Source organism: Coffea arabica, chromosome 3e (genome assembly GCF_036785885.1).
Source record: "Coffea arabica cultivar ET-39 chromosome 3e, Coffea Arabica ET-39 HiFi, whole genome shotgun sequence".
NCBI lineage: Eukaryota > Viridiplantae > Streptophyta > Magnoliopsida > Gentianales > Rubiaceae > Coffea > Coffea arabica.
Window position 1 is genome coordinate 38327584 of NC_092315.1, and position 72089 is coordinate 38399672.

The window sequence follows — 72089 nt, forward strand, 5'->3', positions numbered from 1 at the left end:
AGCTCAAAGAAGTTGCAGCCCTTTTTATCCTAACTTGAAGTTATATGAAAATCCTAGTAATTTGATTGCTCAACTTGAATATGCAAGTGTAATTGGAATTTAATGTATGCACTGCATTGTACAAGACCAAATATTTTATATGCAATCTGTAAACTTGCAAGATAAATCAAGAGTCCGGATGAGAACCATTGGAAGTCTATCAGGAGAGTTCTTGAATATCTTAAAAGGACTAAGAGTCTATAACTCTTTAATAAATTACCTGCAGTGCTTAAGGTTTATTTAGATGCTATTAGGCTCATTATGATTGACAAGAATTCCACAACCTGGTGGATGTTCACTTTAGGTGGTGGTACAATATAATGGACTTTTAAGAAACAAAAAAGTTGTTGCTCATTGCACCGTAAAAGTTGAATTTATTGCTTCAATTATTACTTGTAAAGAGATGGAGTACTTTGAAGATTTGCTACTTAATATCAACTTGTGACCACAGCCTAAATCTCATTATATTGTGATAGTAACGCTACTATGTATATAGTATTAAACAAATTGTATAATGGTAAATCTAGATACATTCGTCTAAAACATGAGTACCTTAAACAAATGTTGAAAGATAGCGTCATTACTGTTGTATTTGTAAGAACATAAAACAGTCATGCAAATTTGTTGATAAAGCTCTTAATTACCAAAGGATTTAATGAACTCAACGTAATGAAATTGAAACCTTCAACTAGAATCACTAGGAATGGAAACCGTATCTTTTGTTTAACACTACCACTAGATTAAAATTTTTAAACGGTAATAATAACTTGCTAATTAATGGTCACGAGTACTAGTATTTATTGGACCACAAAATCCACTAGAACATATTGTTATCCAGAGGTTGAGTATATATTGAATATATTTTTTTTCAACAAACATATACTGAATATACTCTTAATAAAGTGTAAAGTCTTTTATAATGTTTTATATTATAAAAATTGAAAGTGATTTCACCGATATGATTGTTGAATTGATGCCATTTCTAACATAAGTTTGGCATTACTTTTGTACATGATTATAAATCTAGGATGGAGCACATGACATTTATTAATATTGAAGTTGTTTGTGAATTGATCAATATTTATAATGCCATATGTATGATATATCTAACCTAATTTTCAAATCATAATGTAAAACTATAAGCCACCTTAATTTGGTTAGATTTAAGTGATATATTTACACTAAACATAAATTTTAAATCATATGATAGTTGCCTTTATACATGGTATTACTTGCATTAGTTTAATAATTCAATAACCAAGGGGGGATTGTTAGAATAGTTTGTAACGAAATGTACAAATGAACTCAGAATACAAATGAAACTTGAACTGTGCAATGTGAGACTTAGGAAATGAAAATGGAGTGGAACTTGTTTGGTCATAGGATCCGGTAATAGATTTAAATATGATCCAAACATGATTCAGCACCGAATTGTGATCAGAGATCCCAAGTTCCATCTTTGAAATCTAGCTCTTTTCACAATTGAACTAACTTTAGTATTTTATCAATTCTATGTGTGCAAAAAACTAGATTTTGCAGTTTGCTTTTCTCTCCTCTTGTTTTATCTTGGAAGTAAATTGTCACTACGCAGAAGTTAACTATTGAATATAATGGAGACAATTAAAACCTTAAGAACAATGTTTTCATGCGTTAAGAGTTCATCATTTTTCTCCTACTCGCTTGTGTTACATTCATCAACCTTATTTATAAGCTACTGCTTTCTATTTCAATTCCCATGGAATTTTTCCTCACACGATGTTGACATGCTATTTAGTTTGCCATCAAATTTCTCACCATTTTTAGTGGAGCTATGAGTTTGATTTGCAAGAGAAAAGAAAAACCTCAGAGCTTGAAAACATTTCAAACAGCTTACCAATAAGGTCTTCCCATATAATTTGGTTGAGCAGTGAGTGCCACAAGATCAATATCAAGTAATCATTTACCAAACCGAGACTCTATTTCCTTGCAATGCTAATATGATTATGTCAGAATTTAATTGGATAAAATAATCAAACAGTAGATTTACATGTTCAATTACCAGACCATATACAAAATAGATGAATGTCAGGCGGGTAATTCATCATATACAGCTGATTAATGCTATAATTTCTAAATGTACCATTTAAAAAATTTTGATCCTCAATCATAGCTTCTAGTAAATGCACAATTTGTGCAAGACACTAGCAACCATAGCCCAAAAGACAATTTCAGCGAGAATCACATACAAAAGAGTTCCTACTCTTTCCAATTTCCATACGTCAATGAAGACACGTTTAGAATCCAGTTCACCTGCAAATTTCAGTATTTTCATCAAATTAGAATCCATTATACAACGACATCTTTCCAGGTTATATTATTTCTCAGTACTGATTCGAAGAAAATGATGTAAGTGGTACTCACTAGGTTGTTTTTAGGATCTTCGTAATAGCATCCATTTATGAAGGCTGCAAAGATACCTCGTGCTACCATCACAAACACCAGCATTGCATTCATTCCTATCCTCTCAAGGAACAAGAATGGCTTCCTCACTCCCCAAACATCAATCTGTTAATTCAGCCAAAGGAAAAAATCAGACATTTTCATTGGGCTCCTCTAGTTTGTTTTTATTCGAAAAATATACTCAAAATGGGAAAATCAAATTGCTTTATCAGTATGTACAAGCCACTGAACACAATTCCAGCTTCACCTGCTGTCATACACATGTAACTGAAGCTGTATAACTGCTTATTCATAGGAATAGCTGCAAATAGAATTGAAATAGGAGATGTTAGTATTTTTTGTTAGAGTCATTTGCTCAATGAAGAGTCTTGTTAAGGTAGACTCATGATGCTTAATTACCATCTGTGAAATGAAGAAGAATGGCTAGGATGATTAAACCAAGTCCCCTTGATACCCAATGCTTGAGCCTGTCAGCATGATCTTGCATTAGAATGTGCTGAATCTTTTAGTCCTTTCTCATCACCATCTAACTAACTTAAGCTAAAGAGGTGAGAAAATGATCATAACCTTAAAATGAATCAAGATGTGCCCATAATGTATGCCAATTGTGCCCGAGAGAATAGCTGAAATTGAACTAAAAGAAAACCACCAATGTAGAAGCCATTAATCTCATCAAAATTGTCTTATTGAAAGAAGTAGTACTAGTTTAATGTCTCGGGAGTAAATCTATCCTGTCAAAGCTTAACAAGCCTTCAGGTTCAAATGGACCAAGGCACCAAGTTGGCGAGTCTTCACGGAGAGAACCATAATTAGGGGAACTATATGTGCAAGCCTACATTTTGGTTTGAAAAAGAGATTGATTGCTAACTAATAATAACTCGAGAACTTCATGATGAACAAGAACCAATAATGTTAGATATCCAAATTATGTACCCTTAAACGTTTCCAAATGGGTTCTGAATAAAAATGATTGATACCCCAAACTTGTGTATCCAAATATCCAACTGCGTTCAATGCTTGTCCAAAATGTCCTCTCATCCCATATTTTACCTTTGAAATTAAGTAAATCAGCTAGTAATACTATGACATTTCACCTAATTGATAGGTCAAATAACTTGTGCTATTAGTACTAAAATTTTCTTGGAAAGTTGGTTTACTCCAATTCATACAGTGTATCTTTCAGCAGCACCTTGCGAATTAAGCGCGACAAAGCTCCAGTCGGGGAAATAAAGAGTGAATACAATGATCATGTATATCAAGAATGAAACAAATCCTCCAAGCCTGAAAAATTAAGATGAGTAGTTGTAATTAACATTCTTGACTCAATTGAAAAGAGCTGATGAAACTAGCCAAGTAGAAGATTGTTCAACTCACCATTGCCATTTGTATGCCACGAATATAATGAAAAAATCAGGGCTAACTGTAGTTGGCCTTACCTTGGTGGTGAAGGTCTCGATTAGAGCAACCACTAAGTACACTAAGGCTATTCTCTGTTTACATATGTACATAAGATTTGGGGATATCTTAGATATGTCTACTGACAAAGTTCAAATCAATCATGCGTAGTCTACTAATGATCTAATCAATATTTTGTAAAAAAAAAAAAAAAGAAAGAAAAAAGGAAAAATGGATATTAGAATTAACTGCAAGATGCAACACCATCGAATAGACTTTATATCAACCCCATAAGTCAGTTTATCAGGTCCATGAGAGTGTCTTTTTGTAGTTTAAACGTATTAGTTTTTCTGGAGTTGTAGACTGTTGTATTATTAGTCTGAGTTAACATTAAAAGCCCCAAATCCCTTCTCTTTTAGGCTGACTCATCAATCGTTATAATGCAAGAGTTTGGAGTATACCTTGAAGCAGAAGTCTCCATAGGAAAAGCTTTGGTGTCCTCAAGATTATCTTTCTAATTGCAGCATTGACCTCTGGAACCCTCTACAATGTTAAGATTTAGGTGTATATAACAATATCATTCCTGTATATATCTGAATTCTACCCATTGCAGTAAATGTTCATATCTTTTTGCATATTGTAAGGTGTGCAGTTTCTTGGCAAAGGAAGTTTTGGTTTAGTAGTTAAAGTTAAATCCATCTAGAATCAAAGGTTTGGGTACAAATCTCTCTTCGTCCTCCCCCTTCCCTCCCTGGTTTATTAAGAAACAATAAGTTGCATAGTTTCTTTTTTTCGCCCTTTCCATTTGTATCTTTTTTTTTTTTTTTGAGTAGGGCTCAAGTGGTGAACTTTTTATTTGGGTCTCAATAGCCTGAGATGTCTGAAAGTCACTTGAGTTTGCATTTCAAGTTTGATGAAATTTGGGCCTAAGTATTACTCTATGCTCTGTCAATTAGCACCAAAAAAGAAATCACTATTCACTTTCCCTAATGGAATCCTCATTTCATCTAATAACTAATTTTTGAGTGGCTTTGATTTATCTCAAGATATAGCTCAACTGGTAAGGAAATTAGCTAAGAGTACTATCTTATGCCATTATTTATTATCAATTTGCTTCAATAAGAAAATGTAGGATAGTGAACACAGCCTTAACATAGTTTAATTAAGAGAATGAAAAGATAAACCCAATAAAGGAAACTGGCTTTTTATTTGTAATTTTTTTATGACATCATAAATACACACTTGTCAATCATTTTTTTATCATTTTAATAATTATTTTATCTCATAGACATCATATTAATTATAGTATTATTGCAGAAATTTTTTTTAATAATCTTCTATCCAAGCACACGAATTATATAAGTACCTTGAGGGCAAGGGCGATCGCAACTCCAACAATGAAGAGAAAAAAAGGAAGTACAAAATCGGCTAATGTGCATCCATCCCAGGGAGAATGATCAATGCGTGGATATACTCCTCCAACATTATCCACTAAAATCATCACCTGCACTCCATGCAGTACATACATCAATTTACAAGTAATACTCCTATTCAGTATCAATTTAAACAAGAAAAATACTTACCACAATAGTGAGGCCTCTGAAGGCATCCAAGGATGCAACCCTCTTGCTTTTTGGCTTAGCTATCACAGCCATTCGCTCATGAGTTTCCTCCTACACCTTCTTCTCCATCGACTGATCCTTTATCATGCTCTTCTGGTCCGTCTCACCAGCATCTGCATCTTTGTAAGCATGAAAGCTTTTAGTCATGTCTTCTTCCTTAGCAACTTGTAGTTGTTTAATGTCACCATACCCTTCTTCTAACTTCTTGGGATCGTCCATTAGATAGCTAGCTGCAAGTAGTGGCTCTCTATCTCTTTTTTCTTTCTGAAGTTCTTTTACTTGACAGGATTTATAGATACTACCACTTTAATGCTCAGAAGAAGGGAATAGGACAAGCTTGAAATATCAAATTATCAATGCATGGCCGCCCTATTCAAATCAGCTGGGTTTTGACTTGGCTTAGTACAATACAGGAGTTTCGCACGGAGCGTACAATTGGAACATCCCTGGATTAGGACATATATATAAAACTGGCGCATGTTGGAATCCTTAATAAGTCAGTTACTAAATTACGTAATTTGACTCAATTAGTAAAAACATATCACCTCCTCATAAAAGGACGTACTTTGCTGCGCTGTGTTGATCGGTGATTTGTAAGAATCTCTATAAGATACCTATGAATCCAGGGCATATCCTAATCCATAGTGGTGATTGGAACTGAACTCATCCTAAACTTTTATTTACCAAATAAAAAAAAATCCTGCATAGCTTGTCTTTTTCTGATTGTTACTTAGTGATTGAAACGCCACGCCGGGAAAATTCATTCTTTGACAATAACTTACGACAAAGATAAATTGAGAAGAGATTGACAGAAGACAATGAATATGGGAAAATGATAGTGGAGGATAATAGCTCCAAATGATGGAAAATTTTGAAGAGCAATTAGAGGCAAAATAGGACGAAATTGAGGATACGAAGTGAAATCTAGTGTGTGCTAAGTCGACCATCCATTATGGCAAGTTGTTTATAAAGAATAACTAAATACCGGCCAAAAAGTAAAATTTGGGGATAGTTCGTTCAATTTATAGGACATTATATTACATGCTAGCTAGAAATAGATGATCAATAAAAAATGGTGAAGTTTAGTGTCTAGATTTACTCTTGAATTCTAGTCAAATTCTCCTGAAAATTCGATTTGAGAGCTTAAAATGTTGAGCAAAAATTTAACTTTGAAGAATAAATGAATAACTTTTCATCCAACTTGATTTCACTCGTACGACTGAGTAATATAATTTTTATTGTTGTGAATTGGTTCAATTATAGATGCTCTTCTATTAATGATCATTTGCACTTTGGATCCTCTAATTATAGATACAATTTTACTGTAGTCTTTGAACTTCAATTTAAACACTTCACTTCTTAAAGTATGAAGCCTATCTCATTTTACTCTTTAAATTTTGAGCAGCACTTGACTACTATTTCAATTCTTTCAATATGAATGCCAGAAGCATTATTCAACAATCACAAATGATGACTGGCAATAGAATACGTATTTTTTTGTAGACTTAAGATTCAGGGAGAATGGAAATAAATAGAGTAAGTGCGGAAAAGAACTCGGTCTAGTAGCTAAGATTGAAATTTTATGATTTATAGGTGATGGATTTCAATTTTCCTTTCTCATTCTCCCTTCCCGCTTTTTATATCTCACATCTCCCTTTTTAGAAAAAAATTTGGGAAAAAAAAATTAGTGAATGGAAAAACTCTTTGAAGAAAATTCCACCTTTAACTTGACAAAGAAAATGGTGAAGAAGCTGAGTATTGTCTTTACTACAAGAATGAACTAAAAGAAGTATGATACTGACCATGATTTACCAGAATCAACCATTAACAGTTGTAAGTTATTTCTACCTCTCTCTTTCTTCTAGTTCTTGTTTAATGTTTTTGTTGTTGTAGTCCACCAAGTGCCTTTGATTGCTTTCTTCTTTTCCTCTCTCGTCTATTCTTCAAGATTTCCTCTCTCCGATCCCCTACTTTTCACTCTAGGCACTTTGTCTTCTTTTTTTTCCCATTTTAATTCCCAGACTAAATTTTTCTATTTTACTGTTAATACTTTTGGCCCAAGTGGTTTCTAGCAATACACAAGAAAATTTCTTCATGATTGTCATTGTTCCACATCAGTCCTGATCAGTTGTAGAACCAAGATCTTTGTTTAGAGATGCAATAAATTTAGATTAAACTCAAAACACGAACTAGTTTGGGGGTTTTTGGCACAAGTGTTTACTATAATTAGTTTAACATATATGAACTAGTTTGTTCAATATTCCAAAAATAAAATCAAAAGATTAACTATAGCTTCTCATTTAGTATGTACAATAGTTTCTAGGTCGTCTAATGGTATTAAATTGTAAAGTTGTTAATATTATGCACAAAACTATAAGGTATATTCTAATGTATAATAGGCATATAACGTGTACATATATAGTCAAGCTTAGATTTATAAGTCGAGCTTAGATTTATGTAAATAGGATTTATTAGAAAGAAATAAAAATAGCATAATGTTTTATTTTGAGCTTCAATTGGGAAATGGTGAGGACAACTGTAAAAAATTTGAACATATTCCAAGGCAATTATGGGATTAGTTAGAATATTTTGAAAATTTGAGGGGGAAGACGCAAAAGTGGGGCAACAGTAAAAACACTAAATTTTTTATAGGTTATTCTATAGCTTTTTAAAAAATTGAAGGGATAAAATTGAAATGAATGTAGTTGGTCGCGATATAATGATTGCAGTTGTAGTAAGACACGTATTTTGTACATGTAGTGCTCTAAATATCGTGAAAATTCATATGAAAATATGGAGAACCATGCAAAAAAAATCAGAATGGAAAATTAGAATAACACCATTACTTTGTACCAACCTGAGTTAAACTATTCCACATCAATGCACTGCAAACTAGATCATAGTTGCATAAAATACACTTTTAAGGGTGTGTTTGATAAAAGTGCAATCTAAATTCTGAAATATGAAATTTAAATTTATTAAATTATTGAATTGTTAAGTACTAAATTTGATATATTTGAATTTATATCACATTAAGTGATAAGTGAGCAGTTTATCACTTAATTTTGGGAGCAAGTTTTGCTTAGAAAATTCAGTGCCATTTAATTAATTTAGATGCCCAATTTTTTATTATCAAATGCGTCTAACTATGTTAAGATCTAAATCTATTAAGTTTAAATACTGCATGGAATTATCAAACGGGCCTAAGTCTAAGAATTAGTTGCTAAAAAAATCCAATTACATATTAGACTAGTGAGTTGATAGAAATAGAAGTAGCTTCACTATTTCATTATTGATTTCCTGAGAAAAATGTTACAGTTAATGTTAAGACATTTTAAACAAGTAATATAATATTTGGATTAAAAATATAAATTGAAATTCTAAATATAAAACCTTTTTTAAGTGCCATTATACTAATTATTTCCAACTTATTAAATTGATAAGCATCAACAAAATTTAAATGGTTGTTGAAATAGTTATTGTAGGTACCATAATCATCTAGCTCTCGAACTCGTGCACTAGAATTACTACTAGACATTTAACCTTAAAAAAAGCAGCTACTAAATAAAATCTCTTTGCATAAATGGCAAAAGTTGTATGAAAGCTATGGCAAAAAGATTATGATTTCTAACTAAGACCAAATGGATTTTCTGTATTTCTGTGTGTGATAAATTCCCTGAGGCGTGGGGTATAAGTCCTATAAGAATTACATATTGATGGTTAAAAATTAAATAATATCTTAGAATGCAACATAAATTTTGTACATTTAGAGAGAATTTGAAATTTTTTATGGGTTAAAGTTAAAAGATATCTAACATTATTATAAAATAGATAAAAATGTATTAAGCAAATAATCTGATTTAGTCAAATAAAATTAATAAAACAAAACTCAGTAAGTACAAGAGTGAACTGGCGCTGTCACCGCCTCATCCCTCATCTTCTTTGTCTTCTGAAATAACTGTTGGGCGTCGCAATTGAAGCTTTGGCAGCTGAAGTAATTTTTGTGTTCTCAATCAAAGGCCACTCTATTATTGAACCATGAAACAAATGTCTCCTTGTGTTTCTTGAGGAAATCCCACATTTAAATTGAGATGCCTTCTTATGGTTTGGTTTGGTTTGCAGGACCTTTATTTTGACCATCAAATCTTTGTGAAAATAAATGCTTGGCTATTTGAAGATAGTTTTGGAGGATTTTTTTTTCAATTTTTTTTTTTTGGATTTCACAAATAAGAGTGAACCCTTGTACATATTTTTAATTGCGAAGAGGCTTCGAGCTGGCTCTATTTGCTTCATTGCAAAACCTTGCCAAAGAATACAAGAGCTTCAATACGTTCAAATTTGAATGTTGCTACAGTTTTGGCTAATATTTGCATTTACAGAAAGAGAAAGGTAGCAATTACAAAACCAGGAAACTGACCAGAATTGATGTAAAAAAACTGGAAATTCATGTTACTCCCAGCAAGCAATTCCTAATTGTCTATGAGAAAATGAAAGATCCAGTATGTTAGGAGTAATGCAGGTTCATGTGTACTTGCTGCCTTTAAAACAAAAGGCAGTTCTGCTCTAGCATCAAGAATAGTAAAATTTAGAAGTTTTCCTTGAATTTATTGTCTATCGTGCATTCTGGAATTAGCCAAGAAATCATGATGAAAAAAACCGATTACACAATTGAACTGGCCCTCAATTAAATTTTTGAATTTGTCTTCTTGACTCTATTGAGCAATCATGACAATTTAGAACGATTTTCTAGTACATTTCAACTGCACTTCATCTTAGACCTCCAAAATAAAGAAAAACTGCACCAAGTTAGTAAAGAAATCTCTGAGCAGAGTTATACACAGAATTACATTTGCAATGCACAGTAGAAAATGGAGCAAAAGGCACCTTAATTATCTAAGGGATTGATTCTCAGTCTTGACCACAAAATCTCCTCTAGGGCATATAATTTACTGTGAATTGAACGGATCCGGGTCTCACAAGTTTCATTTTATTCCATTTCAGGATATATGATCATTTTAAAAAGTTTTTTAATATCCTACTTATAACTCATTTACACCTTATTTCAACTCATTTACATTTAGGGACAAACTTATTTGAAACGAAACTTGTGAGGTGCTATTCACGAATTGAACTACTTACAGATCCCAATCCAAGCCTCACTCTCTAGATATCAAAAAAACCTAAATTCGTAAGACTAGGATGGAGCATATATAATTAAAGTTCTAGAAGGCTAAGAAACCCTGATGAAAATGCCATGTAACATAGCTAATTTTCATTTCCTTCGTTTTAGTTGGATGGGATAGAGTAGAATAGATGAGTCAAGTCCCACATCGGCTAGCTCAACTGTCATGGCCCCGAAGAAATGCTTTATAAGGGCCCCCACGACGCCTTGCAAAAGCCACGCAGCTACGCAGTGGGCACAGAGCGAACTATTCTTTCGCCTTTTACTAAAGAATACCGTGTGCTCGCTGCAAAAAGTAGCATACGCCAATTTTTGGAGAGGTCCAACCTGTTTGGTTGGGCTTCTACATGTCTTAGTCAAATCTTTGTTATTTTTTTGGCTAAAGAAACTAAATGAATTTCATATTTGGGGGCTTCTGAGCCCACTTGCAATATGTACGTGTAAAAGAATAACAGTTTTTTTTTTAACTTTTAGAAATAAATACAAACAAATAAATTTAGTAATTTGTTGACACAGATTTTGTTCTATAATATTCTCCAATATAAATCTGCTGACACGATTTTTATTCTACGATACCCTCAACATAAACTTTCATGCATCTAGACCTGCTAAGGAAAATAAAAATTTAGCCAATCTAGGATCTCAAATGGAAAATTAAAAATCTATAAATCTAGGATCTTGAATTAGTTAAGTGCAAGGCAAGTGAACCGCTAAAAATGAATATTTTGATACATCATCTTCAAGATTTTGTTCTTTCAGTAATTGGAACTCTCACTTTCACAAAATAAAATCAATATAAGACTTTTAATGAGAAATTAGAAAATACTAATGGATATGAGGAACAAAATTAGACACAATCCTAAAGATAATGAACCAAAACCATTATTTCTAATGGTGCACATGCCGATGTTGCATACGTGACTAATTCGTTAAAATTTTTTATTTTCCATTAGAGGTCCTAAATTGGCCTTCTTTTGTAAAAACAAGGGATTAAAATGGTCATTATGATAGATAAGGGCCTAATTTGACCAAAACTCAAAAGATGAAGGACCAAAATGGCCATTTTCCCTTTTTTCAACCCTAAACATTTTAGTTAATCTTTTTTTTTTATCAATGCTTTTCCAGAAATAGTTTTATTCAATATAAAGATCAATTTTGAATTTTTTTGCATCTTCTTTTGGCATAGACTTTTCATCATTGGGAATACAACAACAAACAAAATATATATTATGCACTGTTTAGATGGTTGTTTTTTGGAGTTTTTTTTATGGAAATTACTATAGCAAATAATCTGTCTCATGTGACATGACAAAGTTGATTGAAAAACATGTTTAATATTTTTTTCACAACATGTTTGTAAAAACTAGTATAAAACTCGTTAGTTACTCAACGTTTTGTTGCCTGAATTTATGTAGTAGACGGTTGCCCCAATTGGTTGGTTTCCTTCTCAGCAAACCACCTCTTTTTCTTCTCTCTTTTTTTTCCTTTGTTTTTTTTTTTTTTTTGGTTCGGAAGGAAAACCACTAATCCCTTCGCCAACATTCCGCTGCCAAACATGTTATCTGTATGAAATACTTTACATTCTTTAGCGCAAAAGTAAAATCTTTTCATCAGCTTTATATTGCTCTTAGAGGACCATAAATCGGCAACGGTTACTTGTATTTTTTTTTGGACATGATAGATCTACACTTATTCTATATTAGGGGAAGGAGGATTTGAAAAGACCCAAGGAAAATTCGAAAGGGATTGAACTACCACTAGCTCAGACGGGCGACACTTCTAGAAAAGTCTGAATTTTTAGAATATAAGCAAGGAGATTTGATTTCTTAACCTACATTTAAGTACAGATTTAAAACTCTTTTGTCGACCAACTATTTTAGAAGTAGTTGGTTGGTTACTTGTATTTGCGGTACCAAACTTTTCCCATCCTGTATTCATTTATATCAGTTTATAAATACAGATTTTATTAGTGAAATCATTCTTTTTATCCAAAGGTTATTTTTTGGAGCATTTTTATCAAAAGGTAAGTAATTCAAAATTAGAAGTGGCAAAATGGATTCATATCCACCAATCCATCCATATAAACCAACCTTAAATGGATTTGGATGATCCATATAAATTTAATGGTTTTAAATGGATAACCATTTAAATCCAATTATGTTGGTGGATTTAAATGGATTATCCATCTTATCCATATAGGGCTGTCAACGGGCCGGGTCCGGGCCGGAATTCATTATTCCGGACCCGGACCCGAATTACTATGCCAGATCCGGATCCGACCCGTTTACCCGACGGGTCTTTTATTCTATGTTCCGGATCCGGATCCGGGTCTACCCGAACAAATTTACCAAAATTTATAATTTCTAATAAAAATGAGAAAAAAATATATTTGTAAACTAATTTCTAACTAATGCAAAGAAAAAATCAAATAAGAAAAGAAATCAAATTAACTTTATTAAAATACATCACCCTAATCAAATTATATTGATAAATATATATATTTTAAATTATTAATTCATTTATATCCGGATCCGGGTCTAATACGGGTCGGAATACTATATTCCGTATCCGACCCGTTTTTTTGTTTGGCAAAACGGATCCGGATCCGGATCCGGGAAACGGAATTAAATCCCTACCCATACCCGCAATAATTTCACGGATCCGGGTCTAGACCCGACCAGTTGACAGGCCTATATCCATATACATCCATTTAACTTAAAAAATAGAAAACACATTTATAAAAATATGAGATAAAATCTTGTGAGACCATCTATTCTTTTCTTCATAACTTCCTCATATGCCAAATTAATTTTGTGGGGACCACCTATTCTTTCCTTCATAACCTCCTCACATGCCAAGTTGCCAATAACATTAATTGCATTTTATTTGCTTCTAGTTCCTAGATTTCTTCCATCCTTTTCAAAATTATATTTTAGTCTCTACTCTTGTTTTTTTTTTAATTAAACCCTCATGTAGTAATGATTGCAAACATTTATATTCTTAAGTAAAGAAAAAGCGAGAATGCATCATGCAGTGTCAAAATAATTTTTATTTTTTTTAATTCTTTTATTTATAAAAAAAAATTTCTAACGAGTGTTCCCGCAACATTGGTTAAGATATGTAAATGACACCCTTTTTTTTTCCAAATCCTCATACTTGCAATCCCTCTCCCCTTATCACCTAACCCAACTATCCAAAAAAAAAAGACACCTAATTTATTAAGTAATATAAGGTAGCTTGTATATCAATGGTATAATAAGGAGTTTCATACATCTTTAGGTACTACGTGCACATATGATGAAAATATTTTGCTTGTCAAATAACATAAAAAGATTTCTTATTAGAACTCCACTTTTATTCAAGACATCACTCTTGAACAGGAGTGCAAAATATTGGAAACGTAAACTTCTTTTCACTGTAAAGCCGTATTCAATTCATTCAAAAGTTATAAAAATGTAGCCAAGTTCTTAATTGTTCATTACTTTACAAAATGATACTTAAAGTAATGACGAAAGGTTAAATTGACCACAGCAATTAAATTTTCTTGGAACTAAACTAATTTTATGAAGAACTGAAATAGAGTAGTGGTACAAGCATTTGTTATTACCAAAAGGTTTTAGGTGATTTAAAGATAGAACTTTGGGGATCTGTATTTTTTGGAAAAAAAACATTTGGATCTTAAATTTAGGATTTGGGAGAGTAAATGGATAAATGGATGGATCATGGTTTACACTATCCATTTAAATGACATCCATTTAGATCCATTTATTAAATGGTTTTAATTGGATTGGATCAATTTGATCCACTATCCATTTAACTAAAACCATTTATCAACCATATATCCATTTTGCCACTTCTATTCAAAATATACAAATTCATCTTTGGAATTTTTTATCAGAATCTTTAGGGCACTGTAATATGGTAACTAAATGGAGTTGTCAAACCGGTAGATACCTAGTGTAATTTTAAGGAGGCACAAAGCTCAAAAAAAAAAAAGAAGAATACTGGACAAGGCAACAATCTTTGGGCTAAATTACTTTAAACTTCCAGGAGTACGGGACAATTCATAATGTGTAAGTAGGGATGGTAATGAGAGGATATTTTCTTCCCTCACTTTGAGTTTAATGCAGTGGTAGAGGATACCCTCGTCCCATTTCCCCGCCACACACCCTGGCCAATGATTTAATATTATCCATATAAAATATAGAATATATATATATATGTGATATGAAATGATTAATTTGATATTATCTTGTGATAAAATAATTTAATCTTTCTTGTTAATTTGTTGTACTTGAATGATAATGTTGTTATGGTAGTTTATTCTTTTCTCCTTTTTTTTGTGTAAGGCATTTGTTTATATATACAAGAAATAATGGATTTAGATTTTAGGTAAAAAAATGTAAAGAAACAAATTTACAAGATCAAAATAAATTTTAAACTTTGTTTCGCGTTGAATTTTTTGGCTAAAATTTCAAAACAATAATTCCTAAATTCATTATTAGTGCTGTGAGTGTGTGTGTGTGTATATATATATATATATATATATATATCAAAGTCAAATAAAAAGTGAGGCACAACAGGACACCCCGAGGTGACGAGGCAGGGTGAAAGCGGGGAAAGTTGTTGGAAGACGGGGTGGGCTCCCTTCCCCAATCCCTCGTTGCCATCCCTTTGCATAAGCATTTGATTAATGATGCGTAAGCAATTATTTGATAACAAATGATAAAAAAAAAAAAAAAGGACGAGAGGGATGGGTTCTAGAATCATCAGTTCTGATTTAAAAACTAATGATTTCGATTTTACTAAAAAGGTAAAACCTAAACTGATCCTTACAGCGGTGGTTACAATTATAGTTCTTGAACCTCTGGTTTTGGTCCGGATTTAGTTCTAATTTTATATCGGTTACGATTTTGATTTTTTCTGATTAGATTCCAGTTATTTTAGTTATGCTTAAACACTTGTTAAATTAATTCTAAAAAAATATGAGAATGAATATAAAAAAATTATTATATTATCATGTACAAGGAAAAAAAAATGATACAAATTTTATGAAAAAATATTTCATTATTAATTAAATTAGATTGGTCTTAAATTTAGATTAGTTATGAGATATAGACTTACTAATAGAATGGAATAATGGGTTGTTAGATGAGGTTTGGACCTATGGGTATTAGAAACTGACTATTGATATTAAACTCTATAATGTCTAAATAGGTTTAGGTAGTGAATGTTTTTCTGAACAGTTTGAATAGATCTTAAACCATCGGTTTTGGTTTTGGTTCAAAATTTTAGCGAACATGAACCTTTGCTCACAGTTATGATTCAGATTCCGATTTCCAGAATCCGATTCCAGTTTCGATTCAAAAAACCTCTGGATTGGTTCCAGTTCAAACCTGAAATGTTACCATCCCTAGATCCCGGGTTCGCGACCAACATCTTACACTAAAAAAATTTGATAACAAAAAAAAATACTGTTTTATAGTTTTTCCATGGATGATTTTGAAATTGATATAACTGTTTCCGTGGCGTACTATAGAGAGAGATGTTGTAAATTCAGTCCATGGGATTCAATAATCATAACCTAAAAAGCTACTTCTCGACTTTTGTGTCAAAACAAAATGGAAACAAAATCTTGGATGCTCTGTGGGACATAGACTATTGTAAATTTATCATTTTGCTTCTTTGATTTTATTTCCTTTATATACTTCTTATTTTCAAAGTTTTGGAATGAGAGCTTGTGTGTATATGAGATGATTTTTTTTGAGCAAGATTTTTTTTTGAGCTATCGGAGGGGATGTTTTTCTAACATAAGCCTTGAAATTATTCACTTTGTTTTTATTCATTTTTTCAATGTGTCATGCGTACTTTCAACTTTCCAAGTTCAAAGTTTTCACAAATTGTACAGGTAAGTTGTACACCTAAAATTTAATACTAAGTAGCAATATTAAAAAAAGAAAAAGATCTTGCTTTCCTAAACTATTAGTAGGCCTATAACCCATCTAATATGCCAACTCCCATATAAGGCCATCTTTTCTCTTTTTTTCCTTATTTCTAATATTTGAAAAAAATAACAAAAATTCACTTTTAAAACAATTATTTGTGTTTTTTTTTTTATTTTTATAAAGTTAAAAGTAGGCGCAATAATTAGAAGTGGGCTAGTTGGTTTCTATCAGGAATGACAGGAAAATGGGATTAAACTTTAAAGAAAGCTATAATTTTACTTTTTTCTAATAATGAAGAAAACAAACAAAATAATCACTTTCAAAAATTCACTTTAAAAACAATTATTAGTATTTACCTTTTTTATTTTTATAAAGTTAAAAATAGGTGCAATATTATTACTTGGTTTCCATAAAAAATGAGGGGAGGTGGGGATTAAACTTTAAAGAATTGGTCAAATTGAAGCAGCAATGACAAAGAGAATTCCTGAAGTTTTAGGCTTAGTTTGGGAGTAGATGAAGGAAGAGAAGAGAAGAGAAAAGATAACTTAGAAAAGAAAGGAAAAGAAGAGAAAAGATGCATATTTCGTTTGGGAGTTCAATGAAAGAAAAGAAAAGAAACATCTTTCCCTTATTTGAGAGTTGGAAAGATATGGAAAGAAAGGATTTTATGAGAGTGCAACTTTACATATTTGCCCTTTCAATTTTTATTTTTTTTAAATTTTTTTTTGGGACACAAAACTTAAGAAATCTCTTATTACCCTTGAATACATTCTGCTTGTCCTTTGGAGTTATTACTGTATATCACAATTTAACTCAATTATCCTTGCAATATTTAAAATCATAAATTTGAGGAGTTTCTCATGATTTAGACTGCTGAACGGCGGACACAACTTCACCAATGCTCTTGAAGCTTCGTCTTTCTTTCAGAAGCAAATTTGCAAAGGTGAGAGCTTGCCGTTCATAATTCGCACGTTTCTCTGGCTCAGCTATTGATTCGAAGTCTTCAACATGAGCCACCCCAACAATTCTCCTTGTCATTTTTTCAGCACCAAATCCAAGACTGTCATGGAACAGATCTTCCATATATTTCTGTTTTGCCAACAGATGAATTTCTGCATTATTAAAAATTTCAGGCAGATATGCCTCACCAGGGCCATCCTTGTGTTCATCCCAGAAAGCAGTAAACTTTTTATAAAAAAGATTCCACGTCTCTTCTATAGTTTTCAATATCCACAGCTTATATTCCTTTCTGTCATTTCCCTCATTTGCATGTTCATCTTGTGCAAAATAAGCCAGGATTAAGTTTCCAATAAGAGCTCCAACATCAAATCCCATCGGCGCGCAGAAAGAAAATTCTGGATCTATAACTTGAGTAGAATTGCTAGTAACCATGATAGACCTGTATGAAGGTCACCATGGATGAGAGCTTGGGTTCTCTCACAAAATTTGGACTTCAACTCTGCAACTTCAAGCTTCAATATATTATCTTGCCGAACTGCCTCTGCGTCACTATCAAGATAAGGAGAACTCAATAAAATGGAATGCAACCAAGTGAACTCAAAATATACATAAACCAGGATTATATGGAATGCAACTTGGTTTCCTGTAGCATTCAGATTTCCGAATCCACATGAGCATTTACTCTTGATACAAAAGAAATTCTATCAACTTCTAAGCAAAAATATGGATCCAATGATCTACATAATTTCAAAACATGAAATGTCCAGTGGGTAATTGGAATCATCTTCAATTTCCAAAACTAGCTTGTATCTTCAAAAGTATTTTGAACATGATAACATGCTCATATAAGGTAACCAGTTAAAGTATTTTCAAAAGTATTTTCTTCCCTGCATATAAAACTGAAGGAGAACAAAATCGAGCCTTAAAACATTCATCAAGCAATTTTGCTGGAACGTCCGGCAGTTGTAAGGTAACCAGTTCCATTTAGAAGAGAAAAATTCCACTTTAAATCCATTCCAATAGTTGTTGAAGCAATTTTACTAGACAAATTATTTGTAAGGTAGAGAACTAAAAGGCGCATGTTAGCCAGAGCAAATGGTTGATGCTTTGGAACTAGCAAAGTTTCCTCAAATTAACAAACATTAGACAAGCATAAAGAATTAGTCCAGAAGAATTAACAAACATTACACAAAAGTTTACATGGCCACACTTTGACAAATATTGACATGCAGCCAAACACTCCGTGTTCATCATTTTACAATTTGAAGCTTACACAGGCAAATAAACAAACAGAATGTATGCATTTAAATTTCAAATTCATGTATCACCACTGAAACTTACATTTACCATAACCATGCAAGATATAATCACAAATCAATAATATAAAAATCAAGATTTCCCACAGACAAGAATTTTATGAAAGAAAATGAACAAAAAAATTTAGAATATAAACAATAACAATCTACACAAAAAAAAATCCTTTTTTCATAATTCTCTAAAGAAGATTGAGCAAAGAAAGAAAGAAAGAAGAGATTGAGTTGAAGAAATACCTTTTGTATTGAATTGTGGGTGTTGAACGGAAGAAAGCCAAGTGAATCTAGTTGCAAGTATTGAAAGTAAAGCGCTGAGAAAGCCTTGCACGGTGGTTTTACAAATGAATTTTAGGATATAAAGGGAATAATAAATTTTTGTCTCAGCTTTTAAAGGACAAAATTGTCATATTAGAAATGTCTTTTGGCAGCCCAAGTTGTTTCCGTCCTTTTCTTCCCACTTTTGGGCGGAAAAATTTTCACCGGCTGGAGGGACTCCTATCCGTTCTTTTCTTTTCTCTTCTGTCCATGTTAGAACTCCCAAATGAATGAAACGGTACGGGTTTCTCTCAGAATCCTTTCTTTTCTGTCCTTTTCTCTCCATCCAAATGAAGCCTTAGTGCAGAGCATGTTGAGAGCTTATGCCTTGTTTGTATTGCCATTTTTCATCTAAAATTTTTTGCACCATTCCTGAGCTCATTTTTCAATTATTTTTCACTCACGTATATTAAATCGTTACAATCTACGAAAACTCTAAAAAATAACAATCCAAATAGGTTTAGCTTGTCTCAGTGGTCTTCTTCTGTTTGCTAGAGACTTTGGCATCACTCATTTCCATTTGGAAAGAGATGCTTTAAATATCGTGCAGAAGATAAACAGTGCAGATCATGACCTGTTCTTGATCGGTGACATTATCCATTGCATCAGGTCAATGCTAGCAGAATTTGGCTTTGTTAATATGAAAAGATCAAACAATATACCTGCACATTTGTTGTCTAAAATGTCGTCGTCTCTTGAGGGAAGTAAAGTTTGTTTGGTAAACTTCCCCAAGGATGTTATCAATGCCGCTATTGCCGATCCAAGTTGAATGAAAAGCACGGCTTTTTTTTTTTTTAAAAAAAAAAGAAAGCTATACTCGCAGGCCATTCCTTCTTTGGCAAATGATAGGCCACTGGACAAACCTGCTTCTATATTTTAGGGCTTTTTATCTTTGTTTTTTTCCTTGTCGTATCTTTCTTCCTTTCTTGCTGGCAGGTGGCTTTTATCTCTCCTTTGCTACGTCACGTAAGCGGATAGCCGCTGTTGCGGGTCCTCTGAAACGGCATAATAAATGATGTGGTTGATCACACTTTGCCCGTCCTCCTTAAGGTTGGGAATATTCACACTTTATCCCCTCTGACTTTGGAAATATTCACTTCACCACCTCCAAGTTAATGAGGTTGATTTTTTGTTTAACCTCTCGTCATTTCCTTCTCCTCACAATTGTGACTATAAAATTCAAACCCTGAATCTAATAATAAAGAAGACTCTAAACATGCTTTCCTAATTACTGGACCGATTTTAGTAGTTGACTCTATCACTTCATTTGAATATTTCTCTTTCGGAATTATACATAGCCTCTCATAACTCAATGAATAAGTCTATGATCGTTACATTAATACCTTTCTAGTTTCTATATGGTATTTATTCATTAGAAGGCGCAATAAAAACCAAAAAAGCGAAGCCAAAATTTTTTTTATACTTTAACTTCAATAAATAAACCCAAATTCTAAACTTTTGAATCTAACGTCAACAAATGGATCACAACAATTAGCTTAATGCTTGACAAGGTTACTTCAATGCTGTTAAATTGCCTAATTCGTCCTCTTCATCAATTGATTGAATTGTTTCATTAAGCGAAAATTCAGTGAATTTGAGGGAATTTCACAAATTTTTCTAGTCTCTCAAAAGGATTCAAGGCTCTTTCAGAATTTTTTTTTTCCCCTACTTATTATTGGCTGTCTTTTTTTTCACTTCGTAATAACTTTTTTTGTTCTTTTTCTCAAGTTATACGTGCAGTATGCTTAACTTTCCTCCAACACATGCGTCAACAAACCATGGCTATTTAAGTCTTTTCAACACATTTTTTTGACGGTTTTAACCTTTTCAATATTTGACTACTCAAGAGGGGAGTAAAGTGAATATTTCTAAAGTTGGGGGCAATAAAGTGTGACTGGGTAATACTACTTTCTGGAGGCACAGTATGATTAACCCCAAAAAAATATAACATCAAATCAAATTTTAAAATCCCATGATAGACCTGACGTTCACGTTGTTGACTTTTTCTTTTCTTTTCTTTTTTTGATAAAAACGTTGGCGTTTTCAAGAAATAGAAATTCCCTATATCTACAGTTTCTTACTTCTTAATGCTTCCAAGTTAAGTTCTAATGTGAACTCATTTATTTTGACTGGAACCTACGATTAAAAAGCATCAATTGGCAGCATTAAAAAAAGGGGAAATGATCTGACAATATGAAGTTCCCGAAAATCTTGTCGTCTCCTGAAGTGGCTACCATCCTTATCTGACTAATTCTTTAGCTTTTGCAAGTAGATAATACAAAAGATATTTATACTCTCAAATGTCAAATCTTGCTTAGCATTTGATCAAGTTAACAGATAAGATACTTTTCTGTAACATCTGCAAAAATGGCTTCAATCGAAGTTCTGTTTAATCCGATATGGATCATTACAGCAGCTTTAGCTGTGGCTCTGACGGCATGTGTATTGAAGAGTATGAGAAGAGGATCAAGGGAGAAGAAAAAATACACTCCTGTTGGGGGCACCGTCTTCCACATGTTGCTCAACTTCGACAGGCTGCATCATTATCTGACTGATTTGGCTAGAAAGTACAGGACTTTCAGGATGCTCAACTTTTCCAGGTGCGAGGTGTACACTTCAGACCCTGCAAATGTTGAGTACATTCTCAAAACCAACTTTGCAAATTATGGCAGGGTGAGTACATGCTAAAACAACCATGAATTTCAAGTTTCAGGAGGCAAAAATGATGTTAGGAATTTTGTGTTCTGTATCATAAACTGTTTTGGGAAGGTTATTGAAGATAGAAGTTAAAAAGCTTAATTAGCCTAATGGTATGGCTAATACATTTTCCCTGAACAGCATAAATTGTACCTGTTAAAGAACTATAGTGGAATATCTTTTTGGAATTTGTCTAGGTCTCTGTTCTTGCAGATTGTTTCAGCACAATAGAAACAAGATTTTCAGGATTGACATCACAGAGAAGCATTAAGATGTCAGAATCTACATTGGCATCCAGGAATGCCGTATATTCTTTGAATTTGATTAACAAATTAAGTTTAGGAAGTCTAGACAGTTTCTTGGATGCCAACACATTGAAAGAAAGAAACCTTTGTGGATTGCAGTATGATATTTACAATTGGATGTATGTAGCAGTAAACATTGTGATACAAATACTAATGCAAAGAAAAAGGGGAAAAAGTGGTGAAACAGAATTCAGCATGTAGAGGACAGTCTACTGACAAATCTTTCCAATTGTAAGTATCTTATACAAGATTTTGTGTAGGGACCATACCACCACAGCGTTTTGGAGGACCTTCTTGGCGATGGGATTTTCACGGTAGATGGAGAAAAGTGGCGAAATCAGAGGAAGACGTCTAGTTACGAATTCTCTACCAAAATCTTGAGGGACTTCAGCAGTGGAGTCTTCAGAACTAATGCATCAAAACTTGCTAGGCTAGTATCAGAAGCAGTGGCATCAAATCAGACAATGGATGTCCAAGTAGGAATCTTCTTGCTTTTCCATAATAGAAATAACAGAAAGATCCTTCCAGTTACAAGGATGGAAAACTTTGTTACATGAACTCCTTTCAATAGACAATAGACTGATCTTTTATCTCATCGGCAGGATTTGTTTATGAAATCAGCCCTGGACTCAGTTTTTAAGGTTGTACTTGGAGTGGAACTCGACAGCATGTGCGGAACAAATGAAGAAGGCACACGATTTTCTCGTTGTTTTGATGAAGCAAGTGCAATCACCCTGTATCGCTATGTTGATTTACCCTGGAAATTGAAAAGATTTCTGAACCTTGGATCAGAAGCAAAATTGAGGAACAATGTCAAAGTTATTGATGAATATGTCTATAAAATCATCAGAAGCAAGACAGAACAACTGCACAAGTCGCGGGATGATTGGCTAGTGAGTTAAACCACACTTCTTCTTGACCTTAAATTAAGCATATTGAATATGTAACTATAAAATGCATTATGACAGATGAAGAAAGAAGACATTCTGTCAAGGTTTCTGGAAAATAATGAAACGGATCCGAAGTATCTAAAAGATATCATTCTTAGCTTCATAATTGCTGGGAAGGACACAACAGCTAGTACTCTTTCCTGGTTCTTTTACATGATGTGCAAGCACCCTCACATGCAAGAGAGAATTGCAGATGAGGTGGTAAAAGCAACAAATGTGAAGGGCAATCCTTTGACGGATGAATTAGCGAACAACATCACTGAAGAAGCACTTGACAAAATGCAGTATCTTCATGCAGCCTTGACCGAAACACTCAGACTGTATCCTGCTGTTCCTCTGGTGATGTAACCGATAATATGTTATTAGCTGGTATATCGTGCAGATTATTATGGGACTATCAAAGATCAGCTAAATGGTATAGTGGTATCTTTCTCTACTGCAGGATGGGAAGTTTTGCTTTTCTGATGATACATTCCCAGATGGACTCAGTATCAGGAAAGGGGACACCATCTCGTACCAGCCTTGGGCTATGGGCAGGATGAAATTCATATGGGGTGAAGATGCAGAAGATTTCCGCCCAGAGAGATGGCTCAATGAAAATGGTGTTTTTCAACAAGAAAGTCCTTTTAAGTTCCCTGCTTTCCAGGTAAAAATTTAAATTCTGTGTTTAACACAAATGTTCATAGACCTATAATAAAAGGCTCTTTTAATTTTTACATTCTTGCTACCATAATCTAAACAATGCATTTCCTTTTCTTCATTCCTTTTCTTGCACAAATAGCGGTTATTACTCCTCATATTTAGATCAAATTTCTCATCAATTTGCTAAAAGACACTTTAAAAACCCGAGCTGGTGTAAATGCAGGCAGGACCGAGGATCTGTCTTGGAAAGGAGTTTGCTTACAGGCAGATGAAAATCTTTTCAGCTGTATTGTTGGGCAGTTTCACATTCAAATTGAGTGACAAACAGAAAGTGGTCAAGTATAAGACAATGCTAACTTTGCATGTGGATGGAGGCCTCCATGTTCAAGCTTCCCCTAGATGGCGTGACATAAATCCTTAAGGTGCTCAGCCACCTTATCATTGTACACTTTGTTCTATCCTATAAACCTAGAAATCTATACTGGAACTCTTTTTTTAGTTTGAGAGGCGACTCCAAACCTTACAAGCGGAATAGGGAAAGGGTAGGGATTAAGAGTCAGAACTTGGAACCTCACGATCACCTGACTAATATCTCTACTTTATACAAAGTAGCGCTCTCCTTGTTAACTATTAAGGCACGTGTACAAATAATGTATCATCCTCGAACAATTATACTTCTCTATACTGTTTTAGCACATGAAAAGCAAAACAGTAAATCGTGGCATCATTAGCTAAATACAATACTTCCATGGCTTTAACATTCAAAATGTTCTAAATGTGTTGTATTAAGCATAAATAATGTGGTGGACTCGAAGAGGACATTGAAGTTTGGTTGCTTGCAGTTTAACAGAGAAAAGTTAAAATCTTGCGAAATAGATTAATTTCTTCATTAACATGTCTTCCTAAAAGAACTGAAAAAAGCTAGCGGATATACTCAATCATCTGCTTCTTAATCTAGGGAGTGGGTACACTATATCTTACTATAGAAAAACCACAGGTTCCAGCTTTTATATGAAGTGGAAAAACGAAAGTTCTTCTTGAATTTCGAGGTTAGAATCTTTCAAGGATCACATTACTTTATTTCTTGCTAAAGATGACACTGCTGACGGAATAGGAGATGGATTAATATAGAGAAAAACATGGTAGGAACGGATAAACATAAGAAAAGAGAAGAGGTTAATGTGTCAGCATCAGATTTTCGTGTTGGCAGAGACGATTTATCAATTGTTCGATTAGTGTAATAAAATAATTAGTCATTACTCTTAAATTTATTAAAGTTAGTGTCGTGTCTACGTAACTAAGTCTAAGTCTTTAGAAATATCCGTATCCTAATTTTGGATTTATACAAATTCGATACCTAAATATGCACCCGTGTCCGATGTCCGAACTCGAGTCCACGTAACATAGGCAGAGATATCTCAAGTAGAATGATTCCTAAACGACAAGGACGAGCTCCAGGCTTTCCTGAAAATATTTCGCCAACGGGTGCGCAGGCACCCGTTTAAATCGATGGTGATTTATCGAGTTCCTTTTGATCTGTTTAACTCCCCCTCCCTCTAATATAGAATAGAAGAAGTTACAACATATAATTTATCGTGCTGACAAAAAAAAAAAAAAAAAAAAAGAGAGAGAGAAGGACGAGCTCCAGTCTAGAATTGAACAAAGTTTAATTCATGGAATTGCAAAGGCTGTTTTCATCAACTAGGACAGAAACACAATATTAGTATAATGGGAGCGTGATGTTACCTTCCTAGTGCTGTCTGTGGACTTTAGATGCTCTTTATAAACAGAAACGATTGGATTCTAAATTTTTTAAACCCCAGTTAAACTCTCAAGTCATTTGCAGTGTTTTATGGGTTCAATTCAATTTCTAAAAATGTTTTGTCAACTTTTCTGGTATACTTCTTTAAAGGCTTAAATTCATATGTGTTGCACCTTGTAATTAGAGCTTTAGAGGTTAGTAGTGAATAAACTCTATGATTAACAGTCAAATGTATTTAGCTAGCGGCAAGACAATCATGCCCTCATTGAAAAGTTTGTCACATAATTGCTCTTTTTGTTTCTTTCCTTTTTTGCTTTATTATGTGTGAATTTGTCTTTTCTCATCTTCCATTCCCATTCGAATATAAAAATTTTAAAGGACTTCTTTTCATGCTTAAGTCTATGTTGGTTGTTTTCTTTTTAACTTACGGAAATTACAGGATAGATTTAGTAAGAACAATAGTTTCATAAGACAATATTTAATTTGTAATAAAAAGTTGAGTGTCACATTGAATTACTACAGCACTTACTTTGCCTGAACTTTGCATTGTTGCAAATACATTAACCAACCAAAGGATATCATGGTTATTTTGGGGTGTTTTTAGAAAAAAAAAAATAACGGAGTACTTTTATCAATTGACATAGTTGTGAGATCAAAAGAAAAAAGCAATTTCAAAACATGTTTCAAAATTTTCAAAAGCATTTTCTTCAGAGAATTAATTTCTTTTAGGCCCCATTTGGGATTACGGTGCTTTTAGTAAAAAAGCACTTTTGAGTGTTAAAAGTATTTTTGAGATGTTTGGTGAGCACCATTCTATAAAATTAGAAGTAAAATTTTTGGTGTTAAAAGTACTTTTAGCAAAATCTCCAATTCGATGCTTTTAGAATAGCTTTTGTATTTTAAAAAAATAAAATATTAAATTTAATCATTTTATCCTATATTACGAACTAAATAAAGAGATAAATACATTTAAAAAAATTTTAAATTATACATTACCCAATGTAATAAGTACTTATTGAACTATGTATCCAAACAATATACTTAAAAGTATTTAAACACTGGATAAGTGCTTTTTATTAAAAACCCTATTGATGAAGTATTTTTCAATAAGTTATCGCATCTCCAAATGGCCCTAAATATGAAACACAATAGTTACTCAGCACATTGTTGTCAAATTTATTTAGTAGGTGGCTGCCCAAATTGGTTTCCCTCTTGGCAAACCACCCTCTTCTACTTTGTAATTTTTTTTTTTTTTTTTTTTAAGGAAACCACCCTAACTCATCTTTTCACTGACAATTGGCTGCCAAACCTTTCATTTACGCTAAATAATTTTCATTCTTTATAGACAAAAAAAAAAGTTAATTTTTTTAATTTATATTGCTTTTAGTGGACTATGCATTCGCAACAGTCAGTTGTATTTACATTACCAAACTTTTCCTTTCTCAGATTCGTATGTTTGAGTTTAAATAAAGATTTATTAGTGAAATCGTTATTTAAAAAATTCAAAACTCAAAATATGACACTTTATGTTTGGAAATTTTCCGGTTTTGGAATCTTTGGAATATTGTAATACGGCAATGGCATAAAGAGCCAGGCACTTGAAGCTAAATGGAATTGTCAAAATCATGAAAAAAGCATATAAAAATCTGGGTGATGGATACCTTTATGTCATGCCAAGGATACACAAAACTAAGATAAACCAAAATACCCCACAAGGGAACAGTTTTTGAGCTAAATTGCTTTGACTATTGGTTGTAAAGGACGATTTATGATGCCTAAGCAATTCTCTCTTTAGCCAACAAATGATAACAAAAAAAAAATACTAATTTTTAATAGTTGGGTTAACTATATTTAACTCCTTGAAGGTTTGGCCGTATTGCATGTCATACCCTGTGGTTTGACCATATAACAAATCCCCTACAATGATCTCCATTAACTCTGACAGACGGAACTGGTGAAAAGTTCGAACTTGGCACATTAGAGAATGATCTAATAGTGAATAATTTAATAATTCTAACGTCCTTAACATTCAATGGCAAATTGATAAATGTTTCAGTATTCAAGGTGCATAATTGTAAACCACTAGAGTGGATTCAATAGTTAGAAGAGGGCTCTTAGAGTCTTCCTCGTTATCAGGTTAATTCAAATCTTGTACTTAATAGTTAGGGGTGAAAAGAGCGTGGAAAAGAGTGAGAGCATAATTGTAATAATGTCAAAACATACGAAATGATTTGTAATATTGCCTAATCTCGAGGAAGGTAAATTTACTTGATGCTTAAAATTTCCCATAGCTTATTTTGAAAATGAAATAACCATTTCCATGGTATCTATAGAAAGGCTGTGGCAATAATTTCAATCCGTGGGATTCAATAATCATAATTTGGAAAACATTTTCTTTACTTTCAAAGACAATTAATCTTTGTAATACACGAACAAAATTAAGAAAAAAACTGCAGTCAAAAAGTGCTGTAAGCATACATCACTTATAATTCCTCGCATATACATACATTTATCATACATTCATATATGTGTGTGTATATATATGCATGTATTAACATACTTTACTTATAATGCAAGGGGGACATAGACTGTGATTGGAGAGAAATGAGGAGTTTTGGGCTGCATTTGCTGGCCGGCAGATGGTTCACTCTGTTCGCTTCACAACTGATCATGTCCGTCAATGGCTGTGCTTATTTATTTGGTGCCTACTCCAATGACATCAAGTCTACATTAGGTTATGATCAAACAACACTTAATTTAGTCAGTTTTTAAAAGGATTTGGGAAGCAACCTCGGAATCATATCAGGACTGATCAATGAAGTTTGCCCCCCATGGGTTGTTTTGGCCATTGGAGCTGTCATGAACTTCTTTGGTTACTTCATTATCTGGCTAGCTGTCACGGGCCGTACCCGGAAGCCTCAGGTGTGGCAGCTGTGCTTGTATATATTCATGGTGCTGATTCACAGGCATTTGCTCATACGGGCTCTTTGATCACAACCGTTAAGAACTTTCCTGAGAGTCGAGGCGGCGCTATCATGACACAATTGTACCATGCCCTGAATGGAGATGATACCAAGTCCATCATACTACTCGTAGGATGGCTTCCAGCAGCTGTTTCAGTCGTGCTTCTTCCTGCAATTCGACTCATGAAGGTCGTCAAGCAGAAGAATGAGCTCAGGTTGTTCTACTCTATGTTGTATATTTCACTTGGCCTTGCCAGTTTTCTGATGGTTATAATCATTATCCAAAAGAGGCTTGCATTTAGTAGGAGTGAATATATTGCAAGCGCTGTTGCTGTGCTTATTCTGGTCTTTTCTCCACTTCTTGTTGTGGCAAAAGAAGAATTTAGTACCTGGAAAAGCAAGAGACTATTGTTGCCAAGTAGTGACATTTCACATCATATCCAAGTTGAACCTGCAGTAACTCAAGTTTCCCTGCAGACACCAGTGGATTCAGTGGCAAAAGCCCCAGAGGCTGATGAAGCGGCAGCAACATATTCATGGAACAAGACAATTGCTTCAATGAGAAATGTCTTCCATCCACCAGAGCTAGGGGAGGACTACACCATTTTGCAAGCAGTTTTCAGTTTGGACCTGTTAATTCTTCTTATTTCGACATCATGTGGCATCGGTGGTGCACTAACAGCAATAGATAACTTGGGTCAAATTGGCAAATCTTTAGGTTATCCAAGTAATAGCATTACCACTTTTGTATCACTGGTCAGCATCTGGAATTATCTGGGACGAGTAGCAGCCGGATTCTCCTCAGAATTGCTTCTGACCAAATACAAATTTCCGCGATCTTTGATGCTTACATTCGTACTTGCACTTGCCTGTGTTGGTCATATCCTGATTGCTTTTGCAGTTCCAAATTCTCTCTACACAGCTTCAGTGATAATTGGATTTTGTGTTGGAGCACAATGGACATTACTTTTTGCAATAGTATCAGAGATATTTGGCCTTAAATACTACTCCACATTGTTCCAATTTGGTGCCTTGGGAAGCCCAATTGGAGCCTATATTCTCAATGTGAAAGTAGCTGGTCATCTCTATGATAAAGAGGCAATGAAGCAAATGGTAGCTAAGGGGCTCACAAGACAATCTGGCCAGGACTTGACATGCTATGGGGGGAAGTGTTACAGAAAATCTTTTATTATAGTAGCAGCTGCAACCCTTTTTAGTTGCCTTGTCTCTTTAATTCTAGTAGTTAGAACAAGAGAATTTTACAAAGGAGACATTTATAGAAAGTTTAGAGATGATACAAAGATGGATTTAGCTGATGCAACTGGTACTGAAGCATATGATGGCACCATCACTAAATCCAAGCATGAAACTGAATGTATAGATGAAAAGAAGCAAGAAGATTGCACATAGGTGAGAAAGCCCTTCAAATTTTATCTGGTCCTGATCACCAATTCCCTTATACTTCTATTATGATATAATAATTCCAAAATACATACATATATATACATATAACTCTAATAATAGTGGTACTGTAGTACTAATATTTATTTGCTTATATTAATAAGCACGGATATTACATTGACAATATGTTGGTGGATAGCACATCATCATATATAAACTGGTTTGCATACAAACAAAAAGATACGTAGAAACTTATAGGTTAACTTTGATTCTTTATATTCAAGAGCCCATAGGAAGGGGCAGCTGTTGCTATTTATGGCTATTTTTCGGTTGTGTAAATAGCCAGATCTGAATTGAATTAATAATTGAATTTTTTAAATTTATTGATCTTTTTTCTGATACAACAAACGATAATTTTCTTGGAAAATCTTTCTCAAAGAAAAAGTTTCCCCTATAAAAATGTTTACATCTTCCCAGTTTTGACCTTTAGGAACTGGACTAATCCAATCAGAGAATGAGAGAAAATTTAGCCGTTATTCTGTCTGAAAACTGAGGCTTCAGATGGCTTGCATCGTCGCACGTGAAAACATGCATAGAACAGATTTTTAAGGAGATCAAAATGGGCTTCGCCATGAATATGAAATCCAAAATTCATCTTGTTTTCTCTGCTTTCTTTTTTTCTCATATAAAACAAGATTACAACTAACCCAGTGGATTCATGCAAAGTTGCAAAACAAATACAGCTCAACACAGTTACTTTTTTTTTTTTTTTCTTTGCTGCTATAATTCTTACTATAATAAGAGCAGATCGAGGACAACCAACAGATAGTCATTGATTCCACAGGTCTTTTGCACGTACAAGGTAATTGAGGATACTCTGCAATTTGTCCAAAAAGAGTTTACTATGTGCATCTGATATCTCCAGATCCTTTCTGCAACCTGCAGGCATCATAATTGATCGCACACCTCTACCAAGTAAAATTCATTTTACCAAAAACTGGATATAATAATAATAATAACACACACACACCCCTCTCTGCCATGGTAATCAGAAGAAAAAACTGATTAGAACATCAGAAAGGAGGCAAATAATGAGGACACTATACATGACAAGGGATACAAAAAATATACATGACAGTCAACTGTGCTTTGATCTAACACAAACTGCCTCAGCACCCTCTAATCCTACTTAGTACGATAGGGTACTCAAAACTACAAACAAAAGAATGGTTACAACAAAATCCAGCCTCACATGACGACAACCTGCACCATAGCATGACAGAATATCAGCTACCAACTAATAAAATGGCATTATTACACAACGTGAAGCCAATGGACTGCTACAAGAATGTGGTACTGCTGCCACATGAACAAAATATTCAGCACAACAAAGTAGAACTTCATGCCACACATTAGCCCATTACAATGCGTTTTCTGAAAAATTCTTAGCTCTAATACTTGTTCAAAATTATTTCATCTTGGAAAAAAGTAAGTTATGAAGTTATGTACAAGTAGACTTCCTTACCTAAAATGCAACACGAGGAAATGAGAAAAGGTCTATTCATGGCTAGAGATACATAAACACAGAAGATTAGGCTTTGTAAGTTGTAACACGGCCAAAAGAAGGGAAAAAAAAAGGTGCAACACACGAGTTTAATCAGTAAGATTGTCCTTTTAAGAAACCACACCTTCCGAAATTATTTTTTTAGTGACTGCATCAAGTATTCATAATAAACATAATTTTCATCCCATTCTGATCATATTATAGTTCTAATCAATAATATCACTTAGCATTCCTGAATTGTAACACTCTTAGCATTACTTTACTTGCTAAGTTCGAAAAGATTAAATATCCTAGTAATTTCTCTAAACAGACACACACCTCCAGACACCCCCTCACGAACATTCTTTTTCCCTTAATGCATAAATAGCATTTAGAACCACATAATAGCTGTAAAATAATTACGTGAGTTACCACATGTATACATCTATCCACATTAAAGAAAATGATTTCGCCATCAGGTTATAAATCTTCGTTCTTTCAACAAAAATATTTTCTTCCATGTAAGTTCTGCTTTCACTAGATAATAGAGCAATAATGACAAAAGAAAGAACCATAAAGGTAGAAATATGATGAAAATCCAGTATAATGAGATTATATCAAAATTAAGCGAAAGCAGTACCAATCTAGCAAACTTAGACAATATTTTTATGTTAAATTTAAGTTTCTTTTGAGATGGAAATGTAATACATTACCTATCATACATGTAAAAAGAGAATTTTCAAGTCCATTTGAACTATCAGTGGATTGAAATGCACACACACTCAGAATTTTAACGTCTTCAAAATTTTGAAGTCAGCCTTTAGATTTTATAGCTCACTCCAAGTTTCCATAGGGCATATATTTATGACCCAATCAACAACAAATCCACAACGCCTAAAAAAGATACTAACAGAAGTGTGAAGCTGCTGCCAGCAGCAATACGCACCATAATTGTGCAGTGTCTCTGACGTGGGTAGTGCTGGCAAGGACATCTCTGCAAATTGGAGTTCAAACCATCAGTAGCCCAGACACGACTTTTAAACTAAGTCACCTTATCGAATTTGTATGCAATTTATTACTTTTGATAAACTAAATCAACATTTTTCTTTTTGGTACTCGTACAAAGATTGTGAACCAAAATTGGATAACTAGGTTATATTTGAATGAATTACCAGGAGCACAAAGGGATAAGGATGTCATAGAGGATGATGAAGGCCACGGGGCTGCAATATTGTCCCTTAGATCACAAGTAAAGCTGTAGCCTGTTGAATTGTCATATACCACATCTGCAGGCAAGCTCCCAAGCAAACAGCCTACAATTTATGCCAGAATTGCATCAACAAGTGCTACATTTTCGTTTTTGTATATTTCAATCAGCGCAACCCAAGAGATGTAATCCGTTAACTGCTTGTCACTTACCAAGTCATAAAAATTCACTTCCATACAGACACGCAAACATGCGTACACACTCTTAAGATATGCACACATACACATTCATATACATTTGTGTCTGCGTGTGGGGGTACATCTAAAGAATATGTGTTTACATGTATATGTATGCATTTATGCATGTACACACATATCCATGCATACACAGACTATTGCAGGTAAACCTTGTACATATTCCAAATGGCACCTGTCTCATCTTCATTTAAGAAATCAAAAGCAGAACAAAATATTTCCAATCTCAACGCACAAATAACAGAACTATTTTGCAGGATTTGTCAAAATGAACAGATATCAGTCGAAAAGTATTAGAAACTACACTATTTGATGGGACTTTAGGAACAATAAAAGCACTCAACAAGACACCTCAAATAATTTCCATTATTTAATGCAAATGTGTGGAAAGCACTAACTGCAAATCTTTCTACCATCTTCACATCAAAGGAAAAACATCATCTGAGCAACCAAAGTCAGATCCTACGCATCAGGAAGGCTGGGAATGCTACAACCGGGGCAAACTATAGTTATTAAATCCGGCCCAACAAGGAACCCGACAAAGGGGACCGGGTCAATGGGTCACTAGTTCAACCAGTGAGTCACTGATTGAACTGGTGTGTAGTAATTTAACATTTACAAATACAAAATAGTAATTCTAGTATATGTAAAATATCTAATAAAGTACTTTGATACTAATTATTGTACTTAGATATATAATGAACAAATAAATAATAATAGAAGATTTAATTACATTTTATCATTCTTTTACATAAATAAATAATATAGTCAAATATAAAACAAATTGTGTCACTTGTTTTCAAAGATATACTTTACTTTTTTATTATTTTATTTTTGTATAAAAACAAAATAATTATCTAACTACTCAAATATTGTCAGTTTGAAAGTTAAAAATGATTCATTGTATAATAAAAAAGTAAACAAGTTTATTTAAAAAAAAATTAATGATCAAATAAAAACTAAGCATGTGGTAAAGTCTTATGTACATTTAAATGAAGATCCAATTTACAAATCTTGTCAAAAGCATATATACACTTTGTTTCAAAAACAAAGACCCACAATTGTTAAAAAAGAAAAAGGGTTAACTGGAAATCGGACAGGTTCCCAGTTGAACAAGCAGGTCAAACGGGTTTGACCCAGTCAACTCCTTGTCTGATCAAACTAGAGTCCTGGCCTGGCCTGGCCTGAAGCCCGGTTCACCTGCCCGACTGGTTCAACCACTGGGCCGGGCCTGGTTGAATAACTCTATGCATCCACGTCATAAACCCACCAATTATAAATGTGCATGCAGAAACAAAGAGACACAGCAAATTCAAACAAAGCTTCCTGCTATTTATCAAGACACCAGAGGCATCACTCCCAGGATGCAGCCCAATCTAAAATCACCCTCAATGCAAAGCGGCTAAAAGGGGGGAGTAAATAATTAGATGCAGCTAAGAAAGCGGTAGGCAGTCAGGAAACATGTTTAATATCTGTAACAATTAGTAGGCAATTAAGGCCCATAACAAAGTCACAAACCGAAAGTGAGCATTGAATGACTTTACTCTTGCATCACTTGGATTACCTAGGCAATTAGAGATTCGAGTTCCAAATAGTAACCCCTTAGCATTCACTATTTCAAGTAGAAACATAAAAGCATCCAACAGATACCCATGTCAACTGAAGGTGTAAACATAAGATTACACCAGCAGAAAACGTCTGCATGTCCTACAGATGACCAACAAATTGACATTGAACAATAACTCCATATGGTAGGAAAGGAGAAGACAGAGAATATAGTCAAAGAAAAGCTCAAGTGCAGTGATAATATGATTACCTTGCTGTCCATTTGCTGCTCCAGCCAAAGAGTGCAATATCATGAGAGATTAAAAAAAAAATTCAAATCAGAGGAAATATAAAACCTTGTACAAGCAATAGAGACTGAAACTGTAACAAGCAAATCACCTTGAAGACTAAAATCTTTCAAGTCCACATCACAAAGCTCATAAACGTTAGTCATTACTCCAGCCTTCTGTAGCATGGACCCAAACACCGTTGAACAAATTATTGCTTGCTTGTTCGTGATTAACATTTGTCTTTGTATCCCCAGAATGTATGTATTTAAGGAGCTACAACATGAAGGACTTGGAGCAGCTACATTTCGACATGCTTTAATCACTTCTGATGGTTGCGTAAAATTCAAAGGACAAACTGCATTCCATATACCACAACTATAAGAACAATTCCAGCAGCATAGCACTAAAAATGCAGCAACAATAATCCAGGATATCTATGCTGTAATTTCCTGACCATTTTTATTCATAACTTCTTCTCGAAGAGGTAATAACATATAATATTCAGTATAGAGCTAACCATGAGATACCAAATCCAAACTACTTAAGCTTGAAAGACAATGCAACCATACTTCTTATCCAGGGAAATGTTTAATCAGGCTTCCCATCTTGGGTTTCGGATGTAATGTGAGAAAGTGTTGCTCAATTTAATGCCACCAAGGTAAATGTAAAAAAAATGCCTTACTTTTTAAGTCCTACATTGTTACTTTAGAATCCCAAACTCTGTAAACACACTCAATGGATTTCATCACCATAACCAATTCACATAAATGCTTCTTTGTCACTGCTAACGAAGCAAGGACAAAAAGAAAAAAAAAATTACGTAAACAGTTCACACAATTATAAGTAAAATAGGTCAGATAGCATGTGGAATTCCATGTTGGCATTGAATTGGAAAAATCTGCCTAGTGATTTGTAGGTGTGGTGTCCAAACTATTGATTTGGATTGAATTGTCTTGGTGGTAATTACACACACAATAGTCCGAGTGGTTTTGGCCCTCTTGGGTCTAATCACCAAAAAAAAAAAAAAAAGGTTTACTGACTTAACAGTGTAAATTCAGGATTAAAGAAGAAGAAGCAAACAAGGATTTCAAAGCTTGATTTTGGTTCCAGCCAACTCAATTCTCCAGTTTACCTCATGTTTAGCACTCTAATTTCTCATTAGTTACTTCCGTATTTAAAAATAAAAACTCCTCCAACCCTAAAATATACTGAGTTTGTTTGGACAGATAATTTGGTTTGCAAAATTTATTCTCACAAATCCCAATCACCTTTTTATCTTCCCAATCACCTTTTTATCTCACATACATCACATCACAAAAAGTGTTACAGTAAATATCTCAAATAAATCATCCAAATAAACTCTTATCCAAACAAACTCACTGTCTCCCCCTAATTTCTCAGTAGTTACCTCCATATTTAAAAACAAAAACTCATCCAACCCTAAAACATACTATGTCTCCCCCTCTCTCTTGGTACACTTGTGTGCAAATAATTGATTCCTAAACAGAAAAACATTGACTAAATACAACTCAGATAGTTAACCAAAGATGACACATGTACAGCCTGTTGAATCCTTGATATTATTTCATATATTGAGTAAACAATATACTCTAGGTTATTCTTTTCCTTCTACTTTGTTTACTTTTCCGGGAGTAATGCATAGTTGCATATAATAAGATCATAAACCTCTGCTGAAATATTATGCAGCTCAATGAGCTCTCTGATATCCAGTAAATGAGAAGTTTAGGTTCTTGCTCACTATTGAATAACACCACCTGATTTTAGTCAAAGGGCCATTATTGATTAACTCTTTCTAAAAATCTCAGATTTCCAGCCTTACAACAAAGTATAAATGCAAAATATCCAAAAGTCAAAGTATTTGAAAGATTAAAACCAAAAATGATTCTTCCATCTGAAATAGAAACAAAGACCACTCGAAGAAGCATTCTCTAACTGACAAAGCAGAGAATACAGGAGAGGTGGTAACTAGTTTTAACATGTCACATATCTTATAGTATGTAGTTGAATCTATCATACTTCAGTGAGGAAAAGAATAATGGTAGAAGCACAGTAAGGCATGCACAAGATGCAAGCAAGCAAATTTTTTTCAAGACTTCAAGGTGCTCTGGAAGTTCAGAGCATAGAAGAAACAATGGAAGATACAAAAAAAATACCTCTGTTAGCTTTGCAGGCAGATAACATCCGAAACACAGAATTGGCATCTTCCAATGGGAGTTTACTTGAAATCCAGGAATACACAACGCCTCTACAATCATTTATGGTGTCAACACTAGATTGAGCAGCAGCTATGTCCTTGTTACCGGTCATCACAGATTGTAGCCCTGAAATCTGTACTGCAGCCTCCATAATCGCAGGCTGACAGATTGGTCTGCAACACTCTTTTAGATGATCCACCGTGGTACAAGCCTCTAATAATTTGCTAGTGTTCACTGTTTTCTCAAAAGTTGTTATATCCTTCACAGGACAAGAACCACCAGTGATATTTAATGACTTAGCAGAGCAGATTACAGGTAGCGAGCTGTTTGCCCCTCTGCTGGCCAATATACTGATGATATCTTTAAAACAATCATCAGCAACAGCATCTTGCAAAACTAAATTACTGGAATTCTTACTATAAAATCCTTGGAATATGTGAAGTAAGCTACCCAACTGTGGGCAGCATATGACATTTCCTACTATTGCCGCAAGCGGTTGGGAACAATCAGATGCAGTTTTCTGTGTGATACTTGAAATGGCTGAGAAATTTACAGGACACCTTCCAGTCAAGACTGGCTCATACGTTGTTGGGTAGATAGGGTACATTGGTGGCAGAGGCTGCCCAGAAATTGGATAATGCGGAAAAACAGCTGGTGATATTTCTATGGGTTCAAATAGTCCAGCAGCAGGTGGACTAGCTAACTCTGAATTGGAAGAAATATACCCAGGTTCTGGTGGTGTTTGAAAAGCCACTCCATCCTGAATGGTAGACCAACACCAAATTGCAAAAAGTAGGAAATGATGGCCGAAAGGACCTACAATAAAACACAACCAGACTAAGTGTTCATCCATGAATGCATCATTCTGTGGTAACATCGAAAACGAAAAGAAATAACAAAGAACAAGATATTTAGTTAGACAAGATATTTAGTTAGACAACATCATTCGTGTGCCATGATGGTACTTATGGTTAATTAGTTATCCCCGGGATTGATGAAAATATTGAAACTTTTTTTGTTTTCTATACAAGAGAGAGAGTCAATACTTGAAATCATCATCACATCTTGCATACTGCAGTGGTGGAGGGTAGTAGCCTGGTTTATACGCTGGTTTTAAGCAATATTATGGTCTAGCCTTCAATTATCAGGTACCATCAACTCAAGACTCACAAAAAAAGAAGGTGCAAGAATGATTTTCAAGATACAGAAAGGATGATTACATCATACTCCCAGAGTGGTAGTATATGAGATAAAGTGGAGATACATAAAATGGAAACACAAGTCATGTGTCGTGATGCCCGCATCAAGGTATTTAATTTCTATTCATAACTGCATTCACTAACTCACTACATTAAGAGGTCCCATTCTTTTGTGGATTAGAGTTATTTTCAGACACATAGATGTTATCCTTCTCTTATTCTGCATTGAAGGAGCAACTGAACGTAGTTTCTGTTCATAGGTTGGTTAACTTCTTTACTCTTCACTTGTCTACCTATGGTTTCATCGATAGAACAATTTGTGATGATAGTAATATCAATTGATTTTCACCTGCAGAGGAATCTAAAGCAAAGCACGGCATACACTAAAGGAAAGCAGCAGCTCTCTTAACAACTTCAGCTAAACCAGGATAAATTAAAATTACAAGATCAAAGAACCAACCAAAAGAACCAAGAACTAGGAACCCGTAGCTGCTTGAAAGTCTAGCAACCCATCAGAATTCATAATTAAACTTCGAGATCATCGAAAACAGCGAGTAAAACAAAATTAAGAGAAAATCCAAAACCTCAAACACCACAATTAACAACTAACTCACCCTTAAGACGCGTAATTCTCTTTACACAATCCATAACTCCACTAACCCTCCTCCAGCAACATGGAGAAATCCAAGCTCAAAAACACGCTAGCAGTTCAGGTTATTTCCATTGTGAAACCTGAAAACAGATAACACGACATAATTAAGTAATAAAAGTCAAATCAATTACAATAAAATTAGACAAGATTAGAACTTCATTACCAACTCATAGCGGATAAAATCAGTTCCTCAGAAAAAATATCGAAATCCCACTCCTACCCATCCCCGCTTCTTAAAATCCCACCCTTCCGCTGTTTTAAAAAGTTGGAAAAAAATACAAACACTTCATTACCTACTCAACTAGTAAAAAGAAAAATGCAGCTGAAATCCTTAAGATCCATAGTCATCAACACATAAACACCAAAAAAAAAAAGCTTTAAAATAAAATAAAAGCAGAAAAAATAAATTCAACCAGTACCTGAAGTTACTAAACCCCAAAACGGACCGGAAATTTCTCAGATCATTTCTCATTTGTAAGCCCTAGGGCTCCAAATTCAGAAACCCTTCTCCGCTCCCACCAAAACAATTTCGACAATACCAAATAATCAGTGCTTCAAACCCTTTATTTCACTTCAAAAATGAATTATCCTTTTTCTTGAGCTCCGGAAATGGGAAATGGGATATTTAAACAAAAACAAAGAAAAAGAGAGAGAGAGAGAGAGAGAGAGAGAGAGATAGAGAAAAGAAAAGCCCTAGATTGAGAAGAGAGTGAAGAGTAAAGTTTTGGGAGCTTAATAACTGAATGATTCGAGAGAAAAAGTAAAAATGCTTTCCTCTTTGAAGAGTGTCTTTTCGGGGTCTGTTTTCTTTCCTTTTTCTAAGTATGCTTACCTAAACCTACTCCGTTCCAGTGTAGCAGCGGTGTACCACTGGATTCGGAATATAATCAACCTGATTTTGCCACGTGTTATGATTAGAAAAATGAGTCCTTTTCTTACATACATATACATATATATATATATATATATCTACCTTGTATATAAGAAAACAGCCAGATTTAATGCTTTCCTATCCACTTGCCACGTGGTTCCTTAATTATCTGACAAGTGGCAAGTAAAGTGTTTCTTACAAAGCTTCTCTTGACCGACCGAAGTCTTCTATTTCTTTTCCTTCTTTTGCCATTCCACCGTCTTCCCCTCAAATTGCATTGAAGCCTTTTCCTGCTCTCTCTACCACGCGCCTATTCTGAGCAAAATTCAGCACACCTATTCTGAGCAAGTCCCATCCCAACCGGCTATGCTACCAAACCCACCATCTCATCTCTTTGTGACTTCCTTCTTTAAGCCAACAGGTCAGCTGCTACTCCTGCAGCCGCTTGATTTGCTGATCATTCACATGGCCTTTGTACTTCAGAGCAGGAGAATTGGGTGCAGGTGAACTACTTTGCTTACACTAGCCGTTTTTCCCTCTTTCTCTGATATCCAATTAACCCGTTTCTGTATCGATTTCGTCTCATGTTGCCGAATTGTTGGAGCCTCACGTGATAGTTGTACTTCAAAGGAGTGAAATGGGGAATTTTTTTTTAGGTATGCCATTCTATTCTGATCAGCTTTGGTATTCAATTTTCCACCCAAATTATGCTTTCTATTCAACCTTCATCATCCGTATGATTACGATTACAAATATCTGCTTGGATGTGATTTTTCCCTTATTCCAGTTCTGCTGAGAAGTAGGATTCCTATTCACTTAGCCTGTACCTTTTATCTGTATTTGCACGTCTCTTTCTCTAATCACACTCTCATTCTAACCTTCGTTCACTCTGGTTTTGGCTTTTTTCCCTCTTGATTCGGTATGTGCTATTTCATATGGAAGTACAATTTTTTGTTATTTCCTTTTTGGTTTGAACATTTGTTTTTTCTTCTTTTTATTTCCTTACCAGGGTTTAATGAATCTAAATTTTGTTCGAATATAGTGTTGATTTTTTTGTTGGATTTTCACAACAGATGAAGATCAGAAATAGGTGAATTTATTTTGTTCTCATTTTCGGCTGTGATGATACAATATTGTTGCCGTGAGTTGTGTTTCAGGCTTGATACTAACTGGATTTAAGCTGTATCTTGGCGAGGCAACTCAGATGGCATTTTGGAGTATATATTATTCCAGAACTGCAACTGAGTTTGCAGCCATGGTTGTGCTCTTCTTCTTCGCCTGCCATTGACAAACAAATTGGAGCTTTACTTTTAATTGTCAAAGGTCATTGTTTTTTTCATTTATTAGTCCAACGGTAGCTTAGTTTGTTCTTCCGAAAATCTCGTACAAATTCAGTTCTACTTCAAGTATTATTACTCCCTGTTTTGATGCTTTCTTATCACTTATCTCAGGTATGTTATGATCCCTTACAATGATTGCTTATGTTATATTTGCTTCATTAACTCAAAACATGGTTTTAGTATGACACTGCCTTCAAGTGAATATGTGAAATCTCATAGGCATGGCTATCAAATGTTTGATGAAATGTCTGTCTGAAACTTGGGATAATTGGTTCTTAGGTTGATTGCAAATGCAACAATAAATCTAGATGGTGTTTTTTGGATCTCTTGAGAAGGTTCTTTAAACAAAAGAATTGCTTCATTTGTGTTTCTATTGATATCTAAAACTAATAAATTAGCTTTATTTTGAATCAAATGTTGGCCATTTGATGGATTTTAGAGTAATCTAAGTGGTTCAACATTGTCACTCAACTTGCTGTCCAGATTCTTCCTCTTCTCTGCATTGAATTCACTGGTAAGTTTCAAAACTTATGTTAACTTAAAGGTCTTTTCCAAATTTTTCCTATTTTTTGAAAACTGAGTGTAGCGTAACATGATTGTTTTTTGCTTCTTTTTTGGTGGCTTGATAATATCAAACTCTTAAGAAAAAGTTCCGAGCTCATTCAGGACCGCCAGCTCCCCAGGGCACTCCTTTTTTATATCTGAGAAGCACCCTCCGATGTAGCATTTTGGTGCTGTAGGATATGGGGTCACTGAAACAGGGAGGTTGTAGCCATCCACTATACTTACGTCGTAGAAACTCGGCTGCCTCTTGTCAACCTGGAACGTAAACTCTACTAGCGTCACAGGAGGAACGCCGATCACCCCGGCGCACTCGAGTCGCCCGTTGCAGTCGCCTGTTTCACAGGCTCGTCCGTCGTTGGAGTAGTCAAAATTGCAGCCTGTTCTGGCCCAGATGCGGCCACTCGAATCTCCTGGTGCCTGGAATTTCCGGAGTCTCCCGGATGGAAGATAGAAGCCACCGTTTGCTACGACTGGAAAGCCTTGGTTCGGGGCAATGGCAGGCCATATGGGAAATGGGCACTTGTTGCTCACGTAAAATGTGCATGCTTCCACAACTCCACTACTGCCTATGGGTTACGTTAAACTATAAACGATGCAAAAGAAGAATGCTTTTTCATTTATTTGGTGAGTATCTGGATGAATTTTTGTTGTTATTGTAGGAGGCAACAAATTAAAACAAATCTTGCTACCATCAATTGAGTAATAGGTATTTCTTGCTTCTTTTTAGCTGTTAGGTTATTCAAAAATGTTTTGTTTTATTCTTGCTGCTAATTGGAGAAATAAGTGAGTCACAGAAGAGTAATTTTTCTTATTTGGAATCTATAGGGCTATTTGTTGAGTTGAAATGCTTGTGCTCTTCTTTTAGCAAAACTTTTATTAACTAATAATCTGAGCCTTAATTTTGATTGTCAAATTCAATTGTTGAATTATATTTAATAATTTGTATGTCTTGAGCTTGTGATTCAATTTTAGCTTTACTTCTGTAGCTTTGACTATTTTACTATTTTTCTTGCTATTTAATTGCCTACTCTATGATACTGACAAAAAATTCTCGGTACTCCTAATAATTTTTTGTCCCTGCTCTTTTCTTCCTTGTACTCTTGTAGATGTTAAAACTCTATTTTGAAGCTAGAGTTTTGAAATTAGCATGCTTAAGTTGCCAATAATTTTTAAATAATGACAATGCTAAATATGAGCAAATTTAATCTACTGAAAAACTGAGCATTTTCTTGTGAAAATAAAGTTGGGAAATGATTATTATTCTAAGGAAATGATTATTATTCTAAGTTCTAAGTCATTAGATTCTCTACCTAGACACTTTGTCCTTACCCGAGCATTCAAATGCAAGGTTAATATTTTTGTCCTTACCTGAGCGTTAAAATGCAAGGTTAATATTTAGAATGCAACCTTATTTATTCTTTTTATAAATTTTTAAAATTATTTATACTTTAAGGGAAAATAAATACCAAAATTGATATTTTTTGTCTAATGAGAGTATAAACATAATGAGAAGGGGTTTAAATGCTAGGTTAATTATTTACAAAGCATATATAAGTGCATCGCCTTTATTTAATTTTATAAACACTCTCCTTATTCCTTGGATTAGTGACAGGAAGAGATATGAAAAATTGATAATTTTTTCATAATACATAGAGATTGGATAAGAGATGATTTAATTGATGGCACAAAAATAAAAACAAATATGCCAGTTATGAGCCTTATGTGTTTAGAAAGTAATTTCTTACGTTTTTATTTGTCTAGGACTTATTGGAAAAAATATGTTAAAACTTATATTTTTACAGTGTGGGAAAAAATATTAAGATGTATAAATCATATCTCTAATTGATATTTAAAAAGGAATATGAAAAAATGATTTTTTGCAATAAGACTACATGTGTGTGCTAGGGAAGATGTATTATTACAGTTTATACTCTGCTTTGGATTTTTTTCATTTATTTATCTGTTTTTATCGCCTATTAGATGTAAGTTTCAATTTTGGTTATCATGAAGTGTTTATCCTCTTAGTTGTGTCTTGGAAAGTTTAGTTTTCTGACATGTTTTCTTGAACCTTTTATATTGAAAATTTATAAATCCTCACTAGATGTTGGACTCATTTTTGTGTATTTCATGAGGATGTCCCTTTTGTGTTTTTTTTTATCTCAATGGGCATTGGCTGTGATCAATTAACCACTTGTTCTTTTGTGCACCTTAATGGATCTCAATATGTGATCTTTTGTAATTGCAGCCTATGATTGCACTTTATATTAAGTATTTAGCAAGTCATCTCTTGTCTCTGTAAGACTAACTTGCACTTGAAGATGTTAAGCTATTTGTCAAACTACTTGCCAATCTTTTGTCATCTTCTCTTCTCTTTTGCAATGCTAATGATTTTTTTGTTTTGTTTAGTCTCATATTGTTAGCTGCATACTTGATTGGTAATTTATAATTTTAAGAATGCTATTTCGCAAACATTACTGTTAATCTTATTTTATATGACAATAGATTATAGGGGGCCTAGGCTGTGCTTAGCACAGCCGATAACCTCCTAGTATATATATATAAACCTAAGCCTTCTTCTCCCACATTGATCCACGTGGCTGCTCTTGGGGAGGGAGTGTACTGTAGCAGCTACCTTTTGCCAATAATGCCCTCCAAATTTGAGTTTCTGCACTGAAAAATTGACTACTATTAAGGGGCTTGTACGTCTTTTATCATTTAATGACAATTTTGCCCTACCAGATATACCATCTTCTCAAAACAGTAGGTAACTGTTCAGGGTTATTTCTGGAATATTGGGTCAAATAATCCTCCTTTCCTTTTCATTGTTCCTGTATGTTGGACTACTCCTCTTCGGTGGAAAAAGAGAAGCAGAGAAGCAAGGAAGTAGCTGAACAGCTTTTAGAAACAGTGGCCAAGAAATGGGTTGTCCGCCTGCTATGTGTAGTTCCAAGCCAAACAAAGACAAGTATGAATTCAACTCTTCCACCACTTGGTCAACAGTTTCTCCTTTCTCTATCTTTCTCGTTATTTTGTTTCTACTTCGTTTTGCTTTCTGCTTTCTAGACAATGAAAACTGGGACTTGAATGCAGTGAGTGATGCATAATCTCTTCTATGAATACTATTACACCAAATTGAAGATTACAGAATCTGTGGTAGTTTCTCTAAATCCAAGTATCTATAAAGCTGGAACATTAAAAAAACATGAGGTTTCCTTGATCAAATATGTTTGCTCAGTAACTTTGAACCATACATCCTGATATTTGCACTAAAAAATGCACAAACCTAATGAGGTCAGATTGTCTGGTAAGAACTGATATAGCCCTTGCGGGACAAAATAAAAAAGCATCTTAAAGTCGTTGAAACGAATTGATCTGGTTATAGTAAGCAATAATTGAACGATAAAAAAATCTCTTAAGGAAGTATTCCACATCAAAACATTTCAATGAGTTGATGAATCCCAAAAATTGCGAATCTTCACTTAATAAGTTACTTTCATTTTTCTTAATCTTCTAGACGTAACAGAGAAAAAAAAAATTTTTGACGACAAAAATGTCATCTCTCATGCCACAAAGCCCACATGCATGTACAACAGTTCAGGGAAATCCACGTATCTGTATCATTGATGGAGAAGAAGCCGGCATTGCTGCATATGTTAGCAGAAAATCCCATGTTATTGACCGGTCATGTAGTGGAAGAACAGATGGTTGATGTGGGAAGGGTGATGCTTCAAGGAACCATTTGATTTTTTGTGCAATGGAAAAGTTATGTAGGCAGCTAGGAATCTAGGATATGCAGACAAACATATTTTGGATGGACTGTGAAGGTTTGGGTTCAGTTATGTCATCTCTAACGCCATCTCTATGGTCATATCTAACAGGTATAGACCACATATTGAGTTTTTGGGTGCAAATTTTCGTACATGACAGGCTTCAAAATCTAGCATGCAAAAGAAAGGCAGCAATGGTGTCACGATCTCATCTGTTGTTTAGTTTCTTTTCATCCTTATCTAATCAAGCATAATGCGGGAGTTGTATCGACAGGGTACCAATCTAGGTGTGCTTATCATGAACTGATTGACTAAGTTCTTCAGTGCATCGATTGATTTCTTTCTCCTTTTTTTTTGGTGTAAAATTTCGTACATGAGTGAGGAACGTTACTCCTAGATTTTATTATAAAAAAAAAAAAGAAGAAGAAGAAGAACATGAACAAAACATCCAAAAGTACACGGAAAAATAAAAAACAACTAAAGAAAGAGTATTACTCCCTTATATCAAGGCCTAACTCTTCTAAAGATGGAAACCAATTCCCCTTTAGCTCCTGCGTGTCAGTTCAGTAGTTCGATTCCCTGCTAATCCTACTTTTTCAATTGTAGGTTCCTTTGCTTTACTTATTAATCAAATGTATGCTTTATATGACTATAATCAAGTTGACTAATCAACAGATTGATATTTATTGGAAACAAAAGAGTAAGCATTTCTTTCTACACTTTATTTTTATTACCTTCGTCTAGACAAATGAGTAGACAGGCATGATTTTGATTTGAAATCCTCGCATTGATCATTAATGTTCTTGAATAGTAAAGATGCCCATTCCTATCTATTCTTCATATATGAGCTTCATATGCGTACAATGCTTTTACAAGAAAGCGCCCGCGTTGCTCATTACTGACAAGCAATTTCTGTCGACATAAGTTATGCCAAAAAAATCTTTCAATATTCTTTACACAATACCTTGGGCAAGGCACAGCCAGAAATACTCTAGTCTCAAAAGAAGTACTTATTTAGCTCGTACGGTAGTGCCAAATATTGGGTGTGTTTAGATTCGCATTATTTGTGAAAAATAAAAATTATTTGTTTCCATCGTAAATATATTTTTTAATTATTTTATTTTTAATAATTTTTTAATTTCACATATATCATATTACTATAAGTGCTACAGTAAATATTCTCCTATCTAAACATATTTTATCTTTCGATTGTTATTAGTTATAAATTGATACAATATATAAATAATTCATCAACAATGGTTTGTTTATTCATATTTATATTAAAAAGTTATTATATTTCAAATATTTAACTTGCATATTAATCTTTAGAAACTTTTGTACATAATTTACTACAATGTGATAATGTTTATTAAATAGTAGAATGCATAAAAATAGAAATAACAAGTAATCTTCAATATAGTAATTAAATTTTCTCATGAATATGGTTGTACAACTATTCATATTTATTTTCAATTTAGGAAAAAAATACAGCAATATACTTTCATATGAATATTTATTACTTTTAATCAAAGTTAATGAATTTTTCAATGTAATAATTAAATTCACATCAAGCAAAGTTATCAAATATGGATGAAAAGAATAATTCAAATTTATTAAAAGAGATTGAAGCTGTTAGAAGATAGATAACTTATAAATATAAAATTAATTGGAGGAGATTTAATGATAAAACTGAAATCTGAAAACTAAAATTTAAGTACTGAAGTTTGAACATGCTGAATTCATTAAGTCAAACCTCGGAGTACAAACGAAACGAGTCGAATCAATTCTTAACCTAGGTTTGTGAAGTTTGAACTCGAGTTTGAACCCGACGAGATCAAAATGTAAAGTTCGAGCTTGAACTTGACTCAAATTCGAGTCGAACTCAAGTTTAAAAAAATAAAAAATAATTATTTTATTTTTAAAAATGAATAAAATAATAATTTTCTTAATAAATAACAAAAATATTAGGGATATATATGTAATTTTACTATTAAATAATATATACATATATAATCGAGTTCGATCCAACTCACGAACTAACAGTTTAGTATTTTTGAATTCGAGCTCGATTTGGTCAGCTCAACCTCGACTCGAGCTCGAGTCAAGCTTGGACTCGAGTCACTCATGAGTTGCTTGTGAACGGCTCGATTCGTTTGCAATCCGAGTCAAACTTGTATAATAATCTATTGAATTTGAGTACTAATTAAAAATTTTTAGTAGATGTATATTATATAATTTAATACCAATATCTTATTTTATTATTATGTTAAATTAGTTCTTTAAATATCACTAATTAATATTGTTAAACTGAAATTATAATATGAAAATTGAATTTGCGTATGTGTTTATGTATGCAAATATGTGCTTCAGAAAAAAAATACATGTCTATTTGTGCAACAAGCCGAATTGGTCACAAGCAAGTCGATCAAAGCTCGACTCAAGACCGAGTTCGAGCTACTCAAGTCTAGTTATTGAGTTGAGCTCGAGCATTTATCTATTTAGGTCTCGAGCTTGTCTAGCTTTTCGAGGTTTTCACACACACACACACACACACACACACATATATATATATAAACTAAAAATAAGGCTTTATTTGGATTTCTCAATTTTTAAAAAATAAGTTTTTTATATACAATATTACAGTAATATACAAACAAAAACAACTCTAAAAACACTATATCCATATAATATATCAAAAACAACTCCACATATACAAAAAATATATGTATACCACCACCCTTACTCTCCACTACTACCGCCACCACCCCCACACCCACGACCCTTCCTCCTCTCTCTCTTTCTCTCTCTCTCTCCCCCATCTTTCTTGTCTCTCTCCTCCTCTCTCCTTCTCCCTTCCCTTTCCCTGCCCCCCAATTCCCCCTCCCCTCTACTGACCGCAACCTTTCTAGTGGCAACCAAATTTGATCGCAAATAGAAAGGTCGCAGCCAAAAGCCACGACTCATGGTTTCTAGTCGTGACCTTTTGGGTAGCAACCAAGAAGGTCATGGCTAGAGCAGTGCTAAAGTCGCAGCCACCACTCGCGAGTGGGAGAAGGATTTGGGGTTGGAGCAAAGGAGGGGAGGGGAGAGAAGGGAAAGGAAAGAGGGAGGAGGAGGAGGAGAGGAAGAAAAAGGAGAGAGAGGGGGAGGAGGGAGGGAGATAGGGGGTGGTGGTAGGTGGTGTAAAATTTAAAAAAATACCTCAAAAAGTTATAAATTATAAAAATATTCCAAAATATATTTTAGAAATACCTCTAAAAAACAATCCAAAAAACATTTATAGTAAAAGTTTTTCATATATATAGTTACAGTAAAGTTTTTGAAAAATACCCCCAAAAGTAACTAATCCAAACAGAGTCTAAATTTTTAGAACAAATTTCATGCCTTGCTACTCAAACTTGAGCAGTTTGAGCTTGAGTTCAATCTTGAGCACACTATTTTTTACATGAATTGAATTCAAATTCAGATAATACACTTCAAGCTTGAGCTTGAATACACCAGTATTCGACTTCAATTTAACTTGTTGTCACCCCTAATAATAAATAGATTATATTTGAAATATAGAATGCTAAACAAGTATGCTCGTGCATGTATGTGTGTGTGTGTGTGTGTGAGTGTATGGGAGAGAGAACGAGAGAGTACATGTATATGTGTGAAAGTGTGTATGTGTGTATGAAAGAGAGAAATAGATTGTGTATGTATGAAAGTATGTTGGTATGTGCCAAGAAAACCTTAGTCTAGTGGCGAAGGTTGAGACCTTAGAATTTAAAAGTTTTGGTTAAAATTTCCTTTACCCTCCCTATATTTTAAATCCCACCTTTCCCTTACTAGGGAAAAAAATTTTAAATGTGGGTATGTGTAATAATAATTTTGAATGACTATTATTACATTAATATATTAAGCAAATTAAGTAATTAAGCTTTCGCTTAAAATTTTGTATATAAATTAAGTAGCTCCTAATGAATTCAATGGTAAGAAAATTTTGTTATCAAACAAACTTAATAGAAAAAGTACTTAATCCCTTAAGTAATTAATCAGGTTATCAATGAAAGTGTATATATCCAAAATTCAATCAACTTTTAGGATTTGATATGTACTTGAACTATTTATAAAATAATATATGACATTTTTATTTTATTGATTGTTTGTATATTTACATTTGTAAGATAAAGTTCTTAGAGTTGTTATGTCCTAGGTCGACCTAAATAACTTTTGAACGAAACCATGATTGCAAAATAGTTAACCCAAATTATTATATAGCCCATCGATCTAAGCTAACATACTAATAATTTCCACTTCGTCCCACCAATATAGGATATCACATTCACCCTCACTTAAGGATTTTGTGTCCTTGCAGAACCTGGTCACGATCGAAACTGTCTACTTAGTCGTGCCTGGATTCTAGAGTGCCTCGTATGGGCCCCAGAAATGGTCCTCGTCCAATGTGATACTTAGTCTAACAAGTTCTAAAGGTCGCCCCCATCGAACGTGGCACTAAATTTCACACAGTACTTTACTCTTTGCACTTCCTAGTATAGTCGGAACCATAACACTACTTGACCCTAAGCTCACATTGCTTAGAGACCATGTGAGGTTTGCTCTCATACTAACTATAGTGCTTTAGGCCCACGGGCTGTCCCAAATAACTTTTAAATGAAACTAGGGGTTCAAAATGGTTAATCCAAATTATTAGGTAATCTATGGGGCTAATATACTAACTATTTCTGCTTCCTCCCACTACTATGAGATGTTACATTCACCTCCACTTAAGAATTTTATGTCCTTCCAAAGTTTATTCACAAACTAAACTATTCATTTATCATATGCTGACTCTAGAAATAGCTCGTACAAACTCTAGAGGTGACCCCCAATCTAACATGGCATTTAGGCATTGTTTGGATTGAAGGAAATAAAAAGGAAAAGGATACTAGTGGAAAAGCAAGGAAAGGGAGTAAAGTGGTTTCCATTCATTTTATTTGGATTAAATATGGAAGGAAAAGAAAGAAAATATTGAAATTTTGTAAGGAAAAAGGAAAATATCAAAGTGTTAGTGAATTGAAACGAATGAAAAAGATGACTTTTTTTTTAAAAAAATTAAATCTTTTATTAGATTTGGTTCCCTTTCCCTCCTTTTTTGCCCACTTTGGATGGAAATTATAACTTAGCATTTAGAGCATTTCATTCCATTTCACTCCATATCCTTTCCTTTCTCTCCTTAAAAAATCAATCTAAACAAAAAAAATCAAATCCCTATGATTTCTTTCCTTTCTTTTCTCTCTGATTTCTTCAATCCAAATGGTATCTTGGTCTTATAGGTTCTAGAGGTGGTTTTAGTTGAATATAGCATTTAGTATCATACAACACTTGGTTTTTTGACTTCTTTGCGTTGTCAAAATCATAATGCTACTTGACCCCATATTCGTATCATGTAGAAATCACAGCCTTAAATAACCTAACTTATTAAATAACCTATAGGCCCAAGCTAATATACCAATCATTTCCAATTCCTCATTGTGATACCAAGTGTAACGTCTTGGGTCCACGGGGTGACCTAAACCTGTGACCAAAATAACTTTTGAATGAAATTATAGGTTCAAAATTAAAATACCAATCATTTTTACATTCTTCCACTAATATGGGACATCATATTTACACTATTTAGGGGCTTTGCATCCTCGTAAAACAATGTCATAATTCAAACTACATGCTTAGTCATATATAGACTCTACAGGTGGTTCCTATGACCTCTAGAGTTCGCTTCTCCAACATGGCACTTAGTCCTGCAAGTTTTAGAGGTCATTCCTATCAAATATAGTAGCCCCACATAATATTTAACTCCGTGCACTCTCTTGTTTAATCGGAACCGTTACACAACTTGGTCCCAAACTCATTCCGCATAGAGGCCACATGAAATTTACTCTGATATCAAATGTAATGTCTCGGATCTACAAGTTGATAGGCCAAAATAACTTTTGATCGAAACCAAGGGTTTCAAAATGGTTCACTCAAGTTATTAGGTGGCCTATGGGTTTAAACTAATATACTAATCATTTTCATTTCCTCCCACCGATAAAGGATATCACAATTTCATTATCACATAAAAGTTTGGTTAAACGTTATTGACCAAATGTGAATCGATGGAAGGAAAAACAGTTATCATTTTGTTCTTCTCATGATACCTGACACTAAAAAGGGAGATGACGAGATAAGTGAATAACATGTATTTGGAAAAGTTTTTTAGAAGTTTGGTGCCAAATTAAGAGCATGCTTTTTTAAAGACACATGTAGACACCAAATTTTGATCTATACCTCAAAATTTTATTTGCCAAAAAATCTTCATTTCTCATTTTTCATGTTATATTTGTATGTACTTACTTTTTAGAAGTCTAATTTCTTTAATTTAATCCCTTTTTATTTTTTATTCAAATTTCTTTTGGCATTTTAAAAGTAATACAAGTAGGCTTGTTTTACTCTTAAGAGGTTCTTGCACCTCAAAAAAATATATTTCAGTTTGAGAGAGTTTGTTCGGTTTAGTCCAAAATTCCAAAATCCTAAGCTCAAGTTTAGAAAAATTGAAATACAAAACACACAACCTCAAGACCCAAAGAAATTGAAAGAAACAAAAGCAAAAAACCCAAACCATCCCCCAAGTTCACTTCTTGCAAGACATCACCTTCTACTTGTTCTTTTATATTCATCTTTAGTACTACTTGTACTATTTTACCTATGCTTTTCTTTTTTCCCAATATTTCACACACTAATCTCATTTTCACTCTCTACTCTATCACTCTCTCCATTAAAATAACACACTTCATTATCATCCATCCATATTTCTCTTGGGCCTCTCTTTCTCTCTACACACATTATACATACTAGCTATTAAAAAACACACACTTAGCTCATTCACACATAACTCACTCAATTCCCTCTTTCCCTCAGTCTTCTCTTTATTCCTCACATACTAACACACACTCAAGTCATTCCCTTTTGCTTTTAGGTTATATCAAATTTCACATACACACTTCACAGATACACATACAGCCCACACGCATTTCACCGAAACACACAAATAACTCACATGCACATATACAAAATTTTTGGATATGAGGAATAGGCTAAGCAAGCAGCAAAGAAACAAAGGAGGTTGATGTGATTGTCAAAAATTTGCTCTAAAAATTTTCAACTTAATGTGGAATGAGTTACCCCCTGGGTTCAGGAATCCCTCGTCCCCATTGAAATAAATTATTTAGAATTTAAATTTAGGTTATTTTCATGATTTTATTATGATTTCTTATTATTCGTTGTATGTTCTTAGAGTTTAGTATTAGTTCATTTCCTATTCTAATTAGGTATTTGGGAGTTTTCTTAGTTAAGAAGTTATCCTATTTCTATTATGTCTTTAGTAGAAGTAGCTCTATAAATAGGCATATTTAGGGCCTTTGTAATTAATTACTCCTTTATCAACTATTTATGAAATTTTAATTGGTTATTCCAATTTTGAGAGTGCTCTCTTGTTATTCTCGAATCTTTGATTCGTGTTTCGGGGTTAGAATGTGATTGTTTCCCTTTGTTCTTCTATGAATTGCATTCGTGAAAGAAATTTTATTTACATGCTTCTGCTATCACATCATGTGGTATCAGAGTAGGATTCGCCTGTGATGAACACCGATGCATATCTCAATAGCTTGGATCGCGATTGCTTCAAGCACATGCATACTACTGCAAATCGCATTAGTGTGGATGAACATATTGTCAGTGCGGGTAGTATACAACGACAACTTGCATGATCTTACAATGTTTGGATTTGTTAATATATATACGTGATCAAGGAAACCAAGCAGCTGCGAGACAAGGCTACAAGAGATCTACACATCACCATTGTGCAATTAAGAGATTCACTCTTGATGAGCCTGGTGTCTGTGTAGTTCCCCCATGCTTTCATAATTATCAGATCTATGAGAGTAGTACCCAAATCACTTAATATCAATATCCGATCCACCAAACAACAACACCAATGGTTGTAGCTCAATATGAATATGTTGTAATTTTGAAGCCTGAGATCGAAGATGAATAGGAATACATGTGTGAGCCTGAAGATGGAGAGCTCACTCTTCCTCTAGGCTTAGTTGAATCTCTTCCATGCTTGTCCATGATAGATAAATCTATCGTACATTTTCCAACCATAGAATTTGAGGTCTTGGAAGAATTTGTAGATATGGAAGTGGATGACATTTTTACAGATGATTCACCACCGCCTCCGGCCCCTACTGATTTGTTTCTTAAAAATTCAAAGGATGTAATGATTTTTATGGCCAAAGAAAATATCCTCTATGGTGAAGGAAAATCCATGTTACAAATTTGTTCCTGCTAAGTATTTTCCTATCAAGGCGTTGCATGCTGAATTCCTTGTTGATCAAGGGATAAAATTTGTTTGGTCAATGGAGGATAGGGTAACCGTAGGGTTTGAACTCTCTATACAAGTTCCAAGATCACGTGGAATTTCTTATGAGCATGAATAGGTACTTAGGTTCCATTGCAAGCATCATCATTACAAGATTTGTGGGTAAATAGTTGCTACATCTTCTCATAGATCATGTGTCAAGCTCCTTTGTGGAACTCGAGAGCAAAACTCGGAGGAGAGTTCTTTTTAAATAGGGAAGTCTAATGTGGAATGAGTTGTCCCCTGAGTTCAGAGATCCCTCATCCCCATCAAAATAAATTATTTAGAATTTAAATTTATTTTATTTTCATGGTTTTATTGTTATTTCCTATTATTCATTGTATTTTTTTGGAAAAATCGTTCAAAACGTCTCTCACATTTTACAAAATAACTTTTTTCGTCCCTTACTTTTAAAAGTGTACTTTTATGTCCCTTACAAATTCACATTAGTCAAATTTGATCACAATCTAGGTTTTCAACTAGTTTTTTTATCAAAATCTACCACGTGCCTTGCACGCGATCATTTTTGAAGAGCAAAATTGTCAAATCAAAATTTACATAATCTGATCCATAATCTCTCATATTTTACAAAATGAATTTTTTTTGTCCCTCACATTTCACAAAATGAATTGTTTCGCCCCTCACATTTCACAAAATAAATTTTTTCATCCCTTATATTTTACAAAATAAAATTTTTCATTGCTCATTGATTATGTATACGAATAACTTTCTTTTAAACTAATGTATATATCTATTTGATTTTGCTTGAACAATACAAATAGCATGTAATAAATCTCTATTTGATTTTATATGAACGTAATATATACGATTCATTTTACAAAATGAATTTTTTTGTCTCTCACATTTCACAAAATGAATTGTTTCATCTCTCATATTTTACAAAATAAATTTTTTCATCGCTCATTGATTATGTAGACAAATACCTTTTTTTTAAAACTAATGTATATATCTATTTGATTTCACTTGAACAATATGAATAACATGTAATATATCTCTATTTGATTTTATCTGAACGTATTGTTCAGGTAAAATTAAAATAGATATATACAAGGGTTTAAAAAAATTATTAGTTTTTCACTCATGTTCATTACTTTTACTCAAAAATCGAAAATAAAGAAGACATTTAATTCTAAACATTATCAAGTATTTATTTTGAATTAAATTTGGATAGAAAAATAAACAAAAGAAAAGTATGATAAAAAAGGTAAGTGATTGACACTTTCAAATTTTAAGATAATCATAAGGTAAGAATTCAATTGTTGGTCTTAAAAGTAGCGAGTAAAAATTTTAGATTTAAACTGTAATTTGTTAGCATGACTATAGAATTCAAATTAACACCGATTAATTAGATGATCTTATTACATAATTCAATAAATGAATTATTACCAAAATAGAAAAGACTACAAATATTGAATAGATTCGCATAGTGACATCAAATATATATATGGGTTTAAAACAAAATTGTTAGATTTAAACCTATATATATATATATATCTATTGAATAGATTATGTACAACTACAATCAATCTGCTTAGATGAAATCAAATAGAGATATATTACATGCTATTCATACTGTTTAGGTGAAATCAAATACATATATATATGAATTTAAAAAAAACTATTCGTACACATCGTTAATGAGAGATGACAAAAATTCATTTTCTAAAATATGAGGGATGAAAAAATATATTTTGTAAAATGTGAGGAACGAAACAATTCATTTTATGAAATGTAAGAGACTATAGATGGATTATGTAGATTTTGATTTGACAATTTTGTCCCTAAAAAATGATCACATACAAGGCATGTGATGAATTCCGGCAAAAAACTAGTCAGAAACCTAGGTAGGAACCAAATTTGACCAATGTGAATTTATATGGAACGTAAGATTACACTTTTAAAAGTGAGAGATGAAAAAAGTCATTTTACAAAATGTGATGGACGTTTTGAACGATTTTTCCTATTTTTTATTTAGTATTAGTTCATTTCCTATTCTAATTAGGTATTTAGGAGTTTTCTTAGATAAGAAGTTACATTGTTTTATAGGTTTCCTATTCTTATTGTCTTTAGTAGAAGTAGCTCTATAAATAGGCATATTTAGGGTCTTTGTATTTAATTATTTCTTTATCAACTATTAATGAAATTTTAACTGGTTATTCCAATTTTGAGAGTTTTCTCTTGTTATTCTCGAATCTTTGATTCGTGTTTCAAGGTTGGTTAGAATGTGATTATTTCCTTTTGTTCTTCTATGAATTTCAATCATGAAACAAATCCTACTTATATGCTTCCACTACCTTATCATAGCCAAAATCCCATATAAATCCACTACCTTATCACATTTATTCTTTTCTTGTTTACATGCTTAAAACTTAGAACTGTCAGTAGGGCCGAGCCAACTCGAGATCAGCTCGTTCGGCCCAAAAAAATCTCATTGAACCTAAATTTTAATTGGGTCGGATAGAGATTGGGTTTAAATATTAAGTCCGAATTAAATGTGAGTTGAGGTTGGACCATACTAGGTTCAGACCAGATTAAAACCCGATTCATATATGATTATAATTATATATGTAAAATATATATAATAATATTTATCATTTCTAATTATTTATACTATATATAAAGGGAGATGAAGGGGTTCGGAATAAACAATAATCTGTCACTTTATATACTTCCTAAACTGCCGTTAATGATAAGGGAACTTTTGGTATGAACAAAAATTTATCTATCTTTGATAATTACCTACTATGAATATGATTTTTGACAAAGTAATATGTATTTTTTATATTCTATTTTTCAAATTATTTAGTAAATCTTAATTTTAATTAGCAACAATCAATTATGGTTATGAATAACTACCAAACAACTACTTTTTATAACTTTTATTTTGGTGAATTTTTTACATATGTATTTTCAAAATATAAAACTAATTTTCTTGAAAATAATTTCAATAAGTATACTTAAAATATTTTACAAATATTTTTTATTAGTTGCACACACATTAGTGTGTGCCTTGAATACATATTATGACATAAAATATTATAAAATATATATTATTTATAATTTATGTATTAATTATGAGTTTGGCTCAAACTCATATTGAGCGTGAAGTTCATATAATAGAGTGAGTTGAGATTAAACCTTTATTATAAAATATATATTATATATAATTATGTATTAATTATGAGTTTGGCTCAAACTCAAATTGAGCGTGAAGTTCATAAAATAGTGTGAGTTGAGATTGAACCTTTTCAATATAAGTCCGAATCTCGAAAGCCTGAAATCCAAGAATCTATATAATTTGTGAGTCAAGGTTGGGCTTGCTAAAATCTAACTCAAAAAATCCGATTGACATCCCTATTAAAACTTTATGCATTTTTCATTTAGATATGGGAAGTTTGATTTTTTTTTGGTTAAATTTTTTGCCTTCCATGTTTAATAATATGTTAGCCTAGGTACTAGTAGACTTACGGTGATTTTTTTTATTGAAATTTGCAAATTTCATGCATAAAAAACAAAAATTGAATTTCTTAAGTAGGGATTTGTTCTCTCTTTAATTCATCATATTTGTTATTATTTCTTCCTAAATTGTAATCATGGTCGCGCTACAAATTCTATGAGGGTCATTTTGGTAGATTTTTTTTTTTTTTTTGAGATTTGGACTTAGTTTGAAAGAGTTGGAAAAAAATAGATTCGGCTGCAAATTGCCCATTTGATCCTCTTTTGATAATTTTTTTAAGATTAAGGCTAGAAATGGAATCTACATAAAAAATTGAATGGGAGGTAGGATTTCGGTGAAATTTAATTATAAGTGGCCGACTGATAGTAATTCTGGAATCTCCATGGTTGTCTGCCACTTTGCTAGTGAAGAAGAAAGATCAAGAAAAGAGAAAGAAGAAGAAAATAGAAAGAAGAAAGAAGAAGAAGAAAAATGAAAACAAAAGAAAATAGAAAATAAAAGTTTAGTAAAACTACATTGTTTTGGATAATTTAATATCAAAATGACGTTGCCCCACTAAAAGATTAATAAATGGGTTTTTAAAATAAAAATAGAATTGTAATTTGACCCTTGAATTTCTAAATATTTTAACTACAACCTTGAGACTTTGACTCTTTTGCATTAGGCTCCCAATTTTAGTTGCATTTTGATCATAAACTTTGTTTATGTCTAATTTTGACACTTAATCTTTTATAAAATTATATTTGTGACTCCAAAAACTTTCTAATTTTTGTAATTAAGTACCTGATAACTTGTTAACTTCTCAATTATGATTATTTCTTTTCTTTAATTGCTACTTGTGCTTCTCAAGAATGCATTTAACTAGTCATTTTGAGTGCCTATAAATTCCTTTGCATGTTTAATATGGCAATCTGGGCTTAATTCATTTTAATGCTTTCTTTTTAAAGTATTTCAAAGTTAGTGACACCTTTGGTCATTTATTCAAATGTTAGATAGGAAATATTATATTGATCTTAACTCACCATTTCAAAAGAAGGTACTCCTATGACCCCCTAAATTTTCAAAATATGTGATCTTAGCTATTTATGTGCTTTGTTTGCTATTTCTTTTGTCTACATTTGGCTTTAGTTATTTATCTTCATGTTTATTTCTTTAGTTTAGTCTTTCTTATTATTTGGAGGGCACTTGAATACTAAAATATAATAGGTTGATTATATTATATTTTTCTTTCCTTTTATTAGAAAAGTTGTAAAAGGTTTGTTTTTCTACTCGAATATAATAGATAGGTTAGATAGACTAATTTCCTTTTCTTTTCCCTTTTTAGATTATTATTAGGTCCCTCAAGTAGATAGGTTTTGTGTGGTTTATGTGTTTATGTGTTATTTGCTCTACGTATTTTTATGTGTTACTTGCTTTAATCCATACTTTATTTGGTTATTTATTATTAATCCATACTTTAAATGATATACTTTATTTGGTTATTTATTATTAATCCATACTTCATGCGACTTTTCTCTGTTTCTTTACTAGTTCAATGCTAGTAAGGAATTGTAAAAATAGGTTAGTTTAATGTTTGACCTTTAAACCCTTTACGCGCTAGATTCATCAATCATATGTTATTCATGTCATTTCTATGCACATTTTCTATTTTTAGGATTTTTTCATTTGTATTTTTTTTCTATTTTATATTCCAATCCTATATGTGTTTAAACTATTTCACATAGAAATTGCATCCCATGTAGAAATTTAGAAATTAGATAGTTATTTGCTTGTTTAGATTAAAAAAGTTACTCTTTATGTATGGAAATGGGCGATACTGATTCTTTAACCCTAATCTCCCATTAATTCTCTACAAAACATAAAAAATTGTCATGGATCTTAGTCCTTTACACCCATTAGACTGCATTCCCTTTCTTTGGTTACTTATACCTATATATAGAAGTTATAGTTTTTATTTCTTTAAATCTCATAGAAGTTATAATTTTTATATATAGAAGTATAATTTTTATTTCTTTAAGTCTCATTTTACATACTTGTAAACCCTTTAAGGGATCATTCTTGAATTTTGCAATTAATGTGTTGGTACCGATTAGATTTTGAAGGAACATTTTGTCCTTCCCAATTTTTCCTTAAATTTAAATTTTGCATCTATATAGAAACATTCAAATGTAACAATTTTAAAGGTTAGATTGGAAAATTTTAACTAAATCTAGTAAGTAACTTTGGCTAGGTTAAAAAGATACTTTAGATTTGAACTGATGTGCCTTCCTTCTCGTCAGCTATGATTCTTGGGCTCTTTTTTTTTTTGTTTTTGAAGATCTAGAATTGACTGAAATGGTTTTCTCATTTTTCACTAAAAACTTTTTATGGTGATTTCGTACGCCTAAATTTAGTATCAAGTGACAACTCTTTTTTTCCTCAAAACTCTTTTTTTACGGTCACATCGTTGTATTTTGAAGTCTCCATTTTAGGCCTTTTTAATTTTTTTTCCAAAATTATTTCTTTTTCAAAAACAAACTTCTTTTTTGATCAAAAAATGGGGCTCGATAGCTTGATGACTTCACTGAAGAATCACTAATGAGTTCGAATAATAGATTTAGTCAGTTTTTCCTTTCTTACTCTTTTCATGGATTGTATTTAGGTTACACTTTTTAGGACTTTTTGACATTTCACAGACCTTAGCCCCTTGTTTTTCGCATATATGATGGATAGTTTGTTTATTTACTTTTATTATTTATTTTTGTCATGCTTTACATCTGGGATTCAAAGAAGTAATTGTTGTAAAACATTCATGCATGTTTAATATTATTAATTCATTCTCCCAAAGAAAACACGTCATATGTGCATCCATTATTTTAAATATTTTTATTTTTTATGGATACTACCCTACATTTCTTGTAGGATTAGGATCATTTTGTTAGGTATGTGAATGATGTGCCCTGTATCTATAGCGGTACTTAAGGGATCATTTTAGCGATCGAGTTGAAGTCTTGAAATTGATGAACCTTTGCCCGTTAATTAGTCTAAAGGTTCAAGAGTTTGAAATCTTATCGAGTCTAGTTGCATTAATGAGTTTACTTTATGTATTTATTTAGAATCACCTAAGATAGAATTTCCTTTACCCAATTAGGAATATCAGACACAATAGGAGAGATCTTACCCTCATTCTTGTTCTTTTTACATTTTTGTAAACTTTGTTGCTCCAAGGTACTTATTCGTTATTTCTCTATTTCTTATGCTACTAATCTCTCGCTTCTGGCATTCAAAAATTTTAAAACAGGAGTCCTATATGCACTCTTTAGGAAGCCATTTCCTATATGCACATTAAAAATTCTAGTCTATAGCATTAAAATTATTTATTGCATGTCATTTCTAAACTTACCCCTATTATCCAAATGGGATCTCTTGAAGCCTTGTTTCTTTTTGCATATTTATTCGTTTGAATAAATTGCCATCATGTATAAACTATAACGGGGACACTAAATTAGACACCCTATCAAAGGCAAGCTAACCCAATAAGTCTAAATACATAACCAGATGATTTTCACATTTATGTTTTCTTGCATCATTAAGAGGAGGAGAGTACAAAATAAAGGTTTGGATCAATATTCAATCCAAGAAATGATTTCTAACCGCAAGTAAAGACCCGATTCGAATTTACTAGAACATGAACTTTTGTGTATCACACGTTGGCCACATTAATAAGTTGGTAAAATTACTTATACTCATGGACATTAAATTCATAAAACATTAAAAAAATAATTTTCTCCATCTACAACAAGAACATTAAATCAAAGGCCAAACTGTGATATCTAAAGATTCATATACTATCCATTTGTTAAACAAATTCTCGACCCTTGCTAAGCTAAAGTGGAACCAAAATAACCTTTCAGACAAATCCATCCATTCGAATTAGGTTCTCAAATACTATACCTAACCATTAATGTCCAATCTCCAATAGGTTGATCAAACTAACAAATCCTTTCAACCATTATTTTCTTGAAACTTATTTTAGATTTACCATGATATTGATATTTAGACTAGTAACAATGAACCACAATCGATAATCGTCTTTAAGTCAGCACCAAAGTCCATTAGGTTTGTAGGTTCCTATTCCGGTGGATTGCATTACATTCTGGGCCAATTCTTGGTATAAAAAAGGCAACCCCATAGGACATGCATACCATTTTTTTTTAATTATTTACTAACTCAATTTAATTTTCTTTTCTTCTTGTTTTATTACTTTGTATCTTATGCATGTTTATATTGCTAATAAAAATTTTCAAAACGTTCAAAGTTAAAATCATGTTTTCCATAAATTGATTAGATTTTTTGCTATTTTTCCTTAGAAAATTTTCATTAAGCACTACGATCAGTTGATTTTGAGCAAATATTTTTCAAGATGCCGAATTTAAGACAGTCGATTCTAGTTAGTGCAGTCTTTGACTTCTAGTGCTACATAAATTGATTTTAGCAATACAACGAGACAAAATATAATGAATGTAGTTCATTTGGTAGTAGATAGGTAAGAGAGGTTTCAAGTTGCTAATCTAATATGAGAGAATTTGGTTTCTAACACATCTCTGCCATCTCTTGTTAACTTGGCCTATGTGGTACCACCACTACTGTATACATAATCAAAAGATCCACAGTTACTTCAATGATTTCAAGATTTGAAAAACTCTATAAATATGTTCGAGAGGATTAAATTATTTTGGCGACATTAAGTATGCGGAATTTTGCTTGTTTTATATATCGATATTCCTCCAAATTTCAAGGTCCCAAAGTTTACGAAACATGAGAGAACGAGTGATCCATACACACATTTGAAAATGTACTGTAATATACTTGATCCCCATGACTAAAGTGAGAAATTGAGAATGCACTTTTTGTAGCAATGTCTATCAGGCATAGCATAGCAGTTGTTTGCAAACTTCAATCATGACAAGTTAAAAACTTGGAAAGACTTAACTATAGCTTTCCTTTAGCAGTATGAGTATAATAATGATTTGGCCCCCATATAGTGATAGTATGATGATGATAATGAAGAAATTATCTAAATCATTCCAAGCATATGCAATAAGATTGGGGAAAATGGCATCACAAGTTCAGGCTCAAATGAATAACCGAGAATTGGTTGACATTTTCATAAGTGCCCAAGAGAAAGATTATTTTAGTCATCTCCTTTCTTAGATGGGTAGAGCATTTAAAAATGTTGTCAATCGTAGGGCTTTTATAGAGTAGGACTGAAAGATGGAATAATATTAAGTCTAATAAAGATGAAAGAGTTATTTAAAACTATCAAATCATGAGCGAAAATAACTCAATGGTCAAAGAGACAAGTTGAGGAATTTTATCATGCTGATTTTAGTTCTAAGAGGTCTAGGCGAACATGATATTTCAAGAAAACTTACCTCATTTCCAATCCTAAATCCATCAAAATTATCATCAACAAACACTTTTGCTACCCAATCATGATCACCAAAATTACCCATCTAACCTATTATCTTGCTATCCAACTTCTTAATAGTCTCCTAGTATCATCAAATGTCCTATCTTTGATCAATCCATCTATGTCGGTCTGTCTCTTCTAAGACCTACGAACAACATAGTAATTTGTAAGAGTCAATTGTGCCTTCACTCCACTTCCTAAATCGATTATTCAGATTTTTTCTCAACTCTATGAAATGAGAAAGATTAAGCCTATCTGTGATGACCCCACCTCCCTCTAGGGCGTACCCCAAGGGTTAGCGGACCGCCTGTCCAACTCTAGTCAAGACTCACTCATTCACATTAATTTCAGAGATAGCATTAATTGTAAAGTAAGCACAAACTTTCCCAAGAAATATTGCAACTATCCAACTTTACAAAACATTCATACTTAAGTATACAGCTAAACGGATCAAAATACAAGTAATTCAATCACCTCACCAAGTATAAATAGGATGGCGATTATTTAAAATGAGGACTATAACTTATGAGCTCACCATTCTTTGGATGCCGAATCAATAACACGATAATTCTTCAATATATCATGTACATGCTACAAATCATCCGAATACACAAGCCAAAGTACAAGTCAAAAGGTAAGAACTTGAACAACTAGTACTATAATACAGTATCGACCAAATACAAGTTTAAAATTCCTAATACAACTAGTACTACTCTTGTCTCTCTCATCCTCGCACCCTATTAAGGAAAACAAAACTAAAGGAATTAACTAAAATCCAGTGAGGTTCCAAGAAAACATGCAGTTAAATTGGCAAAATATTTTTCACATATCTCAAAAACTTAGAATGAAAATAGTAAATAGTTACAGCTAATGTCATGGATCGTTCACCCATTCAGATAGGCACTTTAACACCAGCAAGAAAAGGATACGGTACTGATACGGTGGCTTCCACCAGGTTCTAGGCAGAGCACCCAAGATTCAAATGTTGATACAGCTGATATGATGGCTCCTGCCAGAATTTCGACAGTGCACCCAAGATTAAAACGTTGATATAGCTAATGTGGTGCTCCTGTTAGATTTCAAGCGTAGTACTTAGTTCCGTACAGTGTTTCACTTGCAGTTAGTTTCGCAGTAACATCTTCCAAGTCCGTTGACACTCCGTCAACGTTTGAAATATAGTAACAAGTCCAGTAGAATATCGCTCATCTCCAATCTCCATCCACCGATCAACCCCCTACCGGGCTCAAACACCATGATAACAGAGATGGTAACAGAGGTGCTAATACTTGAATATACTGAAGTAAGAACAAGTATAGTCGATGAGATAACTCTCTAATCGATTTAATCAAGATAGAGGTACTGAGACGGGAATGAGATGCACCTCCCACTCGAATTGAATGTGGTACATACTGCCGCTCAGCCCTAAGGTCGATGAGATAACTCTTGAATCAACTTACTTAAGATAAAAATACTAAGACGGGAATGAGATGCACCTCCCATTCGAATTGAGTGTGATACATACTATCGCTCGACACTTACAAGTCAATCACAAGCACAAACACAAGTACAGGTCAATCAAGTTCAAGTAAGTACAAGATCATTCAAGAAGGGGAGGACAAGTGTGATAAAGTACACCCTCACCTAAGCAATAATAAGCCAGTTCAAGTAACAAGTCATTTTTGAACCACAAGTAGCATTGAACATGCAGTTGAAACACTCATATAATCAAATGGACAGTCACATCTCGGTTTTAGGATTTCTTAGCTCATCATTGACTCTTGAGACATATCCACGTTTTAATTACACATCATCTTGATCAAAACAAGTGAATGTCACAAAAACTCCAATTTTAAAGATATTATACATGTAGGTTAAAGATATAGGGTTTTGCAACCAAAAGCACGAATATAAGGTCAGAACCCTTGCCTGTACTCTTGGTTTCTTTTGATAGAAATTTGTCGTCAAGATGACTTCCAATTTTCTCCAAACACAAGTGAATTTGTTCATACATACTATGTTTAAAACATGAAATGTTTAATGAGTCAAAAGGTACGAGTTTATAGCTAACATCTTAATATTAAAGTTGGAGTTAAAGCTCAAAGAAAATGGTAGCTACGTGTTCTCGATTTAAGTCAAAATTTTTTTTGTAAAATAGCATCTATTTGTTACAAGTAAGGTCGAAATTTAACCATGGTTCCTGACTGGGAGTTTTTCCCCCAAAACAGGTTACATGTTCGTGGATGGCTAATCAAAAACTCAACTTTTTTCATGGTTCAAATATAAATTAGGCAATGCCTCATAATGTAATTATAAGGCATGAGTCTCTTTGAAAAACTGTAACAAAATGGAAGTTATAAGCTGAAAAATCTAGTATGTAGTTCACGATTTAAGTAAGCAAATTCCAACGAGCTTCACCTCACTTTTGTCACCAAAACAACCCTCTCATACTTATTTCAACCATAAATCACATAAAATAGGCTTGTACCAAGAGAGGTGGTACTACTCATGGATTCCAGTAAAACTCAACAAGAAAATTTACATTTAAATACAAGATGTTCAAGTTTTCTCTATTGCTCAAAGCTGGAAAATTTTCTAGTAAGAAAACAGTTTGCTAAGAGAGTTTTTCTTCAATAAAACTCTTTGTTTATCACGTAAACTCAACATGCATATAAAAATAATATGTTATGAGGGTTATTGAATAACAACCTAAAAGTTTTGCAGCCCCAAATGTCGTGTATAAATCAGAAATGTTTCCTCCTTTCTCACTTGTCCATTCAAGTGGATTTCCAGCAGTTTTTCAAGTTGCTCTCTTGTCAAGTTATCAAAAAAACTCATCATCTCTCTCTCTTGGTCCAAGCTGGAAAAATTCCGGCAACAAGCACTTGTTTGAAAAAATCATAACTTGAGTTTTAAATGTTAGAAAATCATAAAATTTAGTCTGTTAAAAATTAGACTCAAAACACTAACAATCTTTAGAAGATAGCTCACAGAGATTTAGTTCATAAGTTAGTCTAAATTGAGCCACAAATTACTACAATATTCTAGCTTTTACTTGTGCAAGGCAGATTTTTCAGTCCAATTTGCTGATTTTCTGGTGCACATATGAAATGAACCACAGTTCCAATATTAGACCATTTTAAAGATCCCTGAGTCTAGTTTTAAACACAACTGACGGCACTCAATTTTGATTTTTCTACACTAAATTACGATCATTTTACTAAACCTGCCTAGGGGTGACTGTCACCTGAAATTTCAACCTTTCACTTGAGTTATTCCAACTTTATTGCTGCCCATAACTCACATCTAGGCCAGCAATTTGCGACCAAATTCAAGGACAACATGCTATATATCATATTAAACAAGAAATATAGCATTTAGAGCATGACTTCCTAGTCGAAACTCCTCAAAGAGACGAGATAGCAGGCTGTGACAAGGATGAAGTAAAGTTCCTCCAATTTTCCTCAAGCTCTCTTCATTTTTTCCTCACCAAAAGAACGTATTTTTTACTTAGTTTCATCCATAAATCACACAAAAACATATTTATAACATAAGGTAAGGTATTAATCAAGTATTTCCTAGTAAACTTGTAGCAACATAAACCAAAAGGTAGAAGAAATGGCAGCCTTCACTTGTTCGGTTCAAACTGGAAACTTTCCAGCCACAAACAAGATACTTCCACTAATTTCTACCTCTATCTAATTTCAAATCAAACATGTATTCACATCCCTATAAAGTATAAGGAAAGATTGAAGTTTTTCAGCCATATTACCTTATTTTTCTGCCACAAATCATGTTGGAAGTTGGCTCACCTTCCTGATTCTTCCATGGTTCAAGCAAGCTAGAAAAAAAATTGTAGGCAGTCCCCCTTCTTCTCTTTTAGTCCCTCAAGGTTGAAATACACTAGGTTGAAATATATCCGCATCCTCGAAAACCCCAATTCTTTTTTGAATGAGAAATGACACCTCCCCATTAGAACAGTACCAGCCAATAGCAACCACAGCCTGGGCACTTCTTATTAATTTTCCCTTGAAATCACGCTCAAATGGTTTAAAACCCATGTCATTCTTAAATATACCCTGATAAGATGCACATGATACTTATATCTTAATTGCTGCCATTGAAATAATAATCAAATTGATACTTTTTTTTTACTTACCCTTGTATAACAGTAAAAGGAATCGGAAACTGATATTACAATTATAATTGGCTGGCGAAGAATGAAGGAAGCTAAATCATTTGGTTCCATGTCCGTCAAGTGATAGGCTTGGACAATGCCAGCCCTCCTCCCATCTTATAATTATATCAATATCAATTTTATATGAAGAGTCCTATAATTATATCAATATCAATTATATATGAAGATAAGATGCAAAAAAACCATGTATCTAAAACCAGATATCAGGATAAGAGATGATGTCAAGTACACGAAGCAACATGGTAAAGTAATTTTTGCCAGGAAGTATACTATACACCAAGTTTCAATCAAAAAGATGACTGCCTGGACAATCCAGGAAAATTTTCCAGTTCTGCCAAACTTTGGAAATCAACACATTTGACCAACCAAATCATGTTATTTTTCAATGAAACTTTCTACACCATCTATATTGTAGATAAAAATTTGTTGCTTTTGCCTCTATCTATATCCTTTAATCGTCTTGATTAGCCTTAAATGGTTTTTTTCTTGGGCAAAATACACTTTACTCCCCTATGGTTTAGCAATTTTTTTCATAAACCCCTAGAGTTTCAAAAGCTATATATAACTCCCTTCAAAATTTGAATTAAAGTTCAAAGTGCTGAAAATAATCAGTTGTTACGGAACCCATAAAAATGTCCAAATTACCCTTGTTTAAAAATTAAAATAACTTAAGTGATCAAAATATATAAATATAATATACGTGAAACTCTAATCCCATATGATTTCAAAATTGGATGCTTGCAATAAAAATGACACATAAACTTTCCCAAGAAATATTGCAACTATCCAACTTTACAAAACATTCATACTTAAGTATACAGCAAAACGGATCAAAATACAAGTAATTCAATCACTTCACCAAGAATAAATAGGATGGCGATTATTTAAAATGAGGACTATAACTTTTGAGCTCACCATTCTTTGGATGCCGAATCAATAACACGATAATTCTTCAATATACCATGTAGATGCCACAAATCATCCGAATACACAAGCCAAAGTACAAGTCAAAAGGTAAGAACTTGAACAACTAGTACTATAATACAGTATCGACCAAATACAAGTTTAAAATTCCTAATACAACTAGTACTACTCTTGTCTCTCTCATCCTCGCACCCTGTTAAGGAAAACAAAACTAAAGAAATTAACTAAAATCCAGTGAGATTCCAAGAAAACATGCAGTTAAATTGGCAAAATATTTTTCACATATCTCAAAAACTTAGAATGAAGATAGTAAATAGTTACAGCTAATGTCAAGGATCGTTCACACATTCAGATAGGCACTTTAACACCAGCAAGAAAAGGATACAGTACTGATACGGTGGCTTCCACCAGGTTCTAGGCAAAGCACCCAAGATTCAAATGTTGATACAGCTGATATGGTGGCTCCTGCCAGAATTTCGACAGTGCACCCAAGATTAAAACGTTGATATAGCTAATGTGGTGCTCCTGTTAGATTTCAAGCGTAGCACTTAGTTCCGTACAGTGTTTCACTTGCAGTTAGTTTTGCAGTAACATCTTCCAAGTCCGTTGACACTCCGTCAACGTTTGAAATATAGTAACAAGTCCAGTAGAATATTGCTCATCTCCAATCTCCATCCACCGATCAACCCCCTACCGGGCTCGAACACCATGATAACAGAGATGATAACAGAGGTGCTAATACTCGAGTATACCGAAGTAAGAACAAGTATAGTCGATGAGATAACTCTCTAATCGATTTAATCAAGATAGAGGTACTGAGACGGGAATGAGAGGCACCTCCCACTCGAATTGAATGTGGTACATACTGCTGCTCAACCCTAAGGGCGATGAGATAACTCTTGAATCAACTTAATCAAGATAAAAGTACTAAGACGGGAATGAGATGCACCTCCCATTCGAATTGAGTGTGATACATACTATCGCTCGACACTTACAAGTCAATCACAAGTACAAACACAAGTACAGGTCAATCAAGTTCAAGTAAGTACAAGATCATTCAAGAAGGGGATGACAAGTGTGATAAAGTACACCCTTACCTAAGCAGTAATAAGCCAGTTCAAGTAACAAGTCATTTTTGAACCACAAGTAGCATGGAACATGCAGTTGAAACACTCATATAATCAAATGGACAGTCACATCTCGGTTTTAGGATTTTCTTAGCTCATCATTGACTCTTGAGACATATCCACGTTTTAATTACACGTCATCTTGATCGAAACAAGTGAATGACACAAAAACTCCAATTTTAAAGATATTATACATGTAGGTTAAAGATATAGGGTTTTGCAACCAAAAGTATGAATATAAGGTCAGAACCCTTGCCTGTACTCTTGGTTTCTTTTGATAGAAATTTGTCGTCAAGATGACTTCCAATTTTCTCCAAACACCAGTGAATTTGTTCATACATATTATGTTTAAAACATGAAATGTTTAATGAGTCAAAAGGTACGAGTTTATAGCTAACATCTTAATATTAAAGTTGGAGTTAAAGCTCAAAGAAAATGGTAGCTACATGTTCTCGAATTAAGTGAAATTTTTTTTTGTAAAATAGCATCTATTTGTTACAAGTAAGGTCGAAATTTAACCATGGTTCATGACTGGGAGTTTTTCCCCCAAAACAGGTTACATGTTCGTGGATGGCTAATAAAAAACTCAACTTTTTTCATGGTTCAAATATAAATTAGGCAATGCCTCATAATGTAATTATAAGGCATGAGTCTCTTTGAAAAACTATAACAAAATGGAAGTTATAAGCTGAAAAATCTAGTATGTAGTTCACGATTTAAGCAAGCAAATTCCAACGAGTTTCACCTCACTTTTGTCACCAAAACAGCCATCTCATACTTATTTCAACCATAAATCACATAAAATAGGCTTGTACCAAGAGAGGTGGTACTACTCATGGATTCCAGTAAAACTCAACAAGAAAATTTACATTTAAATACAAGAAGTTCAAGTTTTCTCTATTGCTCAAAGCTGGAAAATTTTCTAGTAAGAAAACAGTTTGCTAAGAGAGTTTTTCTTCAATAAAACTCTTTGTTTATCATGTAAACTCAACATGCATATAAAAATAATATGTTATGAGGGTTATTGAACAACAACCTAAAAGTTTTGCAGCCCCAAAAGTCGTGTATAAATCAGAAATGTTTCCTCCTTTCTCACTTGTCCATTCAAGTGGATTTCCAACAGTTTTTCAAGTTGCTCTCTTGTCAAGTTATCATGTTGTCACTAGATTCAACGGTGAACATACCATAAGTATCATTCAAACAAAAATAAGACATGTCTTAACCAAAATTTGCAAATAAGTGCTGCACTTACACAGCTTACTCTCTCGACAAAGCTAGAGAAATTCCAACAAGAATCATAACCTGAAAACTCAAGTTTCTCCATAGAGCCCACATACATGTCACTATTATTGTATTATAAAGGGACATTAACATCATGCATGCAGTTTTGGAGCCAAAAGTTATAGAAAAGTTGAAAAAAACTCATCATCTCTCTCTCTTGGTCCAAGCTGGAAAAATTCCGGCAACAAGCGCTTGTTTGAAAAAATCATAACTTGAGTTTTAAATGTTAGAAAATCATAAAATTTAGTCTGTTAAAAATTAGACTCAAAGCACTAACAATCTTTAGAAGATAGCTCACAGAGATTTAGTTCATAAGTTAGTCTAAATTGAGCCACAAATTACTACAATATTCTAGCTTTTACTTGTGCAAGGCAGATTTTTCAGTCCAATTTGCTGATTTTCTGGTGCACATATGAAATGAACCACAGTTCCAATATTAGACCATTTTAAAGATCCCTGAGTCTAGTTTTAAACACAACTGACGGCACTCAATTTTGATTTTTCTACACTAAATTACGATCATTTTACTAAACCTGCCTAGGGGTGACTGTCACCTGAAATTTCAACCTTTCACTTGAGTTATTCCAACTTTATTGCTGCCCATAACTCACATCTAGGCCAGCAATTTAAACAAGAAATATAGCATTTAGAGCATGACTTCCTAGTCGAAACTCCTCAAAGAGACGAGATAGCAGGCTGTGACAAGGATGAAGTAAAGTTCCTCCAATTTTCCTCAAGCTCTCTTCATTTTTTCCTCACCAAAAGAACGTATTTTTTACTTAGTTTCATCCATAAATCACACAAAAACATATTTATAACATAAGGTAAGGTATTAATCAAGTATTTCCTAGTAAACTTGTAGCAACATAAACCAAAAGGTAGAAGAAATGGCAGCCTTCACTTGTTCGGTTCAAACTGGAAACTTTCCAGCCACAAACAAGATACTTCCACTAATTTCTACCTCTATCTAATTTCAAATCAAACATGTATTCACATCCCTATAAAGTATAAGGAAAGATTGAAGTTTTTCAGCCATATTACCTTATTTTTCTGCCACAAATCATGTTGGAAGTTGGCTCACCTTCCTGATTCTTCCATGGTTCAAGCAAGCTAGAAAAAAAATTGTAGGCAGTCCCCCTTCTTCTCTTTTAGTCCCTCAAGGTTGAAATACACTAGGTTGAAATATATCCGCATCCTCGAAAACCCCAATTCTTTTTTGAATGAGAAATGACACCTCCCCATTAGAACAGTACCAGCCAATAGCAACCACAGCCTGGGCACTTCTTATTAATTTTCCCTTGAAATCACGCTCAAATGGTTTAAAACCCATGTCATTCTTAAATATACCCTGATAAGATGCACATGATACTTATATCTTAATTGCTGCCATTGAAATAATAATCAAATTGATACTTTTTTTTTACTTACCCTTGTATAACAGTAAAAGGAATCGGAAACTGATATTACAATTATAATTGGCTGGCGAAGAATGAAGGAAGCTAAATCATTTGGTTCCATGTCCGTCAAGTGATAGGCTTGGACAATGCCAGCCCTCCTCCCATCTTATAATTATATCAATATCAATTTTATATGAAGAGTCCTATAATTATATCAATATCAATTATATATGAAGATAAGATGCAAAAAAACCATGTATCTAAAACCAGATATCAGGATAAGAGATGATGTCAAGTACACGAAGCAACATGGTAAAGTAATTTTTGCCAGGAAGTATACTATACACCAAGTTTCAATCAAAAAGATGACTGCCTGGACAATCCAGGAAAATTTTCCAGTTCTGCCAAACTTTGGAA

General features: G+C 33.4%; 3 protein-coding genes, 1 long non-coding RNA gene, 1 other non-coding gene and 2 pseudogenes across 7 annotated transcripts; 4 read left to right on the plus strand and 3 right to left on the minus strand.

The window, feature by feature from the left end:
• Positions 1–2182: 2182 nt before the first annotated feature.
• LOC113737601 (uncharacterized) lies at positions 2183–5528 on the minus strand. Its single transcript, XM_072083863.1, is given in 14 exon segments — positions 2183–2316; positions 2319–2328; positions 2440–2584; positions 2689–2779; positions 2878–2974; positions 3046–3114; positions 3221–3310; positions 3412–3528; positions 3648–3759; positions 3853–3966; positions 4123–4197; positions 4334–4416; positions 5240–5377; positions 5457–5528. Coding segments are annotated over 14 exon segments (1347 nt in total).
• A 5371-nt stretch (positions 5529–10899) lies between these two features.
• LOC113738314 (U5 spliceosomal RNA) lies at positions 10900–11018 on the plus strand. The gene has a single exon (XR_003460100.1). It is a non-coding gene; the product is annotated as a U5 spliceosomal RNA (small nuclear RNA).
• Positions 11019–17361: 6343 nt separating this feature from the next.
• On the minus strand, positions 17362–18663 carry LOC113737192 (methylthioribose kinase-like; annotated as a pseudogene).
• A 2771-nt stretch (positions 18664–21434) lies between these two features.
• Positions 21435–24520, plus strand: LOC113736798 (cytochrome P450 704C1). The gene is made up of 6 exons (XM_027263956.2): positions 21435–21883; positions 22473–22688; positions 22815–23105; positions 23181–23501; positions 23605–23808; positions 24028–24520. The coding sequence occupies exons 1-6, from the start codon at positions 21578–21580 to the stop codon at positions 24223–24225; spliced, it is 1536 nt and encodes a 511-aa protein (XP_027119757.1). The 5' UTR covers positions 21435–21577; the 3' UTR covers positions 24226–24520.
• Positions 24521–28165: 3645 nt separating this feature from the next.
• Positions 28166–30018, plus strand: LOC113737602 (protein NUCLEAR FUSION DEFECTIVE 4-like; annotated as a pseudogene).
• Positions 30019–30568: 550 nt separating this feature from the next.
• Positions 30569–39691, minus strand: LOC113736787 (uncharacterized GPI-anchored protein At1g61900). 3 transcript variants are annotated; one of them, XM_027263915.2, is made up of 8 exons: positions 39256–39691; positions 38799–38916; positions 36944–37801; positions 34879–35124; positions 34751–34765; positions 32646–32786; positions 32420–32467; positions 30569–30869 (listed from the first exon to the last, which is right to left on the minus strand). In XM_027263915.2, the coding sequence occupies exons 2-8, from the start codon at positions 38830–38832 to the stop codon at positions 30760–30762; spliced, it is 1452 nt and encodes a 483-aa protein (XP_027119716.1). In that variant the 5' UTR covers positions 38833–38916; positions 39256–39691; the 3' UTR covers positions 30569–30759. The 3 variants fall into 3 exon arrangements, with proteins under 3 accessions (XP_027119716.1, XP_071939515.1, XP_027119717.1); XM_072083414.1 differs by lacking the exon at positions 39256–39691 and adding an exon at positions 39000–39089; XM_027263916.2 differs by lacking the exon at positions 30569–30869 and adding an exon at positions 30976–31193 and having other exon boundaries at positions 39256–39689.
• A 172-nt stretch (positions 39692–39863) lies between these two features.
• Positions 39864–44758, plus strand: LOC140038271 (uncharacterized). The gene is made up of 2 exons (XR_011842109.1): positions 39864–42235; positions 44475–44758. It is a non-coding gene; the product is annotated as an uncharacterized lncRNA (long non-coding RNA).
• Positions 44759–72089: the final 27331 nt, after the last annotated feature.

Coding starts and splice junctions, on each gene's coding strand:
- LOC113736798 (XM_027263956.2), top strand. CDS start 21,578: ATGGCTTCAATCGAAGTTCTGTTTAATCCGATATGGATCATTACAGCA. Junction 21,884..22,472: donor ACTTTGCAAATTATGGCAGG/GTGAGTACATGC, acceptor GATTTTGTGTAG/GGACCATACCACCACAGCGT. Junction 22,689..22,814: donor ATCAGACAATGGATGTCCAA/GTAGGAATCTTC, acceptor TCTCATCGGCAG/GATTTGTTTATGAAATCAGC.
- LOC113736787 (XM_027263915.2), bottom strand. CDS start 38,832: ATGGATTGTGTAAAGAGAATTACGCGTCTTAAGG. Junction 37,802..38,798: donor GAGAATTACGCGTCTTAAGG/GTGAGTTAGTTG, acceptor GTTTTATTGTAG/GTCCTTTCGGCCATCATTTC. Junction 35,125..36,943: donor TGCCTGCAAAGCTAACAGAG/GTATTTTTTTTG, acceptor TATGGAATGCAG/TTTGTCCTTTGAATTTTACG.